Raw genomic sequence first — 60,948 nt, 5'->3', positions numbered from 1 at the left:
AGTATCAGTGTGTAGGAAGGGTTAAAATCCTGAGGCTATTGAGTCCGTTTTGATTTGACACTGTTGACTGAGCTGCAGAAACCCTACCTCTTCTTGAGTATACTGCAGAGTAACTAGAAACAATGGAGCAAAGAAGGAACTGAAAAATCCAGTCCCAGTTCTGTGATAACAGCAGAGATATTTGGGAAATTAAAGTGCTCCTTCTGGACTTCAGGTTGGGTAGACTCTATATTTGCTATCGTGTTTGAGAACTGTTTGCCTTGTGTTTGTTAACCAGTGAGGTTTCTAAATTTTTGAAAGTGAAAGAAATTATTCTGTGGGTTGTAGACTGGAGAATCTTGTGCAGGACCAAGGCAAGACAATGACAAAATTCTTTTTCAGACGTACTCTATGCTGAGGATGGTCAGTTGAAGACAGTGTGGTTTTATGGCTGTGTTAAACCTGTGCAAGCCAATTATGGTGACTTTTTTTTTTTTTTCATCAGAAGCTTGCTGAGTTCTTAGGCAGATTTCAGCCGTAATCTTTATTGTGATTTTTATTAAAAGTTTTTGCAGACTGTTCACGAAGGAGAAACCAGACATGGTATCTACAGCCTGGTAAGTAGAGTACTTCATTAGGGTGAGACAGGTACACAAACTGAAACAAAGGAGTTTTTAATCTTTTTCTCTACTTAAATACTTGAATGCACTATCTCTGCGAAGACAAAAGAATTGAGGGAATTATTTACATACAGAAATCAGTCCATGCCTGCTCAGTTACTGAAGATAAAAATCAGAGCAATTTGTCTGACACATATTGTCCTCAGCAGTGCAATTGGCAGCTCTCATTTAGACTATCAGGCAGCTGACAAGTTCCTTCTGCTTAGCTCTGTCTGCCTCAGTCATCTGACTGACCTTGTACAATCGATCCTAAGGGTCTGAGAGAGGCTCAGGGATGAAACCAAGAGTATCAGCTTTGGAGTGCAAAAGTGAAGCTTGTTGGTGTGAGGAAGCAGTATGAAATGATAGCATATTTTATTCCCGTGGCAGTTCAGTTTCTTTCAGCTTCTTACCCAACCTACATTTAAGATCCAAACAAGAACTAATCAGCTCCAAAGCACGCTAATGACCAAGATTGCTGTTTTCTGTTCCTCAGTGTGAATGACATGCTATGGGAATGAGGTATCTCATCTGCATCAATGTTTCTAGAAATCCTGCTAGATAATTATCTAGTAAATAGCCATGTCCTTTAATGATAGAAAAATCTTTCTGGTTTTACATTAATTTTTAATTGACCCTTACTAATCAGGATTGAAAGTGGCATGTCTGCAGGAAAAGTTAGGACACTTTTTGGAAAATGTTTAAGGTATGTGACTTCAACAGGCTGTTGTGCATAATATAACATTGCTACCTTAAAGTATTTCTTTTGAGTTGCTTAAAAGAGAGAAAACCAAAAAGGCGAAAGAACTAGAGATGGACAAATTAAAGGGTGCATTTTCAAAATTTGTCACAATGTGGATTATGTTTTCAGAATGTTTTTTTCCCTGAGACTACTTTTTCTTGCATAATGTCCTGGAATAACTTTGTAAGGATTCCTCGAAGAATCAGTTTCACAGCAATATTGATAATGCATTTTGTCTGTCTTACAGTGGGAAATCTACTGAAGACCAGTTATTTATGAGGTGCTGGGTAGAACGTAGATTTGCAACCATTTAGATCTGACCTGATAATACTAATTTCAATACAGAAGTAAGACTACCAAAGGGTGGTGGGGTGGGGGGTTTTTTGGTGGAAGGGAGGGTTTGTGCTTGTTTTAACATTTATGTGTTTTCTAACAGATTATGGAATAGATTGTCCAAGACAATATGATACTTGTTAGAAATCGAGGAATTACTTTATAGTCTCCAAATTACTGGGAAATTAGCAAGACCTGTTGCTACTGATTAATTAGCATGGTTTTACACATACACAGGTATCATGATCACAATCAGATGTGTTAGAAAAGAATGTTCCACTCCTCTCTGTGGTAAGCCCAGCATAAAGTTATTATAGGTCCCTAATAAACAATTTTCTAATGCAGCACTGGGAAGACTTGAAGTTGTCTTGAGAAACAGTATTGTTATTTCTAGGAAATTGAGCAGTGGCTGTCATTGGTAGTGAAAATCAGGATGCATACAAGAATTTTGAGCAAAGAAACCTTACTTTTGTACTAGGAATGTGTCACAGAAAGAAACAATTTGTCTCAGCTTTTGTGAATCTGTTGTGTGGTTATGTCCCACCATGCAGTGGCTCAGAGCCTGCTTTGCACTCAACCACACCACTGCATTCTCATGCCAGGACACCCTTCTCTACTCCTTTGTGATCACCATGTAATTCTCACACATGCTTTGAATTTACCCTTCCATTCTCTTCTCATGTAACCTCATTTAATCAATCTCATGTAGCAGTGTCTGACCTGCCTTATTTTATTAGACCAGCAGATTCAGCTGAAAAACTTTGAGCCCCTCAAATCTGGTATGTCCTAGGGAGGCTATGTGTATAAAAAGAAGGTGGTGTTATAGAGGAAGACAGACCTGCTTCTCCTTGACTGGAATTGCTTTGTCATGTTCACTCTACAGGAGGTAGGACAGATAGTAAAATAAAACAGCCAAGACATGGGTGTGGGGACAGGATAGAGTAGTGGAGCAGAACCATTCAGTCTCACCAACAGCTAGTGCCTGCCAAAGTGAGATCCAAAGAATCATAAATATGTGCCTGCTCCCACAATTATGACTTTATGCAATAAAATCATTAACTAAGGCTCTCTTGCCTATCCATCCTTGTCCAACTTGCATTGAAGAAAGTCATGGATACAGACTTTTTGCAACTCATGGTATGCATAATTTATGAAAGCATTTGTATCATACATGTTCTTAACAGATTCATGACAAAGGTGAGAAGATGCTAAAGACGTGGTATCTGTTCCTGCTGTGTTGGCTGTCCTTGAGGCTTGAGGCTAATCCTGGTCTTAAAGTGAGGATTACTCAGAAGGGGCTGGACTGTGGTATGTCTAACATTGCCAGAAGTTAATTTATCATAAATACTCTATGTACAGAATATTGTCTCTTAATAGAGGTGCAATGAAGGAACAAGCTTCTTAAATACTGAAATAGAATATATTCCTTTTGTCACCTCACACCAGGAACACTCTTTGTCTCTTTCCTCATTTATTTCCTTTATTTTGTGTTCATCCCAGGTGTGAATTTATCCTTTACTGACGACTGCATTCTCCTACAGTCCAGTAGTTTCTACTATATTCTTCATATCTATATACTTTTTTAGAACCAGGATTAGATGGTCATACAATTGCTCCTTTTTTTAAAGTGTCAAAAACCTGACTTAAAGTGCAATACTTAATTGAAGATAATCAGACACAATTGGGAAAAAAGCTTACGGTTTTGGAACAGCCACGTAGATGCACACCTTTACTCTCACTCCTGCTTTTGGCATGGGACAGACCCTGCATGTGCTATTCTTTAAAAAAAAAATCTAGTGACTGCCATAATTCTGCCCCTTAACAGAAAATTTCCACAATATATTCTCCATACTCTTTCTATTCATGCTGACGTTCACCGTCTCTTACCTAAGGCTTACTCCATGGGTGTGGGGGGCATGTAGTAGAATTTCAGTTGTTTACAGTATTAATATTAGTAATAAAAGTTAACAAGGCACAAATTCAACAAAGACTCAGTCATGCTAAGGATTAATCGTCATTTAAGTACTGAACATGCTGACAGGTAAACAATGGACTTGTGAAATGAGAAATAAAAGGGTTCATTCCATTGAGATGAAAGCGAGGATCAGATCCACTTATTTTGCTGCATGAGCATTGTTTAAAAGCTTTTGAGGAGTTGAGAAGTGCAGGGCAAACATCAGTCACCCAAAACTGTATCGATCTCCCTTGTTTCCCAGGGATCTCTGATGCCTTTAGAAATGAGACTTCAACCTGGTGTTTCTTAGTGGGAGCATAGCAGTTTTTGGGACAGTCAGCGTGGCCTTTCAAGTGCTGAATGAACAGACTAAGCTGGCACACCCCTGCATTAGTAGTAAGAGCAGATGAACAGTCTCCTCCCGAAGGTATTTCTCATATTTGAAGAGCTTGGTACCTGATATATCCTTTCCCTTAATGTGAGATTTGAAGGCTGAGGCAATAGATCCTGCATTCATGCATCTTGCCTGCTACAAGAACCTTGAGAGAAATTCCACCTGAGATCACTGGCTGCCCTCACTGACAGTCATAAGAGGGCTTTAAGTTATTTCAGTGAGAGCCCATATTTTGCTTTGGAGACAGGAATTCCCAGATCATCATAACTTACTTCTCCTTCATAACAGATGCATTTTATAAAATGGTATTCCAGTTATCACAAATTTCAATTCTTCGCTTTTCAAATACTATGGAGCCCGGCGATGAAAAAAACCCAGATGTTTAGTATTCAGCAATTGTGAGGTCAAAAGCTAAAGACACTCAGGGTGAAAACATCTGAAAGCAGGACATAATTCAGTATTAAAGTTTTAGTTATGTCTTAAAGATGAGCAAAAAGAAGGAAGGCACAAGGAATTTGGGATTTAAAGATGCTCTGGTTTTTGATAATAGGGTCTGTGTATATTATCAATGCATAAATAGCATTGAAACGTTCAAGAAAGCAGGGATTCCTTAAAGCAAGGAAAGAAGGTAAGGAAATAAGTCAGACATCTGCAGCAGGCTGCAATGGTTAAGGTTCAGAGGCAAAATATATGTACTGTGAAAGAAAAAGGAAGAAAATATTTTAAAGGATTGTCTTTAGAACTCCAACAACTTCTGTACACAAGCAACAATTTAGATAGTTCTGGATCTGACATACCAGCACTTCAGATGCATGTATCACACTTTTTCCATAAGTAACCACTACATAGACAAGTTGCCTTGCTACTTCATGACTGGCTTTTTCATCCAACAGATATGAGGCAATATGAGGTAAAGGTGATGACCAAGTGTTTCCCAAGGCCATCCACATTATGAGTGAAGTAAAGGGAGTATAAGAGTTTCAGAAACCTGACACAATCTCTAGAATATGAAACACAACTCAGGGACAAAATTATCCTAACAGATTATCTTGATCTTGCATTAAATGGCTTATATGTGAGGCTAAGAGAAGTTATAAATGGGTATATTTGTAGTTGGAAGGAGATCTAGGTAAAGATCATAGAATCAGAGTATTGCAAGAACTATGTTAAAAATTATGATTAAATTATTTAGCAGTATATCTGGACCTTCAGGTGCCTGAATCCAATCTGCAAGGCATGTACTTTCCTATGTCCCCTTGTAGGCTGGAGGATTGGGATGGAGCTCCTGAAGCAAGCAGTATTGAAAGAGACTTTCCCAAGCTGGAGTGGGCAGGAGAGTTTCTCTGTTGTTAAGGTCAACTATATCGTTTCAAGGTAAGTAAAGGAAATTAATTTCAAAGTTTTAGGATGAATCAGCTTTTTATTACTACATTGTAATAATTACACAGCCACTGCTTTGTTCAGTGTAAAATTTTAGTGGTTCATCTAACTCTGCTTCTGAAGTACTTGTTCTGCTTCACTCAAGAGATGAGCTTTATAAAGCTTCTGAAGGAGCACCTTGGCTGGTTTTTTTCAGTTGGTTTGCGTGAGAGTTTGGGGCAAGACAGGTATAAGCATGGCTATGATACAGCAGGGGAAATGGGTGGGAAAGAGGGCAGGGTTGGTGTTATTAACAGTCTGCTCCAATGAAGGACCCGTAGCAATGAAAATAATCTGTTTGTGTTTGATGAAAAAAAAGCCAAAAAAGGGATAAGATGAAAATGTGTGCAGGGGATGATGTATCTTGGATGATGTGGCAGGAAGATGCTTTTTACTGAATACTTTTAGATGAATTTACATGATAAATTATCATTTTGACTGGATAGGGCTCAACAACTCTTTACTGAAGAGGAAAATCTTTGTACCAGGAGCAGTCAGTAGAAAAACAGTTTTACAGAGTTTCCTACAATTTCTTCAAATATGGAGACTAATATAAAAGCAGGTCTTTCTACAGCCTTCAATCCCACCTTCCAATAGGCTATAAACAAAAAAAGCCAAGAGAACATGGAGCCAGATTCTTCCAAGAGTACACAGTGAAACAATGATGAGCAAAAGGCCTAAGTCACATCAAGAAAAGTACCAAAGTTAGCAAAAAATTCTAGGGAGCACCAGAACAAGGGCTGAAAATGCTGGGGAGTCTGCATTCTTGGATGAGTTTGAGACTCAAGTGGGCAGAGTCTCTGAGTTGTTTCAGCTTTGAGTAAGAGGTTGAACCAGCAAAATCTCCTGAGGTCCTATTTCAGTCTAAATTATTGCATGATTTTCAAAACCCCAATTCATTCCCCCAACCATAGTTCTTGAAATTGGTAATCCTCCCAGTGTTTAATCTGATTTTAGCTCACAGCAAACAAGATACCTAAAGGCAGTTTTACTGCCTGAGAGGTTATTGGAAAGTTATGGTCATTTTAACTAAAAGGAGCTGGTGCCTTCTGCCCCAGGGAAAGCAGATTAAAGGCAATTGTGTCAGAGATCTCTACCAGATAGCAGGGAACAATGAGAAATGTATACAGCGTGATAAGATGACATCTGATATCTTTACAATGTTCAGCTCAATTCAACACACCCATCTGCAAGACAATGTCCTTGAGTATCAGAAAGATTTGTTTTGGCAGGGAAATATTCAACTAAGATTTAATTTAGAAAAATGGATCCTCTCCAGAGCCCTTTGCTTAGGCAGGGAAGCAGAATGGGAAAACAAAAACTTTGATGGTCTTCAGTAAATGCTAGCAATCAGACAACCTGGGTTTATTTATAGATGTATTATCTGGGATTAAACATAGATTTATTCTTTCCCTGGCAAGAAGATTTCACTTTAGTGAGTTCGTTCTTCTCCCAAGGGAACGTTTTTGCTTATAACAAACAACAAACAAACAAACCACACCCAAAACCCCCCTGGCCAAAAGGGTTCTTTTTCCAAGGATCCTACAAGGTGTAATGGTACGAGTGTCTTTCTTTCCTAAAATACACATGGGTTCAGTCATTTCTGAGAAATTCTTTTACTGAAGCATAGACTTTACCTTTTATAGCAGAAGGGTTTTCAGTGATCAGAGGTCCTTCTTAGTCTTTTGATGTGCAGTCTAATAATCCCCCTTTCTGTGTTCTGTAGGCTCAGAATTAATGCTGTAGATTTCCCAGAAACTTCTGCTTCCTTTATTTCTGGCACTGGCATTTATCTGTCAGTGGCACAGGCTTCTGCTACAATCAGTGCAGACTGGAGAGTACATTCATGGCTACTGTAAGTATTGTACAGGGTGCAGGTAGGAGGGCTCTGGGAGAAGGATTGCAAATGAAATTAAGAAATATACTGGGTAATTACTTTTCAGGTCAGATGTGCTTTATCATTTAACAACAATACAACAATAATCTATTTGAATAAACTTCTTAAGAAGGAAACATCCCCTGACAACTAATGTTGTTCTGTGGGTTTTTTTAAATTATTCTACCCCACAGGTCTCTTTGAGAAGCATCAGGTCAGACATCTGTTAGCATGCTCAGTTTGTCCGGACATTACATGGATATTCAGGAACATGGAGTTTGCAGTGGCCACATTTGCTACTTTCTTTGTATAGTATAGCTGGAAGATTGACTCTATAGCTAATTATCTGCATGCTGGTACAGTGTATATTGCTGTCCAAACAGCTCCTGCTAAAGGAAGGGCACTGTCAAAATGCCAAACATTCACAACTTCAGAAACTCCAGAATTTGGGTTGGTGTGGAAAACTGACTTAGCTTCATAAGCCTGTGCAGTATAAGATTGTCTGTATTGACATGATTACATACTGATTTTTCCACTTACCTCAGCACTTTCGCGATAGAACTTTAATACAACAGTATTAGGATAGTATAGCTTTTCTTGGGAATGGGGAGGCCTAAAACTTCTGGGATATCAGAAAAGTTTGCAATGTGCTAATCTCTACAATTTGGGTTAATGGAGCAGCTGGTAACAGCAGTAGGCATTGCTCTATTGTGAGCCAGATAGCACAGCAAGATGGATCACCAGGCTACAAAATTTCACAGCACATCCTGATTCCAAAGGAGCATGGAATGCAGTTCTGCCTTCTGTGTCAGTGAGACTGGTGGCTGGAAACTGTCACTGTGCCCCCAGCCTCTCTGTTATTTCTTCTGTTATATCACTATTGTGGGGAAAAAAGATACCATATTCAGTAGGGCAAAACAGCTGTGCCTAAACACTGAAGCCACCTCTCTTGCTGAAGGATAAGGACCTGGGCATAATCTGTAGAGACTCCAGATGTATAAAACACCAAAGACTCCAGAGACAGCAAGGGAGGCAGGGACTTAGTCAGAATTTCACAGAGCAGATCATGGGAGAAGCGGTCAAAGGCAGCTTTGGTGGAGTTTAGGGAGTAAAGGGGTTTTTTTGCCTTTTTGAAGGATTAATCTAGTGCTGCTTTTTGTGATAGTGTTATTTCTTTCCACTCTAGTGCATTTCTAGTTCTCAAAGTAGTCCTTTTCTCCACTATGTCCCAGAGCACTCTGCAAGTCACAAAACTTCTTTGTGGGCCCATTGCTCCTGAAGACTGGGAGCTGTGACCCTGCCTCAGTCAATCAAGATTCCTTCAGAAGAAAAGCATATATAAGGATGCAGGAACAAAAGACCTAAGTAGCTATGTTGCTCCCCATCTCCCAAGTAGCCCAAAAAGGGAGGAGGGCTGAGATCCTTTTATGATGATGTGTGTCCCTGTAGGATGAGTAAACCTAAGTTAGCAGGATCTCTAGAAGTAATTTGGTCCAGCCTCCTGTTCAAAACAGCAGTCACCAGACTAGACCACATCAGCTGACTAGTAATGTTTTTTGGCCAAGGATCACGATGCAACAACCTTTCCAATAGCTTGTCCCAATGCTGCATAACTCTCCTTGGGAAAATATTTTTCCTAATGGTTTCTTTGATGATGGTTTGGATAGGGACTGGAAAATGAGGGTCTTAAGAGTGGTGCTTTCTCTGCATAGACACTTAGTGAACATATATGAATTGAAGGGGGGGTTTAAAATGGTAATGGTGATAGGAGGAACTTTGTGACTGGCAAACTAGGGATTGGTCTGGTCAGGGGCAGTTTAGGGTAAAAAATAATCTTTTAGGATTACAGCTTCTTTTTCCAGGAATTTTGTTTTGGCTAAAAAAATTAAGAGGAAAGTGGAGAGACTCATGGTTTGAACTTCCTCTTGGACAGAGCTCTTTCTCTGTAGTATGATGCCACCACTGTAGTAATGCCTGAGAAAAGAAAACCCAAGTAATCAAGATGACAGGGTGAAAAATGATGCTTTCAGTGTCAGTTCTGTTATGGTAAATGAGGTTTTTATAAGGCTATTCTAACATCCATTCAACTCTCTATCCTACTCAGTTCTCTACAGCTTTTGCAACTCCTAACCATAGTCCTAATACCTAAATTTTCTGGAATTTAGGTATGAAGAGATTTCTGTTGGGATCTTAGTAGGGAATTTTACAGAAAGGAGAATGAATGGGTTTGGGGCTGGACAAAAACTAATGGAGTAATATATAGATTTAAAAGAGTTATTGAAAACTGTAACTGGAAAGAGCAAAGTGGAACAATTACAAAGTTGATAAAACTTGGGTTATATATTTATTAGCCAACTGGCTTCTGCTGTTGCAGTCCCAGAGACCTTCAGGGTGATCTATCATGAAGAACTGGAATATCTTGTGTTTCTGTGAAATCGTGACATTTTTGTAAACTTGTCAAATCCTGCACAACACTGGAAAATTAATTTCCTTGAAACATATGCATATAATCTGTTTTTGAATACCAGGCATGTCCCTAAAATACTTTAATCCCTAGAAAACCCATTCTTCATTCTAGATAACAGAAGCAAGAAGTCCTTTCAAACTTGATTTACAGGCCATTTCTTAAATTGTTCCCTTACAGCAGATGTTTTCTTGACTGACTTTGGCTTTTTTTTCCCCAAGCAGCAGAGACCAAGGACAAATTACTGTGTCCATCTCAGGACTGTTTATTGCAGTTATCTTCAAAGTGTCACGGGATAGCACAGGCCACTTGTCCACGTTGCTACACAGTTGCCAGCTGAGCATTGATAGTGTAAAAGTCAAGTTAAGTGGAGGATCTAGGTATGTACAGCAAATTTTCTAATTACTCTGTGGGAAGTAGCAGGGTTTGTACCATAAGGGACACCTCTCAAATTTTGATTTCTAAGGATCCAGCTACAGGATATGATTAACTATTGAAGGCTCTGAAAAGAGGTTTTTAATGATCTGTTTTCAAAACCAGACTCCTTTGCTGAGTGTGTGAAGTGCAGTTAATCTACATTTCTTCCTGCATGTGCCAGCAAATGAGCTGACTAGACCTACTGCACGTGTAAGCATTGACATTTGACCATATTAGAGAGTACAAGATTGCAAATGGGGGGTTGCAGATATAAAGGTCATCTAGACTGATTAAGCCTTTTGACAAGCTGACCTACAATTTAGGAATAAAGCTAATAGAATAGGAAACAATGCTTGCAGTTCTTACTGTGATTTTCTAGAATTTTTTCTTACTCATAGACAAAATGTGGCTAATTGAGCATCATTTATCCGTATGTTAACACGAACATTCACAACTTTGCAGATTGCCTTCTATATAGCTATTCTGAGACTCAGACCCCCTAGATTTGTCTGAGACTCTCAAATTAATAAAAACAGTCAAGTGTTCAGTCTACTATAGAAGCTGTAATTGCTTCTCATTAATATAAATGACATTGATGTCCCAGTCTGCCAGATTTTATATTTTCAGAGATTTCAATCCATGGTAAGAAAGCCACTGTGTTCATTTCCTTTCCTCCAGCTGGATCTACAGCTTTCCATCTGGTTATCTTGAGAAGCCCATTCATACCAAATTGGATAAAAGTGTAAGTTTGCAAAGATGGTTTCAATTAGTGAAGGGAGGAGTTAAAACACAGGCCTTACGTTTCTGACTTGTCTCTCTTTTCATACAGCTATGCCTAAATATCAAATACAAAATCCAAATGATGGATGCACTGCTTAGAAAGCATAAGGATGAGTTGGTGATAGCAGTTTTTTGTTAAGTAATTTTCATAGTGCTCAAACTGTAGCCATTTTTATTAGATTCCAAACTATTCCTGTGTTCATGGTAAAAAAAAAAAGGGAAGGAAGAAAAATTCTGCCATTGTTCTGTACCTTAACGTATTCCATACTTCACCCTCCATACTTCACCCTAGAAATCTCTTGCATGCATCTTATATACAATATTCAGATTTCTTCTGTGCCCATAGCAAGTCACCTGCAATCTTTCAATCTGTTGTGGTTGGCCTGTGTTATTTCTTTAGACTTTGGAGGTGAGCATTTTCCTGCTGTTCCTTTATGCTCTTGCTGTGTGGACATATGACTTGTGTTCAGTGAGGTAACAAGATGCTGCAAGTAGACAGTGTCACACAGAGCATGTTTCTTTTCCTACCAGTAACAATTCCTGTGTCATTCTTGCAGAGACATGAATACAATAGCTATCCATTTTCAAAAAGGATATAAATATTAGATTTTCATGACTATAATCAATGCCACAGCTTTTTTTTATTGTTGTTGTTAGGGTTTTTTCCCCCAAGATTGAAAATAGTTGGGTTTTTTCTCAACTCAAATTAATTTAAGTCCCATAAGAAGTATAATTCAGGTCATAGAGTTTGTTCTCATTTTCACTTTTCATGGTGGATATTTCTATTATCTGCTCTGCTGTTCAGAAGCAGAGTAAGTAGACATTTATTTTTCCTAAAATGACCTATACCTGCCATGTGCCAAGCAGTGGCAAATTTTTACTAGAAATCATGGTCATTGAGATCATTTTCTTATGCAGCACATAGTTAAACACTTCAGGTTCAAGGGCACTCCAAGCTGTGCTGTCATATTGAGAAGTTCATAATATCTGTGTGAATTCACTGTTTCTCCTTGAACCCATCTGATTTTTATACAGTATAAACAGACTGTACAGTCCAATCAAAAATATCAATCAGACTGAGGCTGCATCCGGCACCTCTCAGGAAATGTCTTCACTCATATTGATAATGAAGTGCTCTCTATGTGAAAAACGTCCCTTTACTTCAACACTGATAGGCAGAAAAGTGTGCTAATGTCATCTTCCAAAGGATTCAGTCATATTTAGCAGGATTTCACTGATCATATAGGAGAGTTTTGTTCTCTTGTGCAATTACGTAACAAAAGCGGCGACTCTGCCCTAGGTTTATCACTGCATGGGAGAGACTTCTGCAAAGTGTATTCAGTTGAGAATAGCAGGAGAACAAGGCCTAAATCAGGAGGAATCAGTGGCTTTTCCAGGGGGAATACTCTCACTGTTTCCCTTATAATAATTTTTCTTTTTCTTCTTCCTTTCCCCACCATTCTTTAGATTAATCATTTCTATAATGCCTTTGCCTTTAACTAAGCAATAACTGTTTGTGGTGTGGTTTTATAATTAATATATGTTTTGATTTTGTCCATCATTTTTCTAGTTTTAAGCCAGATTGACGCCTTTGCACAAGTAGACTATTCCCTAGTTAGTTCTCCAGAAGTCTTCAAATCACACATTAACTTGGATTTGAAGGTAATTTGTTTTTAATATCAGTGTGCTTTCTAAGACTTTTCTGATTATCTTTTGAGTTGATGAATTTTCTTTCACTACAGTCTTACTTGGCCTCTCCAATATTTACTTAGAAGAGCAATAAGACATTTTGGGAATTTTGGTCAAGAGTTATTTTGGAAACCAGATACAATTTTTCATTTAATAAATTAACTGCATTTGTTAATCAACCAAAGCTATTATTTATAATTAAGTTATTTCAGAGTTGAAACTCTCCACAGGCGCTTTAGGAACAGCATTAAAGTGTTCTTTAGATACCCAGCTCTTGCACTGCTGCTTGGTCTTCACCTGTTAGCAGTCATAAATAATCTGTGATGGCTGCCAGTGTGATTGCAGTCCAAAACTGTTTGTTTTGAGATGATTCAGCATTTTGTATAAGTACAGGTCACACCCAAAAAGAAGACGACTCTCAGACAGTCCTTGAGCAGCACGTAGCAGTTCTTATCTACTTTACACCTTTGTTGCAAGAGTTATCTCAGTAACACCCATCTTTTCCGGCAGTTTCAACTGTCCTTGTAACTCGGAGCATCCTCATGGCTCTCAGAACAGACTTCCGTTAAGAAAGATGTGCCGCAGCTAATTTTGTTCAAGCAACTTCTACCACGCACGAAAATCTTTGCAAGCAGGATATACACATCTTGAAAGAACTAAGCAATTACTTATCAGCTACTGTTGCTATCTTGAATTTACAGGCCAAGCTTTAACACATGGACATCCCAATGGGACACGGGATGACTTATTCTAAGTCAGTCAAGGAAGTTGCTCAGTGCTCATTGGAACAGGCTGGTTCTTGATGGTTATAAGTTGTCTTTTTTCATCTTTCAGCTTTTTTTCTTAGGGTTTTATACCTTTCCAGTCAGTGTTTTTCCTGTAGAATCTTCCAGCTACTAACCTTCACAGTGTCAGTAATTACACTATTTACTGTCTGTATTACTCTTCTTCTCTTTCATGGCCTGAGCTCACATACCTTCTCACATTTTAATAGTTATTTTCTTAGCATACCTGAACCAAGGTCCCCTACCTATGCAGCACCCAAACTAGTTCTTGCAGGACTGGCAGCTGGGTCAGGGCTGAGTGTTAGGTGATATAAAAGGATCCTTTGTGTCCCTGTTCTAAGCAACTTCCAGTGCTTTTTGGGTGTGCCTGAAGATTTTCTTGAAATATCACCCTCAGCATTAAATTAAAAAAGGTGTCTTTGCTACAAGAGAAAGAAAACTGTGGTCCAGAGAATTCTTTTGTGTGTGTCTTGTAGCTGCTGTTCAGAATATTCGCTTGAATGCTCAAATTCAAACTTTGAAAGTATGGCACCCAGATTTGGTTTGATTCCTGTATTTTTTCAAAAGAGCCTGAATTTGCTGATTTTTAGGGCATAACACAAACTTATTTGCTTAGTTCAAGGTTTCTTTAATGTCAAGCTTTTCTGCAGACTGGGAAAAATTCTTTCTGTTCAACCACTGCTAATGCATTCTGATAGATACAAATGTTTCAGCTAGAAATATTTGATAATGACTTTTTGCAGGGCACAGTCTATCCAGCAGGAAATCACACAGACCCTCCCTTTGCTCCAGCTCCCTTTGCCCTCCCAAACCAGGGTGATTCCATGATATATCTGGGAGTCTCCAATTATTTTCTTAAGTCTGCTTCACTGGCTTACTACAGAGCAGGGGCCTTTAACATCAGTATCTCCAAAGAGGTGAGTATGATTTGCTTGTAATAGAATTACAAACATTAGCAATATGGATAGTCAGCAAAGAAGACTAACACCTTCTGTTAGCCGTTTCACATAGATTTGGGTCATACCACTTGTAGGAGAAATTCATGACATTCATTCCGTTTGTCATAATTTAAAGCAGTCAAAGTCCCCGTGAGACTTCAGTCTGAACTTCTTGGCACCTCTAGGCAAAGAATTACAGAATGAACATCACAGAGTTGGTGTGCCAGGAGTGGCAAAAAGAACTAAGAAAAGCTTTTGTCTGCATGGATTCCACATAGGAAAGGGCAAGACAAGAAAAAGTGCACTGAAGCCCCAGTCTGCTGCACAGTGGCCCATGATAAACGTATTGGCAATGTTGAGAACTAGAATAAATCCTCAGTCTTAACAGAGCAGCAGAATGAGGCAGGCAGCAGGTACAAGCAAACTAAGCTTTCAGCTGTGGTCGAAGAACATCCAAGACCTCTCAGAAATGCCAGTTTCCACAATGGCATTTGTAATCAGAGTTTCCAATAAGTTTTGCTAGCTGTAACAATGCTAAGAGGGTCTTTATGAAAATGGATGACACAAATGGTACTTGCAAACATCATCACAGTGATTAGCAGCAAAAGGGCAAATGAGATTTTTGAGTCCTTGCCTCTGACATATTCAATATATTTCGTCTGAGAAAGTCTCAAAGGCAGAAGTCTTGTCTGTTCTTTCAAAGAATAATGCTTGTTTACTGGTACATGCTCCTGAATCAAGTCCGAGAAATCTCTCTCTTCTGTCCAAAAGAGCACTGTGGGTTCCTTAGAAATCATTCTGGGGCAAGAAAATACTAAATCAAAACATGGATTGTCTAAAACTAAAATAAACAGGATGTGTTGGGGGTTTTTTTCCCCCCCAAGGAAAACCTAATTTTCAAGCTGATAAAATGATCTAATTTATTTTGTTTACAGCTTGATAGTACTTTTAATCTAAATGCCTCCTTACTCAGATGTTTTGTTTCTGAGGTGAGTACTTTTATTTGTACAGACCTTTTAAGAAAAAGCAGTATCTCATGTTTTTTATGGATATTATCTGTGTGCTAGCTATTTGCAAAAGTTTGGAGGAGACAGGAAAACTGGTTTATTTTTAGTGCAAGATTCAAACTTACATGTCTACCCCATGGTAACTCTTCCTAACTATATCATACTACACTTCAGTCATTCTCTACTCCTCTGAGTGCTAGATTTGCTCTCTGTCATTGAAACAGTTATAAAGAATAAGTGGTAGGCATCTGTCAGCTCAGTCTCCTTTTATTCCTCTTCAAGGTAATGGTATCTCTGCTATTGGTAACCTGACTTCTCTTTGCGAAGATTCCTGATTTCTGACTACTGGAGATTATGTACAATGGGAAATAATAGTCATGAGTATATAAATGTGATGCAAGAAATTAAGATACTGTGAAATGCTTTAAAAATAGGACAATATCTACTATAAGATGATGAAATTCAGACTCTGCATTGCAAACTGAATTTTGTCCTCTAGAAGTTTCCCTGCTTTTCAAAAGATTGCCTCTTTTGAAAGGCTGTCAATTTTTCCGAATTCTTTGTATTGTCAAGGTGATTTTTTTTTTTTTTTTACTGGAATCACTCATTTCCTTCATTTCTTAAGCATACTAATCTTTTCCTCTTGAAATACATTTTTCAGGAATAGCCTTTAAATTGTTTCCCTATATATGTTCAATATCAGTGAGTTTGAAACTTCATCATTTGCTTTATCATCTCTGAAACTCAGAGTATATGCAGTGCTAATTTTGTCACATCAGTTGGTGTAATGAAAATGAAGTATTTTTAATACTGCTTCATTACGAGATGATTGGTGTGTAACACCTGATTATGATGCAGCTATAGAAACTGTAGCTTAAGAAAAGCTTAACTCTTCCTTCAGCAGTTGCTTCCTCTTTGAACCTGCACAGATTGCTCAGAGTTACGCAGCAGCGAGCGCAGTGCTGCTGAGGCTGATGGCTACATCACCTCCTGCAGTCAGTTTAAACGCAGACAGATGTGTCCTACAGATCACTGGCTGTGTAGAAGTGGTTGCTGTTCTGCCAAATTCAACCACCCAGTACGTCTTTGCAGGGAATCTAGTAAGTAAAAGGAGCTAGAAGGTAACATTCAGTGCTGGGGTTGAACAAATCACACAGTAATCTTCCTGGTTCTTTGAAAATCATAGAGATTAGCATAAAATAGCATGTACTGGTCTGCCACAAATATGCACACTGTTTTGTTGCATTTCATAGGGAGGAAACGTGCACCACACATTGTAGAAGTTAATAGTCTTAATAGGCAGGTGCAGAGAGCCCTTTTTTCCATGTGGGAGGTCGAGAAACTATTCAGGAATAAATTGTAATATATAAAAAATGTTACTATCTGATGCCCAGTGTTCCTAACCTCTGTGTTATAAAATAGTTCAGTGTGTCCCCAGACATCTTTTCATTAGATTGCAAGTGAACCAATTATGTCAGCCATGCAAGGACTTAAATGATCCTAGTGATAAACAGGCAATCAGGGCAGTGTTATCACTTTGCTCACTCAATCCCAGTTGCTGGCAGAAAGCGGCAAATTCACAAATGATTTCACAATCTATATGTATTGACCACATGAAAAGTTTAGACAATGTGTTTCCAATCACAAAAGCAATTGCATTTGTGCTTGTATCTAAGACAGTATCTATGTGTACAGTCACAGAAGACTTTTTTTTTTTCCCTGCAGACAGCCAGTACCAGAGTAAATTTGACTATAAGCAAACAGAAGTTGATTATCTCATTACTTCTGAAGAGGTAACCAAGAAAAATTCAGAAAGCAGCATTAATGATCCCTACATTAGGATACAACAGAACTCATTGTGTCAGCCTGACAATGCTTATTTCACCATGAGAAAAAGAAAATTAGTTACCTTCTTTCTCATAGGAGCTCTAAGATACTTTTGACTGGTTGGTCTAAATCTTGGAGATGAAATACAATAATATTGTGGAACAACCATGTCTCTTGTGCCCCATGATGTTCCCCCTTTCTGTAGCTTAAATACCTTTCCAGATGACAACGTTCAATTTATTGCTTATTGTGAAGGCATCTGTCTTAGTCTTGTGTTGGTGTTGGAGAATCAAGTTCAGTAGTTTACTCAAAACCCTCTGAATCCTGCTGCCATGCGAAGTCTGAGCATCATGAACAAGTGCTGGAGTGCAAACCCTGCACAGGACCACTGTCCCTTTAGTTCTCCATATGCCTTCACGAGAGGGGCAGGAAAAAGTGAGACTACGTAGCACGCACTGCAGCAGCATGTCATCAAACAAATGAGACTAGAAAGGTGTCTGTAGTTTGAATCAAAGCTCAGAGATTTTTAGATTTCACTTAGATCTTGCTGGTTTTGCAGTTACCTGGAGTTGTCCATGTTCTCAGCTGTCTTACAACAAATTTTATTCACACTTCCAGCAGGACTGGGTTTACAGCCCCCTTCTCCATAAATGCACCTGATGGGTAGAAGCAAAGACTTTCAGAAAGGTAGCCCACATCAGTGTTTCTTCATGTTAGTGCTATACGTCGAGTTAGATTAGAATTCCAAAATATATGACAATTTTTAATCTATTACAATTTCATTAAAGAAAAATGTGAACAGTCTTTTCTTAGTTTTGGTCACTGGACTTTTTAACAGGAAAAGAGGACTTACAATGATCAGAGCCTGTCCGTATAAGTTTAAGAAGTAATGGTGCTGCTGACTTAGAGATTTTGGCACAATGATGTGTTCTCCTGTTCTTCAAACCTTTGTTTTTCCCCAGGATTATATTTACAGTAATCCGAGGATGCATTACAGACATCAGTGGGAAAAGTTAGCAAATCATGATGGTTAGGAATGGATATGAGTTTATTCAAATCATAATGAGCATTTGAGGAATGTGTAGTTCAACCATTCCAGGAAATGACAATTCCAGAAAATTTTGATTTCCCAAGTCATATAGTCACAGCCCAGAACTACACGTGATCACAGGAGGAGATTAGTACCAGAAAGATCCTGGTGATTCTAGAACTCATTTGTAGTTCTGTCAGTTTGAATTAAAAGCTGCTGGGAATCTAAGAGCCTTTGACAAAGTTAAATGTGTGAATCAGCATGAAATCAGTATGAATTTCCATAAATGAATCTTCAAGCACTGTGCATAACTTGTGCCTTCTAGTCTTTCTTCTTTTACTTCTTTTCTTCAGGTTCCAGTTCTCCCCGCTGCACTCCAGTCTTGGCTTCCCTGACGTAAGTTGATGATTTCAGTGCCTAGGAGAGGTAGCTGAGCCCTTTGGAGACAAAAGAAATTCTTCTGAACTTGTTGTTGAGCAATTATTGGTCTGTCTTGGGGATATCATCTGCCATTGCTCTTTCTGTTTTGAAACAGTATATTCTCTGCTTTTCTTTTTCTTTTCAGTAAGAGGAAATACCTCTAAGAATGTTGGGGTTTTTTCCTCATCAGAGGCTCAAAATGTTATATAGTCTGCCTGGGTTCAGATGGAATTCACAGCTGGATTGAGTTTGTGTAGCAGTTGGAGTGAATACAAAGTCAGGCTTCATCTCCATGTCAGGAATTATCTTAAATCACTTCAACCAAATATCATAAAGACAGGAGCTTAAAAAAGGGGAATAGAAGAAACACAATGCAATGCCACTATTTAGATCACTCACTGTGGACTTTGAAATGATCAGTGAGACTCTGCAGCAGGTCAGTCCAACCCACACCTTTAAGTAAAGGAAGAAGGACACTAATCACAGTGGCATTAAGACAGAGCACCAGCACAGGACAGTTCTTCCATCCAGAGTTCACTTCTGAGAACTGAGTCCTGCCAGCTGAAATGAGGTTTAGCATATTTCATTCCTAAAGTTAAGGTTCATCCCAGGTACTTAACATACAGAAAAAAAGCCCTACAATTTAACTCATTGTAAGAAACATGGACACCTCTTTGCCATGTATACTTTGCATTGTTCAGCTGCAACTTAAACCAAAAAATATCTTCTTTTGCCTGAGATTTTCTCTGCCAAGCTCTGCTCTGATTGTTTTGCTTGTCACTTCAGTCCTAACCCTCCATCTTCCTCATCAAGCTGCAACCTCATAGGCATCAGGCAATAATCCCCAAATGTGCTTTTTCCCTCACAGCAGAAGTCACTGGAGAATTTCCTGTCTTATGCTTTACAGAGAATAGTGATTCCAGTAATCAATGGTAAGGATTGTAGCCAGTTCCTGAGCACAGCTGGTGAGAAAGCAAGACTGAAACAATAAAAGGGAGTGCCCAGCTTTAAACACTCCATTATGGGAGGTTTTCTTTACATTTGGTGACAGCTGGGCAGGTTTACTCTGTGCTGGACTTCGATCCTGGTCATTCAGCCATATGGATCAGGGGCTGGCAGAGAGCAAGCAAGTCTTTGCTCCCTTTCAAGCACTGGGCTTGGGTTCCATTTTCACTGAATGCAGTGTGGCAGCAGAGCTGAGACAGGCCTGAGTCTTGTCCTGACAGAGTCAAGCCGTGACCAGAGAATTGCCCAAACTGAGGAAGTGCGGAGCACACTTGCATCTTTGGGCTTCAGGGTAACATCTCTAACTTTACCACCTCCCTCTGCTTTTGTGCTTCACCTGCTGCCACAGGCAGGACAGAGTAGAAAATCCATTCTGTGGGATGTAGGGAGTAAGGGATGATGAACAAGGGAGTGATGGTGGAAAGAAGCAGGTGAGAGAGTACAGAAGGTGCCTCTGAGGTGAACAGAGAAGACTGCTGAGGAAAAAGGTGAGCTATCAATGAGAAGAAAAGTAAGAGAATTAAAGGGTGGGATGCAAAAGTCAGGTGTTTAGAAAAACAAATAGGAATAAAACTGGGGTTTTAGCTGGGAAAAGAGGGATAGATGAGAATAAGAGGAACCCACAGGCTGAGAGGATCAATTAGAGAAGAAAACAAAGATGGAGAGTAAGTCAGAATGGGAAATAGCAGAAACCACATCTTGTGGGGGAGATACCAGAAGAGGAACAAAGACAGGCAGATCCTAGTGTCAGCTGAGAGACTGTAAGAGGTTTATGTGCAACTTTTTTGCAGGGTGTTCTGCTTTTTAGTACATATGAATAATATCTCCCTTGAGAGACACAAGGACAGCTAATTAAAGGGAAATTGCAAACAAAATGAGTTCCTTGAGAAAGATGCTTCTGAAGTGCATTTTATTATTACTTTCAAATGTATTTATATTTGTCCTTTTTGAAGATAAACTAGGGAAAGGATTTCCTCTTCTTAATTTGGCCCACACTAGCCTGACTGGACCTGTAATAAAAATAAATCAGGTGAGAAGCCAAATTTCTTCTTATAGAAAATTGCTTCTGTTTCAGGCCTGTGCATTTGTGTGTGTTCCAGAGGTGGGTAGATCTAAATGTTGTTAATAGTAAAGCTTTCACTATACATTAAATATAAAATGCAATCTCTGGACCCAAAATAAGCCCCCCACCCCTAGCAGTTGTAGGCTGTAAAGGGTCCACCAGCCCTTCGGGGTGCCAGTATGGGGACATGACAAGGACAGCACTGCTATCCCCAGCAAGGCTTAGGAGCATTGAGTGCTTGAGTCCTCATCACTCTAACCATTCTCTAGGAAGGCTCATGGGCAGAGTGTCTCTGTGCTAAGTGTTGCTCAGTCTTTTGGAGAGTTGTATTAACCTACATGAGAGCCCATTCCAACCCTAAAGTTAAGGAGGCACGAAGCCACTCTTCCCTCCTGCCCTGCTGAGGGTCTTACCATAGGATCAAGTCCCAGAGTACTGTACCTGAATATACCCATCTGAATTTAAGGTAATTTTATATGTTTTTCTTTCCTCAGGGTCATCTGGTTATTTGCACTGATGTTCACTATCAACTGGAGGATGAGGAGGACCTTCACAGCCACTGCTGATGTCCCTTTACTTTTAAAGAACAATAAGAGAAAAATGTAGTCTTCCTTCTGTTGTCTTATAGGGAGTAGATGCTATAACATTAGAAGCATGGCTTTTCATCGCTGTTTTTAATGTTTTAGTAAAACTTCTTAAGCACTTTTCACAAAGCAAATCTGTTGTTTTTTAAGTACAGTGAGTGTAGCCAATTTTTATTAATGCTTTGGAAAACTTGCTGCAGCCTGATGAGAAGGAGTGACTGGTTCTTTTCACTAGAGTTGTAGACAATACATTTTCTTAATTTTAAAAGCCAGTTCTTGCATTATTCAATTTATCTCCATTAGTGTTAGCAAAACTTTGTATATGGAGCGAGACCTTATCCTTTGTAAGAATTTCACAATTTGTCACTTTGTAACTGGACACCAAGAGTGGGAATGGATCTATAAAGCTCAGTGAATTGCCATGTAATTATAGAATCATATAATCTAGTCCAGACACTGGTTCAAAACAGGACTAATTAGATGAGGTTATTGAGCATGGTGTCCAGTCGCGTCTTGAACCCCTCCAAGGATGAAGGTTCCACAATCTCTCAGGACAATCTGTTTCACTGTTTAACTACCTTTAGAGTAAATTTTTTCCTACTATCTAATCAGTATTTCCCATGTTCCAGCATGTTCTGTGGCCTTTTGTACTTTGACCACACATTTCCAAGAAGATTCTGGCTCCATTTTCTCTGTAGTCTCTTTGCAAAATTTTCAGGCAACAAAATGGCTTTTCAAGCCCTCTCTTCTCCAAGGTGAACAGCCTAATCTCTCAGACTCTCCTTGTAGTTCATGTTCTCCAGCCCCCTTGGTGGCACCTGCTGGTGCAGGCCGGAGGACAAGCCTTGCTAGTAAAAGTGGCCTTTTCTATGTCTTTTGTCAGTAGTCTTCCATCCTACTGAGCAAGAAGCCCACATTCATCTTCTGCTGTCGATGTACTTACAGAAACCTTTCCTGTTGCCTTTCAGCTCCAGCTGAACTTTGGCTTTCCTGATTTCATTCCTATGTGTGCAAACAAGATATTTTTGTTCCTTCCAAGTAGCTGGTCTCAGTTTCCATCTTCTGTATGCTTCCTTTTTGTGCTTAAGTTCACTCAGGAGCTCCATGTTCTCCATGCTGGCTTTCTGCCACAGTTGCTCAGCTGTCTGAACATTCTAATGGCTGCTCTTATGCTCTGAGGCAGCTGCCCTTGAAGATTAGCCAGCTCTTCTGGACCTCTGCTCTCCAGGCCAACTTCCCACAGATCCTGCCAAGCAGGTCTCATCTGAAGTCTATGGCTGTAATTCTGTTCTTTGTCTTGTTGCTTCTCCCAGGATCTGAAACTCAGCAGTCTCATGCTCACTGCAGCCAAGGCTGTCCTTGGCCTCTATATCATACAGAAGTTGTTCTTTGATTGTGAGTAGCTGCAGCTCTTCGAAGGTATTAATCTCCAAATAATTCCATACCTTTAATATTTGTAAAATGGAAGCTGTATTTTTCCTTTTATCAGTGTCAACAGAGACATTCAACCAGGAGACATTAAAAGTGTATGGAAAGGAAAACTACTCTACAAATGTCCCACTACAGAAAGTTCAGTTCAGGAAAGAAACATGGTTAGCGTAGTTTGAGCTGAATCAGTTTATTTATCTAGCTGTCTGACAGAACACTAAAAAAAGCATCCTGAAACCAAACAGCAGTAAATCACAGCAGGGCTTCCAATTCTTTGTATTCTTTGGTAGGTGAAGAGTGACTAGAAAAGTAATGGAAGAAAAAGAACTCGAAAGAAATGGAGATTTTGAATTAGTTTGGTGTCCCTCACTGACATCAGAAATATGTAACTGAGGGTGTGAGTTATATTCATCATCAGCTGCCGGAGATACGAATAATGAGATTATTATGCATGTGACTCCCTGTAGTAAATGTTATATCTGTGTAAAGTATGAGCATTTGTTGACTGAGTGAAAAGTGTCTCTACCTTTTCTATTCATGGATTGCACAAAGAAGTGACTCAGATTGTCCAGCAAAGTGCCCCATGCCTGAGGGAATTTGCTTGGTACTTGCAAGCTAATTGATTAAATCACCTCCTTGAAAAACCAAGTAGTACTGGTTAGCTGAAGTACTGGTTAACTGGATAAGAGCAGAAGAAACAGAAAGTATTGACTGTAAGGACTTGATACTATATATTTGTACAAGATATATACACTGTAGTGTCTATGTGTATTTATATATATGTATATGTTATAATAGAAATACTATATTGTTTATGGTTTCCTGTGTCCTGAGCAATTTCAAACAAATGGGTCTCGTTTTTCATATCGATGGCACATTAATTTACTTATTTTACAATACAAACCTGGCTATGAATGTCTGTCCTGTGGAAATACTGGAATTCTCCCTGGGGTTTCCCTTCTCATCTGAAAAACCAGCGCTGAAACAGTCTACCACAAAGGCAGCACCTCACCCCGAATTCTGCATCCTGGTACCTGAGTAACCCCAGCCAACAGTTTACATTGCCCTCTGCTTATCCCTACATGAAATTTGATAGATTTAACCTGGGACACCCAAAATAGCTTGGGATGTGGTTATCAGAGGCCACTCCCTGGGTGATACTGCTGATGATGATAGCAACTGGCTCTCTTCAAGCCCGCAGGTCTTTCCTATAAAAGATGGGGTCATGGCTGTAGAAGGTTTTCCCTGCAACATCCTCAGCCCTGTGGTCTGCTACAGCAAAGGTTTTCTCTTCAGCCTTCGGAGGAGAGGTATGGAAACAAATACATGGTGATTGCACTTTGTCAAGGAGTGGCTTTGTTGGGAAGTGATAGATGTCGCTAAATCTGGTTAAATTTTGAGATTTTAAGGTTTGAGAACTATGTATATGCCAAAGACACATTTCCTTCCAGTCCTTGCTTTTGTTCTACTTATGAAGTGTGTTTCTTTCATCTCTCAATATCTGTCAGTTAAAATTAAAAAATACCAGTTATACTAAAAGGCAAAGGTGTTCTTCAGGATTGCTTGAAACTGTTACAAAAACTTAAGTCAATGTTCTCTCATAAGTTTTGCAGATTGTTTAAATTGTGATCATGACTAAAAATATTCTGGTTTGAGGTATATTGTTACCTCTGCTAATGAAGCAGCTAGTGAAAGATGCAGCAATATCAAAACAATTTTTCCTGTGTTAGGAAAGAGGCAATTGTCTGCTTGTAGATGGTTTCATTCCAGCTCTTCAACAGCCCCATGGCAACTAAAGAAATTTTGCCTGTAAAAGTAATGCTAGAAAAGACACTTTCCTGTACTTTCATCTGTTCATAATCCTGTGTAGTAGCTGGAAATGAGGAAAACCATAATAATGTGATCTGTTTGCTGGGTCAGTCCCAGATGACAAATAACTCCATAGAAAGCTGTTCCCATCTCTGGGGGAAAAAAACCAAAACCAGTCTCTGATTTTGTCCAGTTTTGTTTAAAAATTCTCCATCAGGTGGCTTCTCTCACTCTCCCTGGGAAACCTTGCTGAAAGCTAGACCTTCTTGTTTTCACACTACATGCAGTCTGTGATTCATACAGATAGTTCCATCTCAGTTTAAATCCTGTCACAGAAGCCCCTGGGATGGGCATTTGATTCACTCATTCACCATCCCTGTGGTGAGTCCTGCAGAGCCACCAAATTACAGCCTAAAAATTCAATGTTTGTCCAGATGGATGTATCCCAAGCACTTTCCCCAATCTCTATGGCGGTGAATAGGCTGACTTTTCCACCCCATGGATCTCACTTTTTATAACAGCCTGTGGAGAATGGGTCTTCTCTTCCAGGGTTGCTGGGCTCTCCACTTTCTTCATTCTGGAGGGAAAGCTGGTGTCCAGGGTAGTGGGGGGGAGGGAGTACAACCACCAAGTGACACAGCATGGATTTCTGCAATCGTTATAAATATTTATTAACAGGTCCTGTAAAAAACAAGGAAAATGGTGAAGATTTGCTGTTCTCTCCTCCTCTTAAGTTTGCTCAGCGGGCAACTGAGCGCCAACCCTGGACTCAAAGTGAGGATCACCCAGAAGGGGCTGGAGTATGGTATGTGTGACATTCTCAGGAGGCGTAGTGGCATTCCCTTTAATACTGATATGACAAAGGAAAGAGAGGGCAGTGGGAGTAAATGACCTAATGACAGGTTATAAAGGAAAGGTTAACAGCACAATAGAGCAAAGTCAGTAAGCTGCTTGACAGCATTGAACATCATAGCAAGGTTTATCTGACCTCAGATATTGAATCAGTTAGTTCAGCTCTTGCCATGACTAGGAGTGAGACCTGAAATAGCACTGCTGGGTCTCAAGTGAGATACCACCTTCTTGCTGATTCTCTGTCCATCACATTTCCTAAGCCAGAAGCATGTAACTATGAACTCCCAGGCACTATCAAAGGCAACTGAACTGGTCACTGTTTTCCTATAGCCAAGGAGGTTGGGCTGGAAATCCTGAAGCAGAATATGGAGAAGGAGCGTTTCCCTGATTTGACTGGCCATGAGAAATTTGGGCTTGGTAATGTCAAATACAACATCTCAAGGTAAGTATTCTCTCTGGGGGAAAATTGTGTTTGACTGAAATTTGTATCTTGTTTTGTGTTCATTCTGACTCATGAAATACAATTTTTTTTTATCTTTTCTCTCTCATGCTCTAGAATACGTGTTACTGCTGTTGAATTACCCAGTGCTTCCATCTCCCTCCTACCAGGGTCTGGGATAAAACTGGTGATTGGAAATGCTTCTCTAACCATCGATATGAACTGGAACCTAAGGACCTGGATGTTGTATGTACAGCTTTGCATGTCCTGGGATATTTTTCTTGATGGATAATACAAAAATGCATATTTTAGTTTATTCTTGTGACCCCTTCATGGTAAAGGTGCTCTTTATCAGCTGGCAGCAGTAACCCAGGAGCACATACTGATGCTTCTCAACAGGTCTGCTGGTGGGAGACAGCCCCTGCCCCCTCAGACATCAGCACTGATGAAGAGCCCAGGTCTGAGAAGCACTGCTGCGAATAGTACAGGACTGCTGCTCTAGCTGAATGCTGTCATTGTCCAGCCTGACAGCTAATGACACATTTAGACAAACTGTAGTGTGGTGGATCACAGTCCAGTATAATAAACCCTCATTGTGCAGTCACACTATTAGAAACCCTCTGCTATGCTATCAAGAGATACAGTTCAAAAGCTGATGGAAAATGGATGAGCAAATGGCAATATCCTTAGAGCAGTCTCCACACCTTCTTAGTCCCAAACTGTTCCAGAGGAAAGAAAACCCTCTTCCCTTCCCCACAACCCACATTACCTATATGGCTAAAGTGATTGAATTACAGCAGTCTCTGATCTGCACTTCTGCCAGGGACAGCAGGGCTGCATGCAGGGGGAGGGGACCTGGGAGCTGATGGGGGTGACACAGCAGGAGGCACAGTGCCCTCGCTGGCAAGCACCCAACACAGGCAAGCAAAGCAGAATAATGGCAGTGACCAGGAGCGGCCACGAGTCTGCATTGCCAGGCAATTCCATAGTGAAAAGGTGGGGGGTTTTCAGTTTTTATTTATTTTCACTTTATGCAGCAAAGACAGTGGAAGAGGCACAGTGCACATTTCAAAGGTGTTCGTTACCGCAATCTTTTCAACACCCCTGGATAATACAGGCCCCACGTCAATATCCCTCACCAGCTGCCAGACAACTTCTGGTGACATAGATATCAAGCTGAATGGGAAAAGTGGGTAAGTGGAAGGGATCTGTATAAACTCTCTCAGAAAATAGTTGTCAATGAATGGCACAGGGATAAATTCACAAACTAGGGCACACAGAATTGCTTTTAGGCATCATAGGCACCAAAGGTGAGAACTGGGACCCTAATACAGCATTAAAATGGCCAACATTGATATTTGTCCTTGTATTTACACACAGTAGAAGATAAAGACAGAATCAAACAATCCCTTGTGCTTCTTCAGCACCACTTCTTTCAAACTTCTGCTCTAATCTTCAGCTCTAGGTAGAAGTTACATACTTGTACTATGCTTCACTCCTCCTAGTCACAGTGCTACCAAAATTGAACAGAACCAGACTGCTGTCTGTTAAGCCTCTGGATACAGCCCCATGAAACAGTATTTCATTGTTTTCTTATATTTTTCTCACTTTCTGAATACCACTCTTGTCACCTTTTTGGGGGGTTGTTTTTGTTTGTTTATTTTTACTTGTTTTGGAAGTTCCTAGTGCAGAGACTATTTTGTACATATATGATGGTGGTACCATGAAGAATTCCCTTCTCATAAATATGAATTAACCCAGGCTGAGATGCTCAATGGTGAAATTATCATCTTTTAAATGGTGTCTCTCTGATAGTTTCTACATTTCAAAAAGCTCCCATGCCATACTAGAATATCACACTAAGAGGCCATTAAATTCATGTTCTGCAGCGATATCTGATCTCCTGTTAATGACCATAGTGCTTGACCCATTAATTGCCTTCTTCCTTCCCTCTAGCTTCCTGCATAACTTCTTTATCAAGTATCTGAAGAAACCCATTCACAGGAGCTTGGTTACTAATGTAAGCCTTTCACATTGTGTAGGGGAGGGGTGTAAGGAGGATGGCATTCACAAGTCAGTGCTGTGAACTTTGCAAAGGAAGAACTAGAAAAATAATCTTATAATAGTCCTATGCTGGTCTGATCAGCACAGTCATCATTCTGCCAGCCGGAAATGATTCCAGATAAAGTGCCAGGTTCATGGCCAAGATACTGACACAGCTACATTCAACCAAGGCACCAGTAGGGATGGAAAATGTAGTTATTTTTCCATTCCAATGCAGAGTAAGTTCCTGCCTGTGTACCTACCTGCCTGGGGTTTAGGTCATTTTTGGGCTCGGCAGACGAAACATATACTGGGCAATGCATAGAGAAATTATAGTATATCAACTGACAGTAGGACATATTTCAACTTCATAGTATCAAAGAGGTGAGTAGTTCTGATGACATCCTGTCCAGAGCCACTGAGAGGAGACAGAGCTTGAGATGGCTGTCATTCTGTCCAGGGATTTACAGTTGGACTCGATGACCTTAAGGGTCTTTTCCAACCTAAATGATTCTATGATTCTGAGATCTCTCTCGTGAGACCAATATGAAAGCTGTCCTCGCACTATTTAAGGTTGTGGTTTTGTCACCCCCATCAGGCTGCCTCTGGAAACTTGCCTCTTTTTTGCAGCTCTGACATATGACATGCTTACCTTGCACCAAGCAGAAACCTTGGGGATCCAGTTAGCTGAAGAGAAGCCAGATTAGGTGTTTTGATAAACAAATGCTGCAATGTGTGTCGTGCAGCAGAAAGATCTGCTAGCACACGTGTAAGAGGTGCTTACACATCCAAGCTAATCAGGCTATAACTTGAGTGTGCTTTTATTACAGTCATGTCCCAATATCAGAGCTGGGATCCAGGTGATAGATGAAGACCTCCAATCACTGAATGGTGAGTCATTAGTGATACCTTTCCTTCTGTTTTCTCTCTTCTGATCAGTGAAATTCGGCCACTTCCTAAATGGCAGCTGCTTGGCGATGCCTCCAGGAGTGGTATCAGTCCTTCTGCTCCATCTGCTCCCTTGCATACAGAACCACAGTTAAATAAAGACTGGGCTACGTGAGCAAGAAATTTGTGTTTATAAGAGCCAAGGACTTGGTAGCAATTCTCAGCTTGCAAGTGTGGCAGTGTGCACTTCCGTTGTGAGAAATGCCACTTAGAGGCCACACAGTACTGATGTTGAGGCAGTTTTCCCTTACCATGCTCCAAGTCCTCCTGCACACACAGCACTTTACAGGCTGAAGCCTGCTCTCCTAGTCTGCCTGGAAATTAAGTTTTACTTGCCTATTCATCAGACTTGCGGGAGGCAAAATGAAAAAGCTTCTTTGCAAAAACCTTCTCACTTGAACCACTTTGGGTTAGATTTGCAGGCATTTAAGACACCCCAAGTGTTGGCCAGATACCATGTGCAAAACACGGGTATCTAAGCAAATCAGGCACCCTCCTTCTGGGAAAGTATTTGCACGTTACAGGCACGTTGGATGCTCTTAGAACTGCTTGACAAGAAATCCCAACACCTCCTTATGCCCTGAAGCACTGATATGGCTATCTCCTTTTTTGGGTTAGACCAAACTTACTTTCTACAATGAGAAAACAATAGACAAACTAGAGGAGATGCTTTACAGAGGGTGTCAGTTGAAACATCAAATCTTAGGTCAGAATGCATGTTAGGAGGTTCCTGGTTGTGTTTTTCTCTACTCTCTGGAACAACTTGTGTTACTCCCTGTCAGAAACTTAGATTTAAATATACATAGAATTATTTCTGTGGTTTTTGTAATATTGTGTGTCTGATCTACCACCCTTACAGTTGCAATGCAGATTGATGATTTGGCTGAAGTAGACTACTCCTTAAGTAGCTTGCCAGCAGTATTTCGACCATTCATTGACCTGGACTTAAAGGTAGTTGCCTGAAGTGCTCTTTGCAAGGTTGCTGTGCGTTCCATCATTCTATGAGACACTTTCTAAGATGACCGTGATTGTTGTTCTGAACATAAAGGCTCATTGCCTGAGAGGACAGACATTTCAAAGCATTATTGTGTTTGTTACAGTAGTAATTTGTAACAATCCTGTTGTGAAATGAACTATTTAAAGGCCACATCCTTTTCTTTAAACTGCTGTTGAGTTGGTTGTAAAAAATAGAGAGCAGTTAAAGTTGACTAAGCAAGGTAGAAGAAAAGAGAAAGGGAAAGGAAAGAAAAAACTATTCAACCTCATCATTCTCTCACTGTTGATTAATATCTGGGACTTCATTGTTCAGCTAGCGTAATATTTCTATACATGGGACTAACTGGATGTGTCTGCTGTCAGATGAGAGAGGAAAAGAAAGAGCAAGACTATCAGAGCAAGAATTAAGCCTCTGGCTTCCTGAATGGGAAGACAGAAGACCCTTTCAAAAGCACAGGAGCCCAAGGAGTCCTGCCGAGTCCAAGGACTTGAAAGTTTGTTTCAAATTAAGGATAAAAGTCTCCTTATGTACTGAAATTAAAATATGACTAGTTCCTCATTCTGAAATTACTTTGTTGAGGGTAGTTGTCATCATTATAGTATCTGAGATCCTTAATTAAGTTTAAGATGCCTCGTGCTTGGTGCTCTGCAAAGGCAAAATGAGAAGACAGTCTTGTCACAAAGATCCTATAAATTAAATATTAAAAAGAAAAGGACAACAGGGAAATAAGAGAGGTGGAAACACAAAGGAACAAAAAGTTTGTATCTGTTTGTATGGTAGACACTGGTCTCAGCATACCAGCTCTGCAGCTGCTGTGAAACTCTTCTAAGTATTGCAGCAACTAGATTTTAAGCAGGGACTTGAATCAGACTAAAGAGGTAAAACCATGACTGTTCCAAGAGCTACTCTCCCATGTAAGTTACATGGAGGAAATATACTAAGCAAGTGTCTGGTAAATCCAGCAAGTGAGTATTGAGTAGGAGGTCACCAGCTGTGATCCAGCACTTTGTAAGCATTTTGATAGTCCTTAAAAGGCAACAGGAACTTTAGGGCTAGATGAGAAAATAAAGACAGACAAAATACACTTGAGATGAAACAGAAACAGGAGAACTAATAAAAAACTTTAACCTTTAAATGTCTTCATCATTTTAAATCAATTTTTGTTTCATCTGGATGCATTTGGAAGTATTAGATCTGCAAGGCTTGACTAATATAATGAGTAGTGCAGAAGACACATAGGCATTTTAGGTTTGTCTGACATAACTTTCTCTCATAAGCCTTTTGTCTGCACAAGTTATCAGCTTGATTCTGGGTAAAGTAAGGTGCTGATTTTAACCAAGAAAGACCTCTGGTTTTAGAGATCAATTTTGTAATTGAGACCATTGGATGGCTCTTAAGTAGCAGTTCTCAGATTTAAATTCTTGGAGATAAGGATAGGAGAAAGTAAGGCTTTTCAAAAAGGAGGACCACTAGTCATGTTCTTCATGCATTTAGACCCTTAATTTAGAGGGTGATCTGAGGTGGCAGACTGTCCTTGGTAGGTGACCAGTATCCCAAAAGACAGATCCTGGGCCTCATCTGTGAGATGTCCAAATGCTGGAACTTGCCTTCACCACCTGCTTGAAAGCACCAAGCCTTCAGGGTGTACTACAAAGCCTGCATACTCATTTATATACCAAATGAATAGCCTGGGCAAAGTAAAGGAAAGTAGCATTCCTTGTCTGCAGTCATGGTAAAATTATATTTTGACTCTGTTTTTTTTATCTCTGACAATAACTCTTAGGGCGTAGCCTTTCCAGCTGGAAACTATACTGACTCTCCCTACGTGCCAGCTTCCTTCACAATCCCGGACCAAAGTGATTCCATGCTCTACCTTGCCTTCTCTGAGTATTTCTTTCAGACCTCCTCATTTGCTTACTACACCACAGGGGCTTTCAACATAACCATTGCAGAGGAGGTGAGCAGGACACAGAGGAATGGGGTCAGAGTGGTTCACATAGGGCTTTGACCTGCCAGATGTCAGTATGTGGCCATATAAAACTCTTAGTTCATCTGTAGAGTCCTGAGACAAGAGATTATAAATGCTAGGGTGTTGTTATTCTCTTTTATTTATGCTCTATATAGATGCCTCAGGCCACAGCCAGGCATGCCAAGTTCCACTGAGCAAAGTACCAAATACTGCCAGCTTTGTTACAAAAAATAAGGGGTTTGTAGACCTGAGGCACAGACTTCACTAATATGGACAAGGGATCAACTCTGGAGAATCTTGCAGCCTCAGTGGCTGAGGGAACTTCATAGAATGAAAGTACTACAGGGACCCTGTAAGCAAAGCATATGTCAAAGCACAGCATCTGTGCCTTGGAGGCTGCCTGACTTGGCTAACCTGACTGCAGGAGGTTCAGTAAGTCCCAAACCCTATAGACTGCAGCCCAAACTATAATGACACTAAGCATTTGCTTTCTGAGGGATTATTTTGGCACATATTATTGGGAATCTGCTTTAAGTATACTGAGTCTCTTGGGAATATTTCTGAGGGGTAAAAACTCAAAGATTCATTGAGATGACAGTAACAATGCATTTAGAGAAAAGCTGACCATGAAGGTCAAATCTGGTAACTCATTTGTTTTCTCACTTTTCTTTTTCCTCCAGACTTGCAGCTATTTTAATATAAACACAGAGATATTTGGCACTATCATCCCTGAGGTGAGTATCATTACTTTCACAAAGTCTTTGGGAAGCCACCCAGTGTGGGTGTCAAGACACCTCACTACTGGTGTATCCCAAAGGCTTGTAGGGCCAGCAGGGCACCTGTGCTGATGAAGCAGGCACATGTGTGCCTTGTAACAGCAGAGCAGATGGGCTTTGTCACTTCCCACCTCATGATGAGTTGAATGACTTGCACTGTTACCAAACATAATCTTGGCCCATAACCTTGCACATCAATCTTTTCTCTGGGCACCATGCCCAAGCCACAGCTGTTCCCACCTAGAACCAGCTCTGCACAGCAAAAAGCTTCCAGTCATGAGTCCTGCTTTGAGAGACCTCCAAGAGGGCCTCAGCTCAGAAAAAAACACTTTTCTCCTCCCCAAACCTGCATAATTCTCTTTGCTTTGCTGCTGGCCTGTGACTGATGAGCAGAAAGACCTGGGAAGGGACCACGTGCAGGAAACTGAGCTAACAGATGGTCAGGAAACATTACATCCTATGGAACAGACAAGGCAGATGCACAGGATTTCCATTTATTTTAGGTGGAGGAGATGAATATAACAGGACAGGGAATATGAGCACAGATGACTTCTACCAGCCTTCTGAGACAGAATGACAAACCAAAAATGAGCATAAGAACCCCTAGGCTATAAATGCCAAGGATGGGTGAAATCAGATTAATGGTTCAAAGTACTTCACATTCTTGTTTGCTTCCCAGATGTTATTAAGTTCCCTCCTCAGAAATGTAAGAATTCTCCAAGGGCAGTCATGTATGGTGTTCTCCATAAAATGCCGTGAGCATTGATGCTGATATTCCACCCCCTCTGTTTCAAATACTGAACTTGGTGAGCCTATTCACTCTTCAGGCAATGAACAGAGTGAGGCTCCTCTGAGGACAGTCCAGAGGAGGAACCCATCTCCTGAGATGGGTGAATTTCAAAGTGAGTAACTCCTGAGCTCTTTTATTGTATGACTAAATTCATGGTCCATTTATCTCCTCTGTTTACTTCAGTATTTAATTTCTCTTGAAATTATATGGAAAAATTTGTATTCCTCAAGTGGAAGGAATTTTCCACTGCATTCCTGAGTGACCAATACTGTTAATTTAGCACCACAGAAAATCTTTGTTTCCTTCTTACCTGAAAGAATCTTATGTTAGCAGCTATCCTTAACCTCATCATAAGGAACTACTTTAAAATTATTGCTTCAAAACTGAGAACATGTGGTATTCTGATCCATTTTATGAGAAAAGTGCTTTTCTTTTTTTCTTTTTTTGTCTTTGAATCTTACAGGTAGCTAAATATTCAGTTACACCCAACCCAGTGATGTTGAAGCTAATGGCTACTGAAATCCCTATCATCAGCTTAGAGCAGGATTCCTTCACGGTAGAGATTCAGGGCTCCATGGAGGTGTTGGCTGTTCTGCCAGACTCAACCACCCAGTCTCTGTTCACAATGAACATAGTAAGTACAACAAACAAGGTGACATTTAACACAGGGTTAAATATGTTTGTTCCTTCCTTCTGTTAAAGCTCTGTACAAGAAACAAAGAAAATGCCAAATTTCTAGTGCTTAAACATGCAAATCCCCCTTAGTCACAGGTGGTGTAGGCATGACCTCACCTAGCCTATAGGACATTTCTATGGTAAAGAACATTCTCCTACAGATGGACAAAAATCCAAACATATAGTGACTCTGATTTGATTAACCAAGGTTTTGTTCTGTGGAATGACAGTTCAGCAAGTATGAGTCATGCCTCTTGGCAACTTGTTCATGGCTTTGATTAATGAAATCTCATTACCCCATTTCAGGTCCTGTCAGTGCCATTCAAACAAACAGACATTTACTGTGTGCAGCCTTGCAATGAGAAAGTTGCATTTACCTAAAACAGCTTCCATACATAACTGGAAAGATGGTATTTATGTGTTGGTGACTAATTCACATGAAGGGTCGTGGGGTTTGTTATGTCTGGTAACCCATGGTTTCTTTATTCTGCAGGCAGCCAACACCAGCATTTCTCTGAATGTATTTGATCAGAAATTGATGGGCTCGCTGTGTTTGAACAGGTAATCCAACCTGGGATGAAAAAGATTTCCAGCCCTTTGGAAAACAATGTTAGCAATCCCAACATTAGTAGTTTAGACATATGATCAGATAACTATGAATATGTTTCGCTGGTAAATTCATCTGCATTAGTTTCTCTAAATCTGGCAGCACTTGTACAGTTTAGAGGAGGCAGGAAGCTTCTCTCTGACAACTGCCATGTCCCCAAGGGACTGCCCACCAGCTGTGGATTGCTGCAGGGCAGTGGTCTCACTGGACTTCTCTGGTTTTACTTCTACTCCCCTCTGAGCTAGGTAAACTAAGCGTGTAGGGCAGTTTGGATGACCATAAATCATCTGAGAGTTTCCTTCATCACTTTCCAGCTGGCAAGATGTCATGGTTTTCTAGACAACTTGTGCCACTAAAGAATGTCAGAGCAGTCCAGGGCACAGTAAAGAACCTGGGCCCCTGCAGGTCCCCTATGCAGATATTCTTAGAGCAGACATTCACTAACTGAAGTCCTGCAGCTTCCAAGGGTCAGAAAGCTGGAGACCAGAGGCTAGGTCATTTACACATCTAGCATGTCACATTTCATGGAGAAGAAGCTCTGTATACCAGGACCTCACAACTGGGAATTGGGACTCCAATTTCATAAAAGTCCCTAAGAAAGACACAGGGTTAAGAACATGAAGAGTTCATCAGGGCAGAGAGATGTTAGGAATTTAAGGAGGATAGTGCTGATAGCATTTTCTGCAGTAATTTTCAAAGAGGAAAATCTAGAGTGTGCTGAAAGCTGGTTTTGAGAACTCAGGTACTGGTGCTGAGGAAACTCAGAAATCTTTTGCTGGATACAAGAGTGACATAGGGAATAAGTATTTCAATTTGGAAACAGAGGCAGTAGCAACAAAGCCAGCAGCAGCAGTACCATACCACGAACAGATCCTTTCTTCCTGGTAAGACTCACACAAAAGCATTATGCAGATGTACCAAAATCTTTGCAAAATGCCTGACACCCTGCAAGTCCTTGGTAAAATAAATTGTCAGTAGGATTTCCAAAACACCACAGAGGGAGAAGCACACTCACATTGCTGGCTACAGCTCTTCCAGCACACTGTTGCATGGATGCTCAGCAGTGCTTCAAGAAAACCACGTCCTTCTCTATGCAGCAGTATGCAGTGTGTGAAATTGCTTCAGAAATCTCTTTACAGATGCTTCTTAAGGCCTCGAGCTCTACAGCAATGACTGCACATGATTAGAATAAGTGTGTTTATCCTTTCTTAGTGACTCATCTTGTTTCACTTCTTTCCCTCAGGCTCCAGTTCTCCCTAGCCCACTCCAATGTTGGCTCTTTTGAGGTAAGTGGGTAGTTGAAGCGTATAGGAAATGCAAACCAAGAATATCAATGATATCAAGGCTAAAGAGTAAGCAGCTAAATTTTATCTGTATTTCCAAATCATTAGGCTTCATTCCCAGATGGCTCTTTTCCTGTCCTCTGGCAGCCACCTCTCTGTTCTGAACTTAAATACATACTCTTTGGGGCAAGTTAATGCTCTGCAAAGGAGACATTCTGTAGTTCCCCGGCTGCAGTAAGCAGAGATCTGTCGAATCATCCCAGTGAAACAGAGTAGACCTGACCTGTAGCAGCATAGCCGAGCGCCGTCTAATGGTCACATGTATGGCTGAGGCACAGGCACTCCGTGGGCTGCAGTGACGCTCATCAAGGTGCTCGGAATTACGGCAAGGAGGGGGAGTCGAGATGCTTCCCTCGGATGCCTGAAATATGTACAGTTGTAGCCTTGCAGGGGAAAACCCTGCCTCCGCAGAGAGTCATTTCATTCTCAGTATAATCAATCAGTTCCAAATATCTGAGGAGAAAGGATTAAAACTGTTCTGGTCCTGCTTTGCTATTGGTGATAAATTATCTCACAATAAATAAAGGAAATAGACTGTTTTAAATTAAAATGTTGGCCAAGCGTAATGAAATCCATTTGTATTTTGCATCCCACTTCCTTTGCATCATTCCAAAACCTTAAGCTCCAAAGTTCACTTGAGCTTGTGACTCTTTTGAGGCCAAAAGAGAGCTGGAAGTTGAATGAGAGCCTACTAACTCCACCCAGGATTAGGGCACAACAGTTCTACTGCCATCAGGAAATGATGGCTAACTCAGTTTTTCTCATCTGTGGCAGGTCTTACTTCTGGAGAACATCCTATCTTATATTTTACAGACTGAAGTAATTCCATCAGCTAATGGTAAGGTTGTATTTCAAAGCATCAGCTAAAAAGCTTCCAGCAGAATGTGTGATTCTACAGACTTTCTGATTAAGTTTTCAGCTCCCATTAATTGGAATGGAAAATGACCATCAGCCAGTAAGCAGTGGAAGGGGGAGATTGATCTGTAGGGGTGTAAGTGCTCCCTCTCACTGGCACTGTTCTGCAAAAAGGGCAAAAATTATTTGGAAAGTAAAAATTCATCTGCCTTCATCTCAGTCTAGGTGGCCCTGATGCATCAGGGAGAAAAGCATGTCTCTCTCATCTGCACACCTGCCTGAGGCCACCACATGTGAAATGTGTTCCTTTTTATTGGACCAGCACAGAGATTTTGCCTCTCATCAATCTTATTTAAGGCCCTGGAGGGAGGTAGAGCTTTGTGTCAGCCCTCTGTACTGGGATGAACATCACCTTCTTTAGTTAATGGATACAAATGGGAACAGGTTCTAACAATGGTAGAGCTGTATTAATAATCCCTCAGGGATCATTAGGGACAAATCACTGAGTATGTAATGTGTTGGACATGAAATGCCTTGGTTTGGCTGCACCATTCTGCCAAGAGAGAAGCACTTGTAAATCTTTTTTCCCACTGGTAAATGAGCAGCTTAGCTACCTCGCAGGGCTGCTTGTGAAGACTAAGAGGCTAATTGGTATAAATGACCTACAAGTCTCTGGATAAACAGTGTTGTTGAAAGGCAAGTGTTTATTATCTTTGAGATGCATACCTAAATCATCTTTTGCCTCTTTTTTTAAGCTAAACTGTCAAAAGGATTCCCTCTTCCCAATCTGGCCAATGTTACCTTGACAAGACCTCACATTACAATTGTACAGGTGAGATTTTGATACTTACAAAAGATTTTCTTTTATGAAAGATAATCCCTCTTTTTCCTTTTTTTTTGCTAGGCATATATTCACCTTCTATTGTGCCAGAAAATTGCTGTATTTGAGCTACTGAAGTAGTAAAAATGGGTTTAAAATGAGATCTGTAATAGAGGTAAAATTCTATTAGAAACAAATGTATCTTTCTTTGAGAGGAAAAGTTAGAACTGAATATATAACTATGGAGTGATCAAATGCACAACTTGTTCAGCCTTGCAAGTTGCAATTCAGTATAAAAACAGGTTTAACATATTGCTCAAATTTGGCCAATCACATCAAATTAGAGTTATCACTACCTCACAGTCCTGTTGAATACTTAAAATATGAGCGGGAGGCAAATTCAATTTTGTGCACCTAGGATGCCCAGATTTTGTCAATATTTGGTGATGATGACTCAGGTTAGTAGCCAAAAGTAGTTAGTGAGCTCTCAGAAAATATTTTTTTGCCTTCTGGTTATCCTTCTCCAAATCTAGCCCTTAGTTTGAGCATACAGAATGTTGCTAGGCAGTCAATCAGTACAAAGGCATTGCTGACAAACGAATGCCCAGAAAATGAGTAAGCCTCTTGCATTCCTCCACTTCTTTACCAACTTCTCAAAGTTATTTTCAGCTTTGCAGAGACTCCTAAATCTTTGTTTGCAGTTAAGCACAAAACACAGCTCAGGAAAGGAAATGCAAAGGTCTGTATGTGCTGACAATGGGGGAAACTTTAAGGAAAAGTTTAGAATAAATGGCTAATTCTTAAGTGGCACAAATTAGGTAAAAAATAATCCCACCTTGTGATGATTGCCTAGTTGCCTCAAGGCTCAGATGAACCTTCCTAAGCAGGCTGTATGATCTTTAGATTCCTTCCTGTCACTAACATGGTGCAAAGGGATAGCACCCAGGGAAAGATGGAGCCTTTTTGCAAAGTTCAAAGGACAGGGTTGTATAAAACTTGTACTTCCTAGGCTCAGCTGTTCTCAGTAGATTTTTGGACGTTAAACACCAAGATCAATTTGAAAAAAAAAAAAAAAAAAAAAAAAAAAAAAAAAAACGCAAAACAACACGTTCATTTTAATTCATAGTATGTCCATGACTGTTCTTCTCCCCACAGGGATACGTGTTGATTTCGACTGATGTCCACTACAAACACTAAAGGAGAAGACAGACCACTTGTTAAGCATGAACTTCAAATCAAGACAATAATGTGACTCTGAAGACTGAGCACTGTCCAGTTCTGCTGAAATGTTTAACTTGAGCTCTGACAACCCCCATCCTGGTTAGGGGCAAGAGGGGGTGCTGGGAATCAAAAAAAGCTGATGGAATGGTTAGCTGGTATAATGGTGGTAAAACTAGACCCAAGGGAAAACATGTAACACATGCTTGACATTTATTTATTCTATAGTTTAACTGATGCAAAAATGTTTTTAAGATTAATGACTCTTTTGAAATACAATTTTGTCTATATGCTTCCAGAAAGATACTGCAATCTCTTAAAATGGGGAAAAGTACATTGTCAAAATTCTGCTAGGGCAGATACAGCTGCTAATATGTTTCTACTGTAACAATCTTAAACACTTCCCTTCTGTATGCAATGCATGAAGTATGGAGTGAGCCCTCTCTAGAACCATGGAACTGTCAGACTGGGAACTGTCCCCAGTCTTTGCAGTGTCTTAACATAAATCTTAAGATGCAGAAGTGGGAACAGAGACAAAGTGGCTACTACTACTCTCCCTCTCTCCCTGCAACTCTTCAAATCCTTGTGCCTGTCGTGTGCCCTGTTCAGTGCTGTTTAACCAGGTTAGATACATTTAACTCCTTCAGTGTTTCTGGGTAAGTCCTCTAAATCTAATTCTCTGACATCTTTATCTGAATTGAAAGTGAGATACTTTTCTTACTTCATTTGAGTATGTTATCTTACCCTCTTTCTTTCTCCTCCTTTTTATCCAATACTTTATTAGTGTGCAAATGTGAACACAGTTCTGCAGAAGGCCATGCCTGCCTACAGGCGCTTGTGCTTTGGCCAAACCCGGACGGGAAGCCGGCTCTGGCCTCCCAAACACCTGTTTCCCTCATGCTGAGGAACGCATTCAGTGATGAGGTGCAGGCAGCTTTCGCCTGTCTGGAGCTGAGAGAGCTCATCCCACGTGCTGCAGCGCGGTACCTAAAATCCCCACGGGCCAAAGCTACTCTGCCCCGGGGATTAGCAAGCACAGAGACTTGAAAAAAACACTTGGGTTTCTTCCACGCAAACCAGCCCCAGCCGTACGTGGTACGAGGGAGGAGGCAGCCAGGTACAAACGCGACGCCCTGCGCTCCCTCTCGCACCCTGGCCCGCGGGTACCGGGCGCCCAGCCCGGGCTCCCCCAGCCGCGCCAGCACCGCGGCAGGCCGGGGCATCGCTGGGGGCGGGCCAGCCCTCGGCACGGCTGAGGGCCGGGCGGGCGGAGGGCGGCGCCAGGAGGCAGGGCTGCGGGGGAGGTTTGAGCCTCGGCGGCTCCTGTCCGCCGCTGCCGCGGGAGCGCGTCAGTTCCTGCCGCCGGCCCGGCGCTGCCATCGGCATCTGCGAGCGGGAGCGCCGCCGCCATGAGCCGCAGCTACAACGATGAGCTGCAGTACCTGGACAAGATCGACAAGAACTGCTGGCGGATCAAGAAGGGCTTCGTGCCGAACATGCGTGTGCGTGGGAGGGGGCCTGGGTGACCGGGGCGGGGGAAGGGGCGCGGGCTCAGGCGCGGGGTCGGGGTCGGGGTCAGGGTCAGGGTCGGGGCGGCCCGGGCAGCTGACGGCTCTCCCCACAGGTGGAGGGCGTTTTCTACGTGAATGACCCGCTGGAGAAGCTGATGTTCGAGGAACTGCGCAATGCCTGCCGCGGCGGAGGTGGGTCCGGCGGGGAGCGGGGTGCGGACCCCCTGACCCGGGGGTGACACACAATCACAGAATCAGTCGGTTTGGAAAAGACCTCTGGGATCATCGAGTCCAGCCTGTGACCGAGCACCACCACGCCAGCTAGACCCTGGCCCTGAGTGCCACGTCCAGCCTTTCCTTGAACACCTCCAGGGACGGTGACTCCACCACCTCCCTAGGCAGCTCATTCCAATGTGTAATCACGCTTACCGTGAAGGAATTCCTCCTAATGTCCAACCTAAACCTCCCCTGGCACAAGTTAAGACTGTCCTGTTGTTCTGTCACTGGTTGCCTGGGGGAAGAGGCCGTGTGCTCTGCCCCAGGCCCGGTGTGTGTGCCCGCGGGTGGGTCTGGAGAGGCGGCAGACAGGAGTCAGTTATCCTGCCGTGTGTGCCACTGCAGCCCCGGGAGCAGCACAGGCTCACGGCAGCTGTAGCGTGTGCTGTGCCCAGCTGTGGCGGGTGGGCCCAGCACTGCCGGCTGCACCCTGTGCTCAGGAGTGTTCCCTGAGTGCCGGCTCTCAGAGTTTGCAGTGCCTGGACCTGTTCTCTGTGGGGCTGGAGTGCAGGGCTGGATCCGAGCTGCTGGCTGGGCCGGTGGGAGCACACTGCTGTTGTTAGCACACACCCCACTCTATTGGTATGAACACAACAGAAGTTGGACTTTAGTGAAATAAACACCACATTTAATGAAACTGCAGATTGTGCACAATCCCAGGTGCTTTACACCAGATTTGAGGGCTTGTCAGTGGCTGACTTCTCTTTTGTCAGTGTTTTACAAACCCTCTTTAGAAAGTGTTTCATTGTGATTATCATGGTAAATTACCAGTTCACTTTTTTTAAAAAAAATCTTTTTCAGGTGCGGGGGGCTTCTTGCCTGCTATGAAACAGATCGGGAATGTGGCAGCATTACCTGGCATTGTTCATGTGAGTAACTGCTCTGAAAACCTGCAGTTTTGCTGTTCCCATTTGCCTGAGATTATTGCATTCCAAATGGGAACTCTCTTAGGAGAAGAAGTATGGACCAAAGTTTCTCTCAAGGCAGTTTGTGTGTTAGGAACCTGTGTCTGAGTAGAGAGAGCTTGCAAGGGCAGGCTGCAAAACTAAGTTGTCAGAAAGGGAAGTACCCACTTACTTCATTGCTTGTCTTTGGCATGAAGCTTTTCATGCTGTTTCAGTTTCTTGAGCCACTTTTCCCCACTGTTTATACTGACTGCTTGTTGGTTTTGAATTTCGTCTGCTCTGGAATACATGGAGAAGTGTGGAGAGAGCAGGAGGTGGTACTGTTGTCTGTATTATTGTTGCTGGCCTGATGTGAGTAAGGAGCCCTCCCATGCACTCAACACTGCTTTCCCTCATCCCGTGCCTTTTTGAAAGTAAAGCATCAGATAGAATGATGGAGAGGGAAAATGCTTACCTGTCACTCTATTTGAGAAGTGCAATGATGTGGAAAGGACCCTTTTCACATTTGATATTGCATATATTAACAAGTAACAAATAATGGAATTTTTTAAATTGTCTCTTTTGGCAGAGGTTTTGAATTTATGGATGCAGTAGAAGGCAGACAGACCATCATGCTGTTAAATGCCTTAGGGGTCAGCCCTAAATGGAGGAAGGTCGAATAATAACAACCTGCTAAAATGGGAATTTTGGCAGGTAGTTTGTAGAAGAGATGCTACAATCATCTGCATATTCAAATCTTCACTTTTTATTTCCAAAGCAAGGATTTCTTGGAGGTGGCAAGGAAAGGCAGAAGAAGCAAATAATCCCATTCAAAAGTACTGTTCACTTCAGTGTGTGATAGCAGTTTAATATATACTGAAAAGTTCCAGTTTCTGACAACTTTCTGGGTGTCATTTGCTTGAGATCTGCTCTCTGCTTTCTTTGACTGTTCTGTAAGTGCAGGAGATTAGATACCCACCTGAATTGACATGTTCACTCTGCCTACATCTGAACATCCATTCTCTTTTGGTATAGTTCTTTGCAAATGTGACAACCACTGCCACAAGACAAAGTATAACCAAGGTGACTCTGCAGCATGCAGTTTCATAAAGCTTTAAAATTGCCTTTCAGAGATCAATAGGCCTTCCAGATGTCCATTCTGGCTATGGATTTGCTATTGGCAACATGGCTGCCTTTGATATGAGTGATCCCGAAGCAGTGGTTTCACCAGGTAAGGATGACTGACTTAACCTGCTCTGAGAAATACCTGGGATGGCATAAAAGTACTTTTCAAAATGGCAGGACTTTACAGTACTTTACATTCAGAAACAAAGCAAAAAATACGAGAATTATAGGGAGTTAAGGGATGCTTAATTCTTGCACTTAGAATCTTTATTCTTTATTGAGCAGGTATTTACACTGAGAACAGCTAAACAGTAGAGGGAGAATTGGCCTTGTGTTTGTGTCTTGGACTCATGATATCCCTCAGTTTTGAAGGGAGAGCACAAGCCTTTGGGTTTCACCAGGTTGATAAAGAACTGACTAGTTTTTTAAGCAGTGTTTGTAAACATCTTTTGAGGGTATTTCTACCGTTTTACTTAAAACGTGACCTTAAAATATGTCTGTCTTCTTAGTAAACACCCAGCTCTTTGGTTACTGACAGTCTGAAGCTTGTGTGGTTGTCATGAAACATGATACTCGTGTCAGTTTTGCTTTGATCAGTCCTTGGGTCAGAGTCAATCAGGAACACTTGGTCTCTTAGTTTGGTATTTCTCCTCTAACATTAGTAATACCAGAACCTTCATATTAAGGTGGCATGATTATTTTTCACATTAGGCCCTGCCTTGTAGTATTTACTATTATAAATAGTAAGAGTTAAGCAAAACACCAAGAACTGAAGTTTAATATTCCTTGTAAGTATTTATTACTTCTTATAACTATTTATTATTTATTCCACTGAAGATTCAAAAAAGAACTTACTTTCAGGGATTGCTTTCAAGAGCGTTTTACATCAGGAAGCCATTCTAAGACCTGTCACTTTTCTTCTGACCTTAGGCAGAAGAACAGGAACATTCTCTCTACTTCCTATGGGCAATGTGTTTTATAATTGTGTCCACTTCTCTTTGTCAACTTGCTGGAGTAACTTTGTGAACTGAGAGCTCTGTAGGCAGTCGTGCAGCTATGTCTCGAAGTCTGAGGCTTCATGTAAATCTGTTAAAACAAAGCTTACTGCAGTTCTGCTTTTTTTCCCCCAGTATTGTGTCCCAAAAAAAGGAGTGAGATTACAGCATTCAGTACATGCTCCCTGACATGGCTTTTTCTCCACTTGTAGGTGGTGTCGGGTTTGACATCAACTGTGGTGTCCGCTTGCTGCGGACAAATCTGGATGAAAGTGATGTGCAGCCTGTGAAAGAACAGCTCGCCCAGGCTATGTTTGACCACATTCCTGTGGGTGTCGGCTCCAAAGGCGTCATCCCCATGAATGCCAAGTAAGAGAATGACTTTGTGCACACATCACTGGAGGGGACATCTCTGTTGTTTGTTTTGATTCAAGATTCATCAGTGTGGGACTTTTAAGAAGGAAAAAGTAATTCTAAAATGCTTTCCCTTCTTTCTGCATATGTGCTTTACCAGGACTAGCATAATCATCAATGCACAGTCAGCTCTTTCTTCCCACATTTAACCCTTTAAAAGTTCTTGCTGGGTTCTCATTTCTTCTGACAGAAAACTTCCATGAACATAAAGGTATTTTGTGAAAGGGATGAGAGATAGGATAATAGAAAATAAGATATTTCCCACCCAGCAAAGAGGAAAAAGTGATGACTTATCAAAAGTTAATGTATTCGTAGAGCTAGATTTTCATGAAGTATTAAGAAGATGGACTTGTTAGGAGAGTAGGAGCCTGACCATAACATCATAGAATAATTTAGGTTGGATGGGATCTTTTGAGGTCATCTGAACTAACTCCTTGCAGGAAGGATCTAAATCACTAAGGATAGGTCTAACAAAAAAATTGCATCAAGTTGCTTAAGGCCATATCCAGTGGAGTTTTGAGTATATCCAAGGATAATCATCTTATGTAAGTGCTTGATAATTGCAGGGATTTGGAAGAGGCACTGGAGATGGGTGTGGACTGGTCTCTCCGGGAGGGCTATGCCTGGGCAGAGGACAAGGAGCACTGTGAGGAATATGGAAGAATGCTGCAGGCCGACCCCAACAAAGTCTCTTCAAGGGCAAAGAAAAGGGGCCTGCCTCAGGTAATGTTGTTTCAGGAAGGCTGTGCATGCTCCCAGGGCTCAAATATAAAGGTTAGAGAGTAGTTCTCTAATTCTGTGTCTTGATACTCTGTCTAGCATTTCCAGGCAGGGGGAAAGGGGAGATGGTGAGGTCAGTTCTGAATAATTCTTGACAGAACTGCAACAGAGGAGAATAAAACTGGACGTACCCAAGGTCCCTGGGGCCATCAGGTTTTCATTTGTTAACACCTGGTACTGGAAGTTATATTGGGTGGCATTTCCATTTCCAGATGTATTTTGTTTTGAAGAGATAGGCAAGTTAATGTACAACTTCTGTGCTTGTTTGCTCAACGAGTTAATAGCAGGGCAAGAAGAGATACAATAATAAATGGAACTAGCTCATAACTGAATCACAGTTGAAGGTTGGATTTCATTTCTAGATATAGTATGTCATTGCTCTCTGTGGAACAGTTTGAGATGGCTATACTAACGACACATTTGTAAAGCTTTCTGGTATATTCTTGATATTAATTGATAATATTCTTTATTAATTGGGGTGGTGCCAAATTACAGCATTTAACCTCCAAATAGTGTTTTGTCCCCAGTTTTCACATTTGCCTTGCAAATAAGCAATCATCTGTTACGGAGTTGAAAAAATTTGGGCTTGGAAATGGAATATCTTCTTTTAATCTACTGAAAAGTTCTAAGTACCTAATTAACAAGATGTTGTAATTTCTTTGTGGAGTTATAACCGAGTAGAAAACTGTCTGCCTTGTCTATACAAACTGAAGTCTCAATACTCTATACTCTTCCCATCCTTCAGCCAGGCCAAGTAAGTTGTAAAAAAGTGGCGGCACAGTCTGTGCGTAGATCCTGGTCTTTTTGTTTAATCACAGTCTTGTTCCAACAGCACAGGTAGTTTAAAATTTGAACAAAAAGGAAGGTGGTGGTGCTACTGTGTTCTACTTCCTTGAAGTTTATATGGGGATATTTTTTTCCTGAAAAACCTTTTCTAAACCCAAAACTTTGCTGTAGCAATTTGCCCTATTGCATGTTGCCGTAGCTCTCCCCTGTGCTCCCCGAGGCTGCTTTCCCTGTCCTGTCTGATCAGTGTGTTGTGATTGGCAGCTGGGGACCCTGGGAGCTGGAAATCATTACGCCGAGATCCAGGTGGTGGATGAGATTTACAACGAATATGCTGCCAAGAAAATGGGCATTGACCACAAAGGGCAGGTGTGCGTGATGATCCACAGTGGAAGCAGAGGGCTGGGCCACCAGGTTGCCACAGGTATGATCTGACTGGCATAGCTACCTGGAGTGAGGCGAACTCTTCAGCATGGTCTTGTCACTGACAGCAAACTCCAGCACCAAAGAGCACCTCTTACAGTGAATTGCTGAGAGCATCCTGAATTGCCTGGTCAGGTGTTATCTGTTTGCAAACAATTTATAACGTTCTGCCACAGATTTGCTTTTGCATCTGAGAAGTAGCCCTGGGTTTGGCCATTGGACAGATGAGTTCAGTTTTAGAATATAAATTATAGACATCCATCTTAATCTCAAAGATTGCAGCAAAATTAGGAAGTCACTTAGAGTTACTGTGTTTATTCCCAGATGCACTGGTGGCTATGGAAAAAGCTATGAAACGGGACAAAATCATAGTGAATGATCGCCAGCTGGCATGTGCCAGGATTGCCTCTGCAGAGGGACAGGATTACTTGAAGGGAATGGCAGCTGCTGGCAACTATGCCTGGGTTAACCGCTCTTCCATGACCTTCCTAACACGACAGGTAGGAGCAGAGTTGTCTCTGATGCAAATAGTTTTGCTGCACATCTGCTTTATCCCAGACATAGAGAACAAAGAGTAGCTGGACTATTTAACTTCATTTCATTTTTATGTTTCTTAAACTTTTTTTCTGGAGAGACTTGCACAAAGCTGCAGTCATGACAATCCATCTAAAACCTCTCAAGATCACTGGATTGTACTTGGCAGAAGCTGCTTAAGCAGTATTTTGAAAATGCCTTGAGCTGGAAAAAGAGGATACAAGAAAATTGGGGGTTTTGTTGCTAAAACTGGGGGTTTTTGTTGCTAAAGCCAACTTTTCAGAGTTGCAAGAATTTGTCTAGTTGATACCTGACTGATTTACAGCAGGAAGCTGCCAGCGGGCAGAGAAGCAATCTAGGCAGTCCAATTCTGTCATTCTCAGCGGTGTTGTATTCAGTTCCACTGTGGCTGAATTATGATGCTCTTGTATCTCACATCCTGATTTGCTCTCTTTTTAGGCCTTTGCCAAAGTCTTCAACACAACCCCAGATGACCTGGACATGCACGTTATCTATGATGTGTCTCACAACATTGCCAAGGTGGAACAGCATGTAGTGGATGGAAAGGAGCGGACTCTGCTGGTGCACAGAAAGGGATCAACCAGGGCCTTCCCTCCTCACCATCCTCTTATTGCTGTTGATTATCAAGTAAGTGTAGCTTTGGGAGAAGGGAATAGAAAGAGAGTTCTGGATTAATCAGACAATTTTAGAGTCCCTAACAGATGGCTAAATGCTGTGAGTTCATTTTTTAAGGTAACAGCACTGGAACCCTGGTGGGATGGCAGTATTCTGCTTGTCTGTGCATTAGATCTTTGGGACACTGAGCTCCTGCTTCTGCTCCACACCCAAAGTGGTTGGAAGATGATGAAAGGAAAGAAGTCATTTATGCCTAGGGTAGGCTTCAGTGGTTTGCCTTGTCTGTCTGTTGGACACAAGGCTTTTGATCTACTGGTCTGCATTTTTCAGTGCAGTTAGTTTTCTAGAATCCTTGCTTCCAAGCACCTGAGACAACCAGGGATGCTCTCAGGGAATGTTAATCTGACCTCCTTTTCTGGAGATAGGGTTCCTCTCAGACTTTAACTGAGTTTTTTCAGGTTTTTTTACGAATGAATGCTTTTCATCCACAGCTGACTGGACAGCCCGTTTTGATCGGTGGCACGATGGGCACCTGTAGCTATGTCCTCACTGGCACAGAGCAAGGCATGACTGAAACCTTTGGAACTACTTGCCATGGAGCTGTAAGTCAAGAAGTTGTTTTGGGGAAGGGGTGGGATGAGACTCTCATCCAGAGAACAAAGTTGTTCAAGGGTCATCTAATGTGTGATTCATCTGTTGGTCATAAAAGCAGAGAGTAGCCTTGCCAGTAGTCCCTGGCCAGGAGGACTGCAAGGTAGAAGTCTTTGTCCCTTATTGAGTAGTTTTGACTACTTCTGCAGAAAATCTAGGGGATGCTGCTTTTTATAGGGCAGATGTTAGGATGAAGGTGTGGAGAGTAAGCGCCTTTTACCAAATTCTGATATCTCTAGCTAACAGGAAGAGGTTAAGTGTGCTGAGGCTGTCTATATAAAACTCCTCAGTAATTAGAAGGAGGTATTTCCTCCCTCGTTATTCATGACAATATGAGACAATAATTGAGGAAGAGAAGTATCTTCCAGTAAATTCCAAGTCTTGAACACTGTTTGGTTTGGGTAAAAAGACACTTGCAGACTAGTGTGTTATACAAATGAAACTTTCCTAGCTGTCGTACCAGAGGTGTGATTTTGCAGGAGCCTGTGACATGAAGGCTAAATTAATTTCCTGTATTGAGATTTACTGTGGTCTGTGCTCTCAGTCATTCTGTTTGCTTTTAATGTAATAATGTTTTTCTTTGATAAGGAGTGTTGTTTTTCCAAACTGCTACAAAAATAGCACTAACAAAACATGTTGCCTAGGGCCGTGCACTGTCTCGAGCCAAATCTCGACGTAACTTGGACTTCCAGGATGTACTGGACAAGCTGGCTGACATGGGCATTGCCATCCGTGTTGCTTCTCCCAAACTGGTCATGGAAGAAGTGAGTTTAGTGCTTCATTATCTTAGAAGGAAGAGGGGGTCTTGCTCCCAGCTGAATGACCCTCCCTGACCTGATTTTCTGCAGCACAATTTTTAAGTGGTTGCCAGTACTGTAAATATGCAGCTTGTGTGATTTCTGATAGACCTATCAAATTTTTTGGGAAATGATGTGAAGTGTTCTCTATCCTAAAAGCATGCTGAAAGGGGAGATGCCTGATTGACAGGTTTTGGGGTATGTTTTTTCCTCTTCTGCCTAGTGATAGGGATAATTGCTATCTTTGTGTGAGCATCTACAAAAGTAGCTATGTTTTATGGATTTTCTTCTTGAATGATGTTCTCCCTGCTTTAAATTTACCTTCCACTGCAGCTTTCATGTAGATTAGTAGCAGCTTGAAAGATCTTCTTTTAAGATGAACTCCTATATTTGCTCAAGAATAGAGCTCTGAATGGTCAGAAAACTTTGAATAATACGACTTCCAGTTGCTCTGCATTAACATGAGCATGCCTTTTCTGTTCACAACCTCACTCATGAAAGTGTGTTAATCACTTGGCACTATGCTTTTATGGGTGTTGGTGTTACATGAACATGTTGATACATTAAAATCTCTATTTAAGGGCAGTTTCCTTGTCAGAATGGAGGCAGAGGGAGAAGCTCTAGAATTAAACCCTGACTGCTGACACTAAGGGTCATTGAAGATAAAGGCTGTCTGTAAAGCAGTTGGAGTCACTTCCTACTAGATAATGAGGCTTGACATTTTCACATGCTGGGGCACTTATTATCTGAAAAACTAGATTAAAATAGCTAGTATTTTATCTGAAATATGATGAGAGCTTATTTGGAAAGCTAAGTGTCTTACAGATTTCTTAAGATATATAAGGTGTATGTATCAATATGTTCACCTACTTCTACACCCTCTATTTATAATTATTTTTTGAAGAGTGGATTTCAAAAGCCTACATCTGACTTCCTGTGACTATGGGTTGTTTATAGTTTTGTCTTTCCCCGCCCCGGCCCCCCCCTCCAGGCACCAGAGTCTTACAAGAACGTGACTGATGTGGTTAACACCTGCCATGAAGCTGGCATCAGCAAGAAAGCCATTAAACTGAGACCTATCGCTGTTATAAAAGGCTAGGAGCCAACAAGGCACCGATGTCTCCAGGCCTTACACAAAACTGACTAGAATTACCATCTTCCCACACCTCTTGGACTCTGTAGGATGCTCAAATATCACATTCCTGTTCTGGAAACACAACAGCTGAGGATACACCTATTTTTAACCACTCCTAGCCATAATTAATGCCCCTCCTCCTTGTTATATGGCGTTCTTTTCTTGTGAGGACAGGGCAAAGAAACAAGTCTTGGTTTTTGTATGCAGTCCTTCCTTCCTCCATTTCCCTGCTCAGGCAGGACTTCAGACTTGCCTGAGTTGTTACTAAGTCCTGTGCTGCAAGACCACCTCCATCAGTGAAGGTGAACCAGACCTGCTGTCTCCACACCTGAGTGCCTGGAGCTCTTTCTGCATGTGGAAGTACTCTGATAGACAGGGTATTGCACTTGTGGGCAGGGGGAGGCTGCCCTGTTTGCAGGGACCTTTATGCATAGTCTATACTGTTGCATGTTTTGTGGCAATTGGGTAAGAAATCTGGAGTTGGGAGTGGTCTCCAGCTCGGGTTGAGAGGAACTAGCTAAGGTTGAGATACAGTCTTACCCAGCCTCTCCCGTTTAACACAGCACCTGGTGAACTTGGCTCAGGACAAGTAGGTATTCCACATCTTTTGGAAAAGCTGAGTAGAATGGAGTATGTTGCCTTGAGAGGTTTTGTTTGCCTAGTAAAAGTTGTAACTTAACTTAGAGATGTGCTGATCCAACGTTTTAAAAAGCTCTAAGCATGTGAAAGTTGGGTTGGGTAGTGCTGCTCACTGTGTCCCACAGCTCTGATTTAAGGGAACCCAATTTCAGGGTGAGGCCCAATGCAATGGGCCTCACAGTGTTTCTTTTACATTCGTTAACCAAGGCTGGAGGGGAAGCTGACCATCCCCACTGGATCATTTTGGGGGATTACAATAAAATGGGAGATGGACACGGCAGTGTATCTGTGTCATGTTTATTCTGTGTACTTAAAAGCAGACAACATGTTTCAGTCATATATGAGCTTGAAACGCATTGTTTTGTGGCTTCAGGTGATGGATCTTGCTAAGTAATGCGCAGATGGCAGAGTTTTTGCAGGATACAAGGAAGGGCAATGCAGTGCTGTTTTCCCAACTTGGTTATGACAGGAGTGTGATGCTGTGACTTTCTCTCGGCCGTGCTGAGCCCGCCTCGCTGGACAGGGGATGGCGCCTGCCTGCAAGGCTGGATGCCGGCACAAGAGGGCGGCTGGAGGGAATCAACACCCCAAAGCAAGAGTGGAGCCCTGCCAAAGACTCGTGTAAGGGGAGCAGATAGTGATTGATGGACTGCAGTGCCTTTTGATGAAACATCCCTTCAAGTTCAGGATCTTAGAAGGCATAATGGTATTTCACTGTCGTAATCACTTTGTTCTTACGGGTTTCTTAGGTTCAAATACTGTGTTTGTGCAGGTTCAGAAGCAGCACTTACAGGCACTGCTGTGAGTTCTTGTGGGTCTGAACTTACAGCTTCTTGCTTTTCCCTCCTTTCTTCGGTGGAACAGCTCCAGATTGCCATTTCAGAGATCTGAGACACTTGCTGAATTTAAAACAAGAATCATTTCACCTAGAAATGTGAATTAGCCTCCAGTGACTGAAAGACAGCTTGCTCTCAAATCTTCTGCAGAAGTGTATGTTCCATGCAGAAGTTTCTGTCTATGAATACTTTAGCCTCTTTGAAGTGGAATGTAAGGGAACCTTTACAAAACTCACATTTAAAAATAAGAAGCATTTCACAAACACAGTTCTCCTTTCAACTTTTACCTACCCTTACCATTAAGAGACAAATCTCAGTTTTTTACAAGCAGAAATCATGAGTACTGTGGAGGTGCTGTCATATGGATGGGATGTCAGCCTTAAGTCCTCTGATCATCAGTGATTATGCATTAGCATTCAAGACTGCAAGAAGTGCTGTCAATTTTGGTTTCTTGTTACAAAGCTAGTGCTGGTTTTGGTTATATGTTGTGCTGTATGGAGTGGAGTGCTGGTTTCCTAACCACCTAAAAAAGTAAGGAAAAATGTCAGATGTCTCTCAGTTCTTTGTTTGAACCAGTATTTTTTTCCAATTCAAGTCTCTTTTTCTGCAAATAGGGCTGTCCACCAACTTTTTTTATTCTGCGTTTTAAAAAATAAATTGTAAGAAGTTTTAGGTAGGGAAGGCATGCAGTGTTAAAATTCATGTGCTGAAATACGGGTGTATCTGCAGGAGCATTTTGGCAACACCGAAGAACCAGTGTGATTATTGAACCACCTCTGCTTCCATGGAAGATTACTGAGAACTCTGAAATACCTGTTAATGACACACTTTCCTCCCCAAAAGACTGAAAAAGCCTCGATGAATGAGTGTTGGGGCCTTTTTTCCTTGAGATACCACAGTTATGGTGGTCTACATCTGCCCTTGGAACTGCTGCACACTTGCATCCAACCACAGGCACTCACCTATTCCCTGCCTAAGTTCAGTTGATTCAGTCATCTGTGGCCTGCAGCAGAAGGTTTGTTGGCTTGCACAGGCTGTCTGCATTAAGTCTGCACTTCAGGGTTTGGTTGCCTTTGGGCAACTCTTTGAGAAAGCCCTCGGATTGCACCCCAAGCTGAGGGTGCTGTTTGTGAGGTGCAGCACAAGGTGGAAGGGGCAGCGCTCAGCCCTGGGCTGAGTGAGATCCCTGGGAAGGCGGTTCCTCCAGCAGTGTTGCAAATGGGGGCTTCATTTGTTGTAACAGATGGCAAAGCTGGGGTGCAGGTGACGGCCTCCCTTGACTAGGTCACGCTTTGTGTTCTCCAGGTGCCTAACTTCCCTAATTCAGCCTCTCCCCAGGGAAACCAGACTCCAGCAAGGTAAGCTGCTGTGGTATATTTGCACCGTGCCGCACACCTCGCTGGTTGAGAGCCTGGTGTCTGACATTTATCACCTGGTATCGTGTTTGTCACCACCCTAAGTCTCTTGGGATTTCTCTTCCCTCTGCTCTGACTTTCCCCTCCCTGCTTTAAACGCAGCTCCGCACACACCGCCTCCCCCTACGCTGGTGGTCCCAGGCTGGTGTTCTGGCCCAGGAGGAACAAGTGATCTCTGACACATCTCTGGCGCAGGCACCCCGACTCTATCCTCCGCTCTCCTTTGTTCCTCTCAAACATAAACACACTTAACTGGCCTCTTCTCTCCCTCAACCACCCCAGTCTTCAAAGCGATCAGACAGAGCAATATCCCTCCTGCAGCGTGTGCCAGCACGCTCCCTGCTCGCAGGAAAGCTTCAGTGAAGCAGCAGGCCCTGCCTGTACCTGGCATTAGCTTTGCTCTCTTGAGCCCTCTCCTAGCCCGAGGGGTTTTGATCACCAGCGCTTCTGGTCTTCTGTCTGGAAAGGTGGCAGTGGGAGGTGTACAGTGGAAAAGCAGGAGCTTTGGAGGTCCCCAGTCAGAGAGATACTGGGTACAGGTGCTTTGTCCCCTGCACCATGGGAGGAAGAAGAGGATGATTACCTCCTGGCACGCACAAACACCAATAATTGTGGTTTCTCTGGGGTTTTTGTTTGCAGTATGTAGCAGGAGGTTGGGGGTCATGCTGAGTGATGTGTAAGGTGGGAGACCAGAGGGTACAGAAATGCCTATGGTCTCCCATGGCAGACATGCAGCTTGGTCTCCTCAGGCAACCAGCCATCCCCAGCCTGAGCTGCTGCTGCTGGCTTTCATAGCGCTGAGCACATCCCCATCTTGCTGCATCCTTGTTCCCAAACCCCAGGAGACCGCTTTGGGTCATGTTGTATATATAAATTAAGAAACCAAAATAATCACTAGTCTTAATTGCAGAGATTATGACCAGGAAAGGGAAATGGAATCATCTGCCAGCACTTAATTTAACATTTACTAGCTTAGCAAAAGACACGCAGGGGCTGGGCTGCCCTCACATGCTGAGGTGTTTGAGTCAGCCTTGTATTGGAGCCTATTCGAACAAATCACCTGGTTACCCAGCTCTTAGCTCTTAAGAATTGTAACCTGTTTGTGCTTTTAATCTTAACAAATCAAAACCCCGGTTGTTTTATTTTTGACTAACGCTTGTTACTGTGGTGCTTTAAATTTGTGTCATTCACAGACAAGTTAGCAACCTTTAAAACTATAGGTAGGCTGATGAGTTCCTCCAGTGTTTCCCTGCCAAGTGTTTAACCACTTCTTTGATGAGGACTAAAATGGTATCATCGTAAATTATTCTTTCCCTGGAAGGTATTTATACTGTAGCTGTTGCTAAAGGGATTTTCTCCTCCATTTTGAGTATTTTGAGTATCTGTATTTTGAGCCTAGCCCAGAAAGGATTTTGTCCATCTTCCTGACACAAGTTGTGTGTATCTGCAGGGCTGGAGATACACACCACTTTCATGGTGGAAGAACTAAGCCCTGCAGAGGAGGAGAAAACTTTGCCAAGACACAGGGCTGTGCTGGCAGGAGGGTGCCTTTGGGTGCAGGCTGTGCTGGGTGCTCTCCTACCACAGTAGCCCCAGTGGGCACCTCCATGGCACAAAATCCCTCCCCAGGGAGGGGGTCTCAGGGGGACTGCAGTGCCCATGGGGCAGCAGTCAGGCCTCAGAGGGGCGAGCAGGGAGAGAGAACCCTGCTTTCAAGCATGGTGTGCCAGGAGCTATGCACTGCTCCTGTCCCCCACCTCAGTCCCAAGCCTGTGGGGTGACCTGGGCAAGGCCTTCACAAATCCTGTTAGGTTAGTTCAGGAGACTAGCAGGCTGCTGGCTGCTCTTTGGGCCAAACCCCATGAGCTCTTCCATTAATGGTCAGTGGATGAGGCAGAATTTTTATCTTTACAGAGAAGCACAGAGCTTTGTTTGTGCCAATATTCGTTTCCTTGTCTCTCGGGCAGAAATTCCAACAATTTGATGATTATCAATAGCAGTCAAGAGCACCATTGCTGTCTCCTTTCCCCTTGCTTCTCTGGCAGAAAGTGAATCTTCCACCACAGACTGGTCCTGGAAAGAAAAGTTCAGCTTAAGGTTCAGACATTCAAGTCCGTCATGGACTTTTCCAGCCTGTACCAAGTCACTTTATCTTCCTATGTCTTGGTGTCTTATCTGCAAATTGGAATAAAAATCACTTCCTTTAATCTCACTTTTTATTGGTCTTTCCTATTTAAATATGAATCTGTGATTCAGGGACCAGATCCTTCTGTACCTATGAGTGCTGCCGATCATAGTGGTACCTCTCTGTGGAACGTGGCCTCAGCTGTCCCATGCTCAGTGCATGCTGTCTTCTCCTGAGGCTTCAGTGCTTCTGGAGGGAGGGATGGGTTCATTCCTGTCACAATCTAAACTGGAAGTAGGAGAGAGTGTAAGCTGTTCAGAGTTTCAAGTAGTCACTGGAAAATTTAGAGTAATTTTTTCAGAGCCTGGCTAGAACACAGAGACTCTGAGCCAGACCCTCATCTTGAGTTCCGTGTTAGTGAGTGCCTAAATTCCTCTGTGCCTGTGTGAAGAGCTGAATGTGCCACCTTGCTTTGGCCATCTTTGTGTGCTAAGGGACAGAAGCTGAGAGAGCATCGGGTTGCTCTCTCAGGGAAAGGGACAGTGTTGGATGGATGCCTTCAGTCAGGAAACATTCAGCAATGCATGTCAGAACATGGACTTTCATTTCACTTTACTCCACACTTCACAGTCCTACTTGAAAAACTTCAAAAATCTGAAGATCAAACCAAAATACTGCACGTCAGGGAAGAAAGCATTTAAGGGAGGCCTTTGGTTCCAGTGGGAAAACAAAACCAAACAAAACCCTTATGGATCAACTGGAAATTATTTTGTTCTTCAGCTACCCCTGTTTGCCATGGAAACGAGCCATTAGTATTGTGCCATAAGAAGTGAAGAGCCCCCAGCCCTGAGTCAGTGCCAGAGTCCATCTCCCCAGCACGCAGGGCCCCTCATGACAGTGTCCCCCCAGCTCTGCCTTTGCCACCCTCCCCAGCATCCATGGCACCGCCAGGGATGAAAGGCTGGATTCACTTTGGATTGTGTTCAATGCACCTTTCACAGTGCCTGGTGGACCCATCTCCCCCCCTCCCCATCTTTGGTGACTCAGCCTAAGAATTTTAATCTCTGTGGTCTGTCTGTAGTTGTAAAATATAATACCAATGGAGTTGGGCTTTTTATCCCGAAGCCATGGAACTGTTGTCAGAAGAAATTGATACACGCTAGTGAGGGGAACAAAGTGCTGCTGGGGAGGATTTGACTCAAGCCAGCACTTCAAATGGAAATTTCCCTGTTTGAAGTGGATACATCCTTCATCGCTACACCTTTCATTTCTGTTACGCTGTGGGAGCGAGGGCTCAGAGGGTCTGTTCACAGGAGGGTTGGCTCCTGCTCTGGCTTTTGTCCGCAGAAGATTCCCATCACCTGTCTGTGGGTGTCCTCACTGCTCACAGGAGCCCTAGGGAAATGGTTTTTTGGGATGAAGGGGCTCCTGCATCCCAGCTTGGGAAGCACCTCAGCCACTGCCCTGCTGCCCCAGGGCTGCAAGCTGGGAGCGAGCTCTCCATGCCTGACCAGCACTGGGCATGGGGCTCTGTCCATGTAAACACTGAGCCTATCTCAGGCACTTCAGATCAATTCACAGGGTCTTCCCTTTCCTTCAAAGATATCTGAAGCCTAAAGGAAATAGATCAAACATGTAAATTTGAACTGAGATTAATTATACATTTATAACTGGAGGGAGAAGGGGGAAAAAAAAGCCATTAAGGTTTGTCTGCATTAACTATGCCTGTGGGGATGTTTCTTTGTCTTTGCATGTGATGATACTCCATGAGATACCAGGTCTGGTTCCACCAGATCTCTGGAAAAGCCTTAGAGGCTTCAGGAGTTTTTCAGGCTGTGTTTCAGCAGGAGGCAGACAAGGAGAAGGGAAGTGTCGGCACCGCCTCCTCAGAGCACTGGAGGAGCCTTTGTTGAGTGGCTGGAGGCTACTTCCCAGCTCCCCGATTTCAAACAAATATAATTATCAGTTGGATAGGGTTCAGGACGCAGAGGGAGCTGCCAGATCTTTCATGAGGAGGTAAGTTTGTCCCACTGAATCTAGGATAAAAAAATTCAGGAAAGAGGGATATAATTTAACCGTGTAAGTGTTGCCTTACATCCATAATGTACCAGGTGGAACATACTCCTAGTTCTGCCTGGTAGCCTGGTTTATACACCCCTTCCCTTTGGAGCATTTGTGTTGCGATATTTTTTTATAAAACCTGACTGAGATGAAGAGGCACTGGAAATTTCTCCATGAAACCTATTCTCCAAAGAGCTCCATCCCTATGAGTCTCATTAAAAGTTAGCATGTGCTCTTTCACAAATCTCAAAAATCTCTTCAAACCTTTTGAACTTTTTTTACTCTGCCCTACAAACTGCCTTTTCTTAGACCTCTCGAAGTAAATTTTAAGTAAGTCTCAGGAATTTCCATTCACACATTTCATTGTGTGAAAGCCTTAAGCCTTCTGATCTGCCAAGTCACTTTCCTAATTGTTACAGTGAAGTTACTGTCAATATTTCAGCATACAGTTGTACACTTTGTTCTCAGCATTAAAGGTTAGGGCTAGCTGAAAAAAGGGAGTGCTTGCAGAAAAAAATAAAATAAACCCAAAACTGCCTCTGTTTTGTGGGCATGGCTCAACACAAACATTTTTTTTTTTACGTTATTTCCAATTACATTCTTCCAAACTAAAAATGGCCTCATTTACAGATTTCCAGAGTAAAACTTTTCTTATCTGTAAAACTTCAGGTGTAAAATAAAATACATCATCCTGATGAGTCCTGTACATGGGTTGCTGCTGCCATTGTCACACCAGAGTCACAGGTGATAGCAGGCACTGGTACCAGATGCCACCTGCCCCATGCTCCAAGCCCCTCCTCTCAGACCTTGGTGCCTGCTGTAGGAGCTGCTCTGTGGCATTTGCCCCACACATATCTGTGCCCACACCTGCAGCCAGGCTTCACTGCTAAACTCTTACTTCATGTCTTGCAATTAAGAACCATGTGGGAAACTCACCAGTGGCTTTCTCAGAGGGGCTCTTCTTACCCCATGGTTCAGCCATGGAAAGTCTGGCCAGAGACCCCACTAGACATTGTTCTTGGGAAAAATATAATCCTGAGGCTGTGAATGTGCTCTTAGTGCCACCTTCCCAGGAGGCCTATGTGGATGAAACCTTGGGATCCTTTTCCGACATGTCAATAGGCATCTCCTCTAACTCTACCTAAACTCTTTTTGTCCAACTGTTCCTGTTCAGCTTCTCTCTGCAAATGCCCCTCTGGCTGTGCTGCTCTCACCCAATCCTCACTCTGCATGACCATCTCCTGCCCAGACAGCTTCTGACACCCGTCACTCCAGACACACAATAGCTTTATTAGGTTTTGTGGTGATTACTGTGATGAAAAGACCTAAACTGCGACTTTTTCACCAAAGACGCAAATCTGAAATGTACTCCTTAAGACAGTGACCTCAGTGAAATTCCAGTAAAGTCTGCAGAAACTAACCAATGCTCAAAGGGTTTTGTCAAAAGTAAATATAAAAATGTTTAAATGCGACATGTTTTTCAATCACAGAGCCAACTAATTTCAGTCACCTCTGAAGGCACTGACCACTTGTACTGCAGAGCAATTCAGCTGTTTCGTGGGGGTGGCATGGCTGCTGTTTGGTCCTTTCAAAGCAAGCTCCCCCAACACATGCAGCTCCAACTCTGTGCCCTCATGAAACTTGCTTTTAGTGAAAATCGAACCAGCTGGTAACTGAATGAGCTTCTCAGACAGGGTAATATAAACACCACTTAATAACCTTACGCTTTATGGGCTTGTTAACGTAAATGGAAATTTTAAAGATTCATAGTGCTTCAAAATGCAAAGCTATGGAGCACACTGCACATAAACAGAGGCAAATTCCTTGCATTTGTACTGCTTGTCACGCTGACAGCTTTGATCTGTCCTAACAGGGCCCTTGGGATCTGCACCACTGCTTGCAGTGGGGTGTTGCCCCTGTGAACCAGGGCTGCAGCACTACCCAGGTGTGTTGGGAGCAAACTGCTGGGGTTGGGGGGCTGAGGCAGGCAAGAGTGGAACAGAACAGGGCTTTTCACAGCGTTTTGCCTGGCTTCAGCAGTGGTCTGCATTAGTCAGTAGTGAATGCTCATGGCAAGGAGGATGCCAGTGGCATCATTGTCATGACAGCCTGGCAGAGAGATTTATCTGTCCCCACCACCCTCACTGTAACTGTAATATAAGGGAATGGAATGGAATAGAATAGAATAGAATAGAACAGAATAGCTGCCAGCTCTGCAATACCAGAGCTGGGTAACTTTCAAAGGCAGGTTTATCTATAAGCACAGGGGTCCTGGGTGCTTCCGCTCACACAGGGGACAAGAAACCCATGCAACCAGCTCCTGGTAAAGCATTACAGGGGCAGTCTGGTGATATTTTCCAGTGGGGCAGGATGTACTGGTGTTCCTAGCACAGAGGCCAAGAGGTGGGCCATGCTGTTATTGAAACAGAGGCAAAACCCAGGCCTGAGGTAATCTGGGTTTATCACTTGGCTCCTGACAGCAGTTGGGCTGAGCACTGTAATCTTCCCCTCACTCCCCAGATAGAGCACAGCCTGCTCACAACTGCTCAGCACTTCGATAAAAAACACACTTGGAGGTATTTTGCAATGGTGAACAAGAAAAAGTGAACAAGAAGCAATGGTAGGCAAATGAAGGTGGTGAGTCTGAGGTGCAGGCAAATGTATTAAGTTGGGGGTGCAGTTTGGTTTTTTTCCCAGGCATTAATCCTCCCCAAAGATGTCATATCTAATTTGTTCCTGTTTCCCTTGTTGGAACCATGCAGCTGATATGGTATCAATCAGTGTGCTGCACCTCGAAACCACTTTCTTCTCTCCCTCCCCTCTTCCATGCTTCCTCCTTTTCCCATGCACAAGCACCACAACACACCCTCCTGTGCTTGTACCTCTGGCTTATCTCATTTATGCATTACACAGTTTATTATCAGTTTCATTCGTGAAGCCCCAGTGTGCTTTAGTGCCTCTGGGTTTGGGGATGCACACATCACCTCTGCATGAGTGATCCCTTGGGATAAGCTGTCTGCAGCTGAACCTGGAACTTCTTCAGTGCTTTTTACATTTAAAAAGCATTTTAAAGAGAGCAGCCTAGCATAGTAAAAGGCTGCAATGAAGCGCACACATGAAAAGATGTGAAAATTCCATTTATTTGTAACTACTTGTTCTCTTTGTGATCTCAGTGCAGATGGAAGAGATTGGTTAGGATTCAGTGCTGACATCTCATAGCCCTGGAACACAAAAATCTGCTATGTATGCCCAGAACCACACCGCATCAAAATAAAATCATGGGGACAAGCAAGCTGCTTTGTGAGCAGCACAGTAAATGCAGCTTGGCTTGGCTTTGTGCTATATAAGCTCCAAGGCTTCACTGCCCACTACCTACCCCACATTTTCAACTCTTCAGCCTTCCACAGACTACTTGTGTAGGTCTCCCCTCCCAAGTTCAAAAAAAAAAATCCTACAAAATACTTTTTTTTTTCTAACTAGCCCCATAGAACAGGCAAGAGGTGGCACAAAGCACATGTGCCTGCTCATGGCTGGCTGGTGCCTGTGTGTTGGCTGACCATCACGTGGGGCAGTGTTAGCTTTGCCCTCTGTAAGGACTCTAAATTGGCACATTTTTCTACTCTGGTGCCACCAGTGCTCATGGACCGTGTAGGAATTTCATGTCTTTGAGACCTCTGTCTTCAGTCATATCTGAAGTGAGCTAAGGGGTCTCCAAAATTTTCAAGGGGGTCTTCATGCCTCTAATTTGTTCTGTCAGCAAGGGCAACTTGAAGAACTTTTCCACTGCTCTGTTCGTGGATATAGCCACAACAAAGTAGGAAAGAATTGTATAAGAATCATCTGGGAAATACATGAGTGAGCATTTATAGTGGATTTTTACTTACAAGCACACCTTCAGGTTGATGGAAAATGCTACTCATCTTGCATTTTCAGAGCTTCCAGATGTGTAACAGGACAGCCTCATGGAAGATCTGGGTGCAGCTGCAGTCTT

General features: G+C 42.2%; 3 protein-coding genes across 3 annotated transcripts; all 3 read left to right on the top strand.

The window, feature by feature from the left end:
- Positions 1-2,894: 2,894 nt before the first annotated feature.
- On the top strand, positions 2,895-22,371 carry LOC121675580 (BPI fold-containing family C protein-like; the record flags this gene model as incomplete). Its single annotated transcript, XM_042051145.1, has 15 exons — positions 2,895-3,021; positions 5,324-5,435; positions 7,207-7,335; positions 10,045-10,200; positions 10,916-10,979; positions 11,067-11,125; positions 12,586-12,679; positions 14,235-14,408; positions 15,365-15,418; positions 16,366-16,536; positions 17,162-17,229; positions 18,647-18,689; positions 19,582-19,645; positions 20,672-20,748; positions 21,276-22,371. Coding segments are annotated over 15 exons (1,464 nt in total), but the record flags the coding sequence as incomplete, so codon positions are not given.
- Positions 22,372-23,659: 1,288 nt separating this feature from the next.
- BPIFC (BPI fold containing family C) lies at positions 23,660-39,465 on the top strand. The gene is made up of 16 exons (XM_042051229.1): positions 23,660-24,103; positions 25,281-25,407; positions 25,785-25,896; positions 26,011-26,139; positions 26,931-27,086; positions 27,850-27,913; positions 28,767-28,827; positions 29,744-29,835; positions 31,665-31,838; positions 32,531-32,584; positions 33,880-34,050; positions 34,585-34,652; positions 35,942-35,984; positions 36,816-36,879; positions 37,652-37,728; positions 38,872-39,465. The coding sequence occupies exons 2-16, from the start codon at positions 25,302-25,304 to the stop codon at positions 38,911-38,913; spliced, it is 1,413 nt and encodes a 470-aa protein (XP_041907163.1). The 5' UTR covers positions 23,660-24,103; positions 25,281-25,301; the 3' UTR covers positions 38,914-39,465.
- An 802-nt stretch (positions 39,466-40,267) lies between these two features.
- Positions 40,268-50,800, top strand: RTCB (RNA 2',3'-cyclic phosphate and 5'-OH ligase). Its single transcript, XM_042050903.1, has 12 exons — positions 40,268-40,436; positions 40,559-40,637; positions 41,523-41,590; positions 42,737-42,836; positions 43,938-44,094; positions 44,706-44,862; positions 45,970-46,129; positions 46,453-46,628; positions 47,122-47,310; positions 47,790-47,900; positions 48,594-48,713; positions 49,738-50,800. The coding sequence occupies exons 1-12, from the start codon at positions 40,344-40,346 to the stop codon at positions 49,843-49,845; spliced, it is 1,518 nt and encodes a 505-aa protein (XP_041906837.1). The 5' UTR covers positions 40,268-40,343; the 3' UTR covers positions 49,846-50,800.
- The last annotated feature ends 10,148 nt before the right edge of the window (positions 50,801-60,948 follow it).

This window comes from Corvus kubaryi, unplaced genomic scaffold (assembly GCF_017639235.1).
Source record: "Corvus kubaryi isolate FWS band 111438036 unplaced genomic scaffold, C.kubaryi_AGA036_p1.0 74, whole genome shotgun sequence".
Classification (NCBI taxonomy): domain Eukaryota; kingdom Metazoa; phylum Chordata; class Aves; order Passeriformes; family Corvidae; genus Corvus; species Corvus kubaryi.
The sequence above is the reverse complement of the archived record's forward strand: the minus strand, read 5'-3'. Positions and strand labels throughout refer to the sequence as shown.

What these genes read in the sequence shown, in the direction of transcription:
- BPIFC (XM_042051229.1), top strand. Translation starts at nt 25,302, where the DNA reads ATGGTGAAGATTTGCTGTTCTCTCCTCCTCTTAAGTTTGCTCAGCGGG. An exon ending in ACATAACCATTGCAGAGGAG is followed by an intron (nt 31,839 to 32,530) that starts GTGAGCAGGACA and finishes TTTTTCCTCCAG; the next exon opens with ACTTGCAGCTATTTTAATAT. An exon ending in CTCACATTACAATTGTACAG is followed by an intron (nt 37,729 to 38,871) that starts GTGAGATTTTGA and finishes TTCTCCCCACAG; the next exon opens with GGATACGTGTTGATTTCGAC.
- RTCB (XM_042050903.1), top strand. Translation starts at nt 40,344, where the DNA reads ATGAGCCGCAGCTACAACGATGAGCTGCAGTACCTGGACAAGATCGAC. An exon ending in AGAAAAGGGGCCTGCCTCAG is followed by an intron (nt 44,863 to 45,969) that starts GTAATGTTGTTT and finishes TGTGATTGGCAG; the next exon opens with CTGGGGACCCTGGGAGCTGG. An exon ending in TTATTGCTGTTGATTATCAA is followed by an intron (nt 47,311 to 47,789) that starts GTAAGTGTAGCT and finishes TTTCATCCACAG; the next exon opens with CTGACTGGACAGCCCGTTTT.